Source organism: Pelobates fuscus, chromosome 3 (genome assembly GCF_036172605.1).
Source record: "Pelobates fuscus isolate aPelFus1 chromosome 3, aPelFus1.pri, whole genome shotgun sequence".
NCBI classification, from domain to species: Eukaryota; Metazoa; Chordata; class Amphibia; order Anura; family Pelobatidae; genus Pelobates; species Pelobates fuscus.
Genome location: NC_086319.1, coordinates 51675450 through 51747538, shown reverse-complemented (window position 1 = coordinate 51747538; position 72089 = coordinate 51675450). Strand labels below are relative to the sequence as shown.

The 72089-nt window shown below is 42.9% G+C and overlaps 1 protein-coding gene across 4 annotated transcripts; it reads left to right on the top strand.

Moving 5' to 3' along the window:
* The first annotated feature begins 26001 nt into the window (after positions 1 to 26001).
* Positions 26002 to 43345, top strand: DYRK2 (dual specificity tyrosine phosphorylation regulated kinase 2). 4 transcript variants are annotated; one of them, XM_063447043.1, is made up of 3 exons: positions 26002 to 26046; positions 35084 to 35211; positions 39738 to 43345. In XM_063447043.1, exons 1-3 carry the CDS (start codon positions 26034 to 26036, stop codon positions 41337 to 41339), a joined length of 1743 nt encoding a protein of 580 aa, XP_063303113.1. In that variant the 5' UTR covers positions 26002 to 26033; the 3' UTR covers positions 41340 to 43345. The 4 variants fall into 4 exon arrangements, with proteins under 4 accessions (XP_063303113.1, XP_063303112.1, XP_063303115.1 ...); XM_063447042.1 differs by lacking the exon at positions 26002 to 26046 and adding an exon at positions 31979 to 32335; XM_063447044.1 differs by lacking the exon at positions 26002 to 26046 and adding an exon at positions 34371 to 34540.
* Positions 43346 to 72089: the final 28744 nt, after the last annotated feature.

Sequence of the window (72089 nt, the reverse complement as noted above, 5' to 3'; positions counted from 1 at the left end):
ATAAGAAACTGCATATATGTTGTATGTTTGTCCATAGTGGCAAACCTAGTTACTCTCAGTAATCAGGGAATGGGTGCATATTGATACCTCTAGCATGTAAGCTCATTGAGCAGGGCCCTCCACCTCTCAGTTGTCTGGTTACAATTACATGTCTGTTAGTCCACCTATTGTACAGCACTACTGAATCTGATGGCGCTATATAAATAATAAAATAATAATAATAATATATTAAAGTGAGAGGATTCCATGTAACAGAATCAGTGTGTGTGTGTGTGTGTGTACGAGCAAGATTTATGCATGTGCGAGTCTTTGTGGACAGTGCACAGTGTGTAATTGTTGTACTTGTTTATTATTCTTGAATAGTTGTATAGTTCTATTTTATAAAGGCTCCCCTTTGGGTGGGAAACGGGTGTTGTATGTCAGTGTTTCCCAACTCAGTCCTCAAGGCACACCTACCAGTCCAGGATTTGAGGATTACCCAGTTTTGTCTAAGGTGTTTTTTCTTTTTTTCTAAAAACACCTTAGACAAAACTGGGTAATCCTTAAATCCTGGACTGGTAGGTGTGCCTTGAGGACTGGGTTGGGAAACACTGTTGTATGTAATGTAGATCGGAATATTTGACTGAATGTCATTGAAAACCCCATATTTATGTATGGCTAACCTACAAGACAAACTGTTATTCTTCTCCCCACATAGACACATTGTCCAGGCGGGAAAGGGCAATCAGAACATTTCACATTTGTCAATATATACAACGTCTATTAACAATGTTTTTTTTCAAGAGTCCGTCTCAAGTTTGGAACAAAATAAAATGACAAATTTCGGCACCTACATGACCCTCTATCAAGTATACTACACAAAGTGAAGTAACTCCAATATAGAGCAACCCCAATCAATATCAAAGAGCAATAATTACATACTTTAACTCACTCTATTTTGTTCCAAAATAAAGACTGCCTCTTGAAGAAACCATTGGCTGTTCCTGGATGTTTGTATAGATTTCTAATGAATCTTTTAGGGAACTTGCCCTTCCTGGCCAGAGCACTATGGTGGAAGTAATCCATTACAGCGTGTTGTTCTCTTTCTTGTGCAAACATTTTTACATTTTAATCCCAAGCTGTTAAGGAGAAGGTAGGTGGGTACAGACCTTTCAAACCTTGCATTCTCTTGTGTATTCTTTCCAATATTAGTATCACAGGATGTAAAACCCTGTGGTTCTAGATCTCTCAGCTCTAATTCAACTTTATGAAATGGTTACCAGTAAATCCAGGCTGGAAATCTTCTTTTGCTAATCCATTAAATCAATATAGTGCATTATATAAACAAAGTATAAATGTCCAGACTCTGGCACTCAGCCCCAAAAAACAGAAAATCGGTCAATTTACCCGGGTGCTTCCTCAGCAAATAGTATAAACAAAGTCATAACATTATAGAGTGCATTATATAACTACGAAATATGCAAATAAAATAAAAAAGCAGTTCCTGCAGTTCTGTCCAAACCAGGAAGAGGCTCCACCAATAAAAAGCCTTGCATTCCGCTCTTAGTGGTCTCATCTCTTCACAAAACTCCACTTATCCATAAAGAAGCCTTCATGAGGCATGTGTACAGTACAAATAACAGTGCGAAAGCAGACGTGTAACTTTACACAAGGTTTCATAAAACACCCCAGATTTTGAAATGGGGTTACATCATCAGGCTACAGATCCACCTATCACTACTCATTTTTAATTCATTTACAACATTCGTTTTTAACCACTTTATAATATAAAAATGACAATCAGAAATTCATAACTACACAATAAAACTCAGACCTGTCTATGAAATACCACTGTACACCTATACCTGAATGCTCCACATATATCACTGTGGTGGAATCTCGGTAAAAATAAATTTAGTAGGCCAAGATTACCACGTGGCATGTGTACGTGCATATGCTGACGTATCGGTCGGTTGGTTGCACGTGGCAAGATACGATCAGTAGTGTACGGAGCATGTGCAAGAATACAGGATGTAGTATTCCCCTCCTCCATTGTGCTGGACAAGCCATGCGGTCAAGCAGGAAGTTAGATCTTGTTTGTATTGATTGGTCAAGAGAATGTGCGGGTGGAGCTTAATATGGGAGGAGTTATGTGCCTATATAAGGAGCCTGCACTATTGTCTGGGGCTCAGAACTTGTTGTATTTTGGTGACATTAGTCCCTCTGAGTCCCAATCGGTGAACCGAATAAAGAATCTCTTCCTTCCTGAAGAAACCTGTGTCCATCTCTCTGTGCTTGGCTTCCGTCAGTTTCTCCGGTATCATCACCTTTTAATCTTTACACCTGTTAATGAGATATTATTATTATTTTATAATTTATATAGTTTCACATTCCGTAGCGCTGTACAATTATAATGTTGGCTAACACTATATGTATAATATTGTGAGCATTGTGTTTATATGATTGTCAATCCTTAAATAAAGAATAAAAAAACCAAAAAAAACAAACCTGCAATTATAATGGCTTCTGTCATTCGGTTGACGGGCCCATTCGTGGGTTTCTGTAGTTTTATGTACAGCATTCACCAGAGCTGTCAAGTGCACATGTCTAGTTGTGGTCATTTTTATAATTGTAGCCAATCAGAGAAGGTGGGCTCCCTTGCAGCATGCACATGGTGTACAAATACTTGTACTGTGAGGGGAGGATGTACAGCTAATTTCTCAGGCAAGTGGAAGAAGGGTGCTGGCTTATCGCTGCAGCAGTTTTTGCAAATCTCTGTAATTCTAAGCAACAATTGGGAAAGGGATGTATAACCCTACACAACTGTCATGAATACAAGGAGATCCATGCATTTCAATACTGTGTGGGATGGAAAGCTACCCACATTAATTTGGCTCGCTTAATCAAACTGTTAAATATTATGCATCTAGGACTGAATATGAATCTTGACATGTTTATCGTTGAAAGTAAGTGTTGGATATACAAGATATTTGATTCCTGCCTGCGATGACAGACATGGTAATAGAAAAAGACAGATATTTCCTGCTACATTATAGCAGTGAACTCCCACCTTGTATGTTCTCTCAGCCAAACTAAGAAGACAGCTGTTCTGACATCTTCCCTCCTCCACTGATTGCTGTGTCTGCCATCAGTCTCAAGAACTGTAAAGTTACAAACTACAATCTGGCTCAATGCACAATCACAGGAAAGAGACAATTTGTTCTTTGTTTATTCCCCTCATTCAGATCTTGTCATTGAGCAGCAGTGTTCCAGCTAATATTGGTAATAAAAAGAATGCAGGAACATGGCTTTAAATAGAAATGGTACATCTTTCATTATAATTATACTCTGAATTAAGTATTTTTTTATTTTTTATTGAGTGGCTTCAGAAAAAGACAATTTGGTGAGGTTTGAATGCATCTCCAAGATTTGGAATCATCTGATTTGCTCAAAAATATAGCAATCATCAGTACATTTGGTTACCATGTTTAAAATTGCAATTTGGTTCTGATCAATTTATTGAAACATTAAATATATAATCATATTAATAATAATAAAAACAAAATGTTCACCTTACATGACAAATTTCTTTCCTTCCTCGTGGTGAAAGTTCATGTGTCAATACATATGGGATAAAGTTCAAATGAGGTAAAAACTCTCATAATGTAATAGTTAAGCGTGTTGTTTCTTTTCGTATCCCTCCTCTAGAACCCTCGGGAGAAGGACAAGCCAAGGCACCAGTAACCAAAGAATGGTGGTGCATTGTGAGCTCTCACCACTCGGAAGGAAATTAATTGGTTACAGAAGACACACATTTTGTTTTCTTTCTTTGAAGAAATTCATAAGTCACAACAGGTACAAGCAGAGCAGGGCACAAGGCCACCTCAAGCATAAGGGGGGAATTGACATGACTAAATGTAAACAACTATCCAGAGCACCTTCATGCCAGAAACTGAATCAGGAGACACAAAACCATCAAAATACTAACATTACAGGGCCAGGAGACCCATGCTTTTTAACTTTAGTTTTAATTATCTAACCTTTATTTAAATTCAATTAAAATATTGAACTTACTAAGTGAAAAGGTGTTCATACAGTGCATAGCAACTCTTCAACTGTGGTCATGTACAAAATAAATACACTGACTTAAAATTGCAACAATGGTTCTTGCGTATAGCTGAGCCTAGATGTATTTTAGTTTTGGTCCGGGATGAAGGTACTGTGCACGAAACATGTGACAGTATGATTTTTTGGGGGTGCTCTGTGTGATTAGGAAACTATAGTGCCATATGTGAGGTTTAGACATTAAGTGCTCGTTCAATGGTGGTATAGTAGATTCCTTATAACCTAAATGGCACTGACAAAAGTGTTTATTTTAGTGAATAGGGACTATTTTAAGATTTTGAGGCACACTATGTCTAGGCTCAGCTATATAAAAGAGCCATGTTTGTAATTTTGAAACATTGAAGACTGTGTATCCATTTTGTACCTGGCTATATAGTGTTAACGACACATATTAATTAGTCCTATCTTTCCTACAGACCTCACCTCTATCTTGCTACCCTTCAATAAAAAAAAATAGAGAGGATGAGTGCAATTGGAATTGAACTATATTTAAGCCCAGGGTGCAGAACGGATAAATTTTTACACACTATCTCTCCAGAAATATAGTGTAAACATACTTTGTTGGTCTCCTCTCACTCAAGCCTACTCTATTGGTATGTACTGCTTGAATACTTTTTTCACTTAGTATGTCCTGTGTTTTAGTTGATGTTAAACAAAGGATTTATTTAGAGACATTTGGCAGGTAAGTGCCAATTTAGAACTTTTATTTCTTAAACTGTGTACGCAAATTATTTTGGGGCTAGGTTCGAAAACAATTGTCAATACTGAACATTTCTAGAAGTCTGTGTGCTGTTTGTGTTTTTAAAAAAAAGATCTTACCATGAAAGATCAGTACCAAGAGACATGACTTTGGAGCCAAAGTTTGTCACTAATATAGTCCATCTGGCACCTATGCTCAAAGTAGTGAGTTCGGGCCAACATCCTCAACTGAGGCATTGAAAATTATCTAATTTCCCGGTTGAACAAATGGACAGAGGTCAAGTGATTCTGGAAACGCATCTTTGGCCCCAAGGAGGACATGGCCACTGACTGTCTGGCCATGCAAACAGTGAGACGAATAAGTGCTCCAAAGATCTGAAAGGAGTACCTAATATTTCTTGTCCAATGCCTATTGAATCCTTGAAAGATGCACTAACCTCCAAGAGAATAGTAGTATTTTAGGAAAAGGTAGAGATTAGAAATTATCCCAAGTTACTTCAACGCTTTACAATTCACCACTAGCTATATTGGTACAATTGTAATGAAAAAGAAGAGGTGTTTTTTTTTTTGTTTGTTTTTTTTATAGGCTTTTATATACCTTAGTGAAGAGATAAATAGTCTCTTATTTTGACTGAGAGCCAAGACGATGGCCCAGAAGAAGTGCTTCTTCTTTGCCTCACTTACTCCTATTTGATGTTTAATCACACAACCTATAGAGCTCACCCTCGTCAAAAATTCTAAAAATAAATTCTCTACAACAATAGTGAATCATCTGCTATAGTCATGTTAGTAAGTTTGCATGGTACTTGTGAATGTTGACTTTATTTACACGGTTGACTTTATTGTAAAAGACATACACAATCTCTGTAGAAACAGGAACTTCTCTAAGTATCAATACTGTGCATTCTGTAGCTGTTTAAATAAATAAAAAAATGTCCGTAAGCAATGCAGGGAAATGTATTACGTTTTTCCATTAACTTTGCTACACAGTTAGGAAAGAAAAGAGATAATTTAAAGCAGGCAGTTTGACGAGGGCACATAGCATGTGAAATCCAAACCAGCCAAGAGAGACACCCATCCATCAAGGAAAGCAGAGGATGTTTCTAAAAATGAATTCCAAATTCACCGGCTTTCTGTTTTTACCTTGGTGTTCCAGGAAAGTCATTCGAGAATTTACAAGTTATCCTCATTGTGATGACATAACATCAATAACATTTCTTTACAGGGACACAGATGTAATTCTAATGATTTGTAATATATCACAGGCAGTTTCCCTGAAGTAAAACCTATAAAAAAAATAAAATAAAAAAAGGATTTGAGAATTTGTAGGGATAGATGTCTAATATTGCTATAATACAACAGGAGTTTTGTAGTGTAGACAATATGCGTCAGGGGGGATTTTGGGTGGGACCCCCTGTCATTAGGAGTTTTTCACTCTGAGCAAAAAGCTTACTTTTTAACTTCTGAATATCAGAAATAAATTGTTGGATTCTGTATTGTGAGAAAACATATATACAGCTACAATACGATTGTCATGTTGTCTAACATATCATTTACCTACACATATACACACGCAAACTACACACATGGGGAGATTTACATTTTGGTTTGTTTAGGTGTCAAGCCTAGGTATAGAAACCTGTACAATTTCCATCTTGCGAAGTCAGTGTATGTAATGTGTTTACAGCTGGTGTGACCATGCTGATCAAATGTCATACTCTTGATAAAGTTTAAAGGGACACTATAGTCACCAAAACAGCTTTAGCTGATCAAAGCATTTTCGGTGTCCCTGCAGTATCACTGCTCAATTCTCTATTTAGGAGTTAAATCACTTTGTTTATGCAGCCCCGAGTCACACCTCCCCGCATGTGACTTGCACAGCCTTCAATAAACACTTCCTGTAAAGAGTCATCTAATGTTTACACTTCCATTATTGCACACTCTGTTTAATTTAGAATCTCTTATCTCCTTTAAAGCGCCACGGCCATATTTATTTTTCTTATGTCCCTTGTATCTTAATGATTATACTTCCTCCCTTGCTACTTGCCTTCATTTAAATGTATTATGCTTTCTTGCATTGGACTGTATCTCAACACCTGGGTGCTGCCATTATTTTCTCTTATCTCCATGATGTCCTACTGTTTGCCCTGCTGACTGATGGATTGTGGGTAAATTAGCTTAGCAACTGAAATGGAATTCGGCTTAAGCTCCGCCCATTGCCAAAAAATAAAAAAGTAGCTACTATTTTGTTTTAATGTATTACTAATTAACTACAGTGAATTTAAAAAAAGAAAATATAACCAAGGAGAAATAGAGGGACAAAAAAGGATTGATTTGAAACCAAAACCTGCAAAGTGACAGGACCGCTTTTGGTAAGTAACATCGCAGATCCATTGTCATCTGCTTTTAACAAAGAGGAATAATGGGTATATTTCCACAGTAATCATATATAGCTGTTAGTTGACAAAGACAACTTGAAAATTGGTTATTGTTTTCTGTTATACTCCTTTGATAACATTACAGAAGTGTTGTAAGTAGTAATGAGACCATACACTTTTTATTTATTTATTTTTTGTGTAAATCTTTTTTTTTTTTTTTCATTTTTATTATTATTACTTTTTTTTAACAAAACAGAGCTGGTTCTCTTTAGCTCCGAGCCAAAGTATTAGGCCTCCTGTTCTGCCTGGGCAGCCATTTTGTGGGCCACAGGGCGCTGGAGCATAGTGTAAATATCTCGTATGTCTCTAGATGCTCCCACTTCCTGTTTTTGGGATCGTCTCCCCATTATGTTTAGGTCAGGTGACCGATGGTCACCTCTCCCCGGTGGGAAGAAGAAGTCTTCAAGGGCTGATCCAAGAGTTGAAGGAGAGGTGTGCCACTTGAGCTAGCTGAGAAGCTGTGTAGGCCCCAAACTTTCCTCTCACCCGTTTGTCCATCAGGGAGAATAAAAAGGCATTGGGTGAGTATCTCCCTTATATAGGAGTTATTGAGAGCTATTTGATATCGAGGAATCCTGGCAGTGACAGGGAAATCGGACAAATAGTTGAGTTGCAGCAGGAGTTGCACTTAATGGCAACGACTTAAGTATTCATGAAGTATATGAAAGGAGAGGATAAGAAACACAAAAGGGGTAAGAAATTTAAGAGGGGGATTAAAGGACAAACAGGTGAAGATGAATTTTGGGGAGGCGGGGGGCAGATGACAAAATGAATCTTTGCCTGTTGAACCAAAAATCCTTGCACTTGCCCTTTGTTTGTGCACACCAGGTCGTTCCCGAAATTGCTCAGAATGCTGTGATCGCATGTTATCTGAGCTCCTACCCTGATACTTATCTAACAGACTGGCTGGTCAGAGCAAAGGCACATAAGAAAATAGAGAAGCTCTTCCACATGCCAGCTGACACCATAATTCCTGTTTTTTGTAGTTAAAAAAAAGTCTAGGTTTATTAAATGTAATTCACAGTGAAATGCATGGCAAATGTCTCTGAGACCAACAGGAAACAGATCCTGTAAGTTCAGAGGCTGTTAGAGTTATAGAGTATAATGGGGAAGGCAGCCACTACAGGTGGACTTAAAGGGACACTATAGCCACCAAAACAATTCAGCTTAATTAAGCAGTTTTGGTGTGTAGATCATTCTCCTAAAGTTTCATTGCTCAATTCACTATAATTTAGGAGTTAAATCACCTTTCTTATGCAGACACAGCTACACTTCCCCTGGCTGTGACTGACCCAGTCTGCATAAAAATTGTTTGATTCTCAATCAGATGTTAACTTTCTTTAGAAGTTTTTATCTTCTGCACTGTAATTTGAACTGTAAACCCACACAGGAGGTTCTTATAGGATCTAGCAAACTGTTAACAAAGCAGGAGTAGAGTAATTTTAAATTAAACCGAATTAGCAATAAAGGAAGTGTAAATATTAAAAGACTCTTTACATGAAGTGTTTAGGAAGACTGGGCAAGTCACATGCAGGGAGGTGTGAATAGGGCTGTTTAGAGAAAATGATTTAACTCCTAAAGGCAGAGAATTTAGCAGTGAGACTGAAGGGGCATGATCTATACACCAAAACCTCTTTTATTACGCAATAGTTGTTTTGGTGACTGTAGTGTCCCTTTAACTCTGCAATGTAAATATTGCAGTTTCTCTGCAACATTGCAAATTAAGGGGACAGGGCACTTCACCCAGATAAAGTGGTCCAGGTGTCTATAGTGTCCCTTTAAATACTAATTTACACGTTCTAATAATCTCTCATGAAAATTTAATAAAGTAACTCACTTGTAAGTAAGTATCAATACTAACAAAATTATACATTTAAATAAAAGTAAGTATAAATAGGTACAAAGTGATACAAAACTGCTGCCAAGGATAATACTTCCAGTAATAAATAATTTAAACAAAACAAAGACACTTCGTAGACCAAATTCAGACTTAATGGAACCCTTGATTGCAAATAAAAAAAACATATTGTCTCTAAATACCTCAAAAGGCTATTTATATCTCCTCCTGTGCCTTTAATCACAGCATTCTGTATAGTCTGTATCCTAGGGCAGCTCAAATGGGAAGAATTGCATTCCCTAAAATGCCTCGTTAGGGGAATAGATCTATCATTTTCATTATTTAAAACAGAATGTATATGCTCCTGCATGCAATCTGTGTATCTGTGTGGTCTTGTACACATATTGCTGTGATTACCACATGAAGTACATGCCAATAAATAGATCACATACATGTTATTACGTTTTATATATTGGTGATATTTAAAGCCCTTTCCCTAACAAAAGATTGAATCACCACACATACAAAAATATTTTTGTAAGTTGTATGTAGATGTATGCCGCACTTGTAGGTACCAGGTTTTTATAACCAATTTGAATTAATTTGGTTATTATCTTTTCAGGACAGAAAAACAAATGGAGACAAGACCCCACAGTAGGAGCCCTCCTGGCTAAAGATCTACAACTATTCTTAATCACATGTCACAGCTTACCATCCCCTTCCAACATAGGTAAATATATACTTTTGATCACATTACATTTTGGGCTAAATTTAGTAACAAAAAATGGAACACCCTTATCATAAAGCTTATAATCAGAATGTGGGTTTCAGATTGTCGTGTCCCACCAGACTTCTATAAATATCAATACGTGGCAAGACTGTGCCGGTAACTTTCCTAAATGCCATACTCAAATCTTGTATGCCATATCCCCGGGCAAATAATATGTCCTTCAACACACATGAGACAGTAAGAAAATCCTCAGATAAAGTGGAGTTTCTGCTTACCCTTAAAAATGGTCCCACTAGGATAGCTATAATCATTTTTAACATGAAGGATGGTATTGCCACTGCAAGGTCTTCTATGAGAACTAGATATATACATGACAAAGAAAAGTTTGTCTATATGGTGTTTTGGTATGAATGAACTTCATCTATGCAATTGTATTGGAGAATATGATTTGGATGAACCAAAATGACATGAAAATAAGTCTAGACAGTGCCACTTTAAAAAGGTGCTTCATTGTATCTGAACAGGTGCTTATTTGCAAATTTGTCAACATGAACAATAAATTCTCTATCCATTTGTGTTCATCTGTTTTGGATATAACACATTTTATTCTCTTCGGAACAATCACAAATGCTAAAAAGTCTGTTTTAGCAATCTTATTGTCGAACACGTGTCTGTAACACATTTTTCTACTGTGAGAAATCAAGTTTTGAAATAGTTTGTACTTAAAATGAAATTGTCACGAAGCTACACTTTAGGCCATAACACCCACTTATACACTGAATAGATCATTTATTATCTATTTAAGTGCTTAAAGGAGCACTCTGGGCACCATAATAACGACATCATAATGAAGTTGTTTGGTGTGAAGAGGTCCCGGGTGCCGGTTAAAGGACCACTATATTGCCAGGAAAACATACTTGTTTTCCTGGCACTATAGTGCCCTGAGGGTGCCCCCACCCTCAAGGACCCCCTCCCGTCCAGCTCTGGAGAGAGTAAAGGGTTAAATCTTACCTTTATTCCAGCGCCGGGCGGGGAGCTCTCCTCCTCCTCCTCCTATGGACGCTTGCGTGCTCTCACTGTGATTTTCACAGTGAGAATCACGCAAGCGCCTCTAGCGGCTGTCAGTGAGACAGCCACTAGAGGATTTAGAGTCTGGCTTAACCCTTATATAAATATAGCAGTTTCTCTGAAACTGCTATGTTTATATAAAAAAGGGTTAAACCTAGAGGGACCTGGCACCCAGACCACTTCATTAAGCTGAAGTGGTCTGGGTGCCTAGAGTGGTCCTTTAACGTGAAGGAACTAAAATTTTAAACCCAGAGTATTCAATCCAGGGCCCATCAATTCTGCCACTTTATAATAATATAATAATAATAATAATAACAATAATAATAATAATTTGCGATTTTTATAGCACTTTTCTCCCTGTGAGACTCAAAATACTTTACAAATATACAAACATAAAGACATAAAAGTTAGGAGTTTCTGAAGGTCAGATGAGCGGACTGAATACCTGATAGAAGAGGTGAGTCTTTAGCTTTTTTTCTTTAAAGTCTATAAGGATGTTGATTTTCTAATTGCACACGGTAAAGAGTTCCAGAAGGTAGGGGCAGCGTGGCTGAATGCCCTGGAACCTGAGTCTGTCTTTATTCTTGGCACTGACAGGAGGGATTTGCTGGCTGACCGAAGTGAACGGGGTGGAATATAAGGTGTCAGGAGCTCTTTCAGGTCCTGTGGGCCTTGATTTTGATTGTTTAAGGCTTTGAAGGTTAGCAGGTCAATTTTAAAATATGTTTGCCATTTAATTGGAAGCCAATGCAGGGAGTGGAGAACAGGTGTTATGTGGCAGGAGCGAGTTTGATTGGCCAGTAGTCTGGCTGCTGCATTTTGTACAGTCTGAAGGCGATGGACTTCTTTTCTGGGAGGCTCAAGTAAAGTACATTGCACTAATCTAGCCGAGAGGATACAAATGCATGGATTAATGTTGGCATATCATCCGGTAGAATTAAGTGTTGCATCCTGGCTATGTTTTCAGATGAACGTAGGCAGATTTTATTACAGAGGAAATCTGCTGTTTAAATAATAGTCCAGAGTCAATTAGCACTCCCAGGTTTCATACCTTTGATGAACTAATGAGTCTCCAAGCTCCAGGCCAGTTGGGTGATCATGGGATATTTTTGTTGCCCGGGGTCCCCTCACCAAGAGTAACTCTGTTTGTCCGGAATCACTTTAAGCCAACAAGTATTCATCCATTCTATTAGATCTGCTAAGCATCTGTTGATGTGGCATGTTGGGTCTGTGGTATCTGGAGCAAAGGAGAAGTAGAGTTGTGTGTCATCAGTGTAACAATGATACCTTAGGCCATAATAATGCCTAACGCCTAATAATGTCCCCTAGTGGTAGCAAGTAAATTGCAAATAACATGGGAGACAAGATGGATCCTTGTGGAACTCCACAGACCACTTCTGTTGATGGCGATGAGCTTGATCCTGATGTCACTCTCTATCATCTACCAGTGAGGAAAGATTTAAACCAGTTAAGGACTGTGCCTCATAGACCACAGATGTGCTGCAAGCGCTCTAAATCCTATGGTCAATGGTGCCAAATGCAGCTGAGAGATCCGAGAGGATTAGGATGGAGTAATCACCTTAATCTCTCGCCATAAAAAGATCATTTAGCACTCGGGACTAGCTCTGTTTCATTGCTGTGGCAGCATCTGAAGCCTGACTGAAAAGGATCAAAGATGTTCAAGCTTGATAGATGGGCCTCCAGTTGAATTGCCACTACTTTTTCAATTATTTCCCCCGAAATGGAAGGTTGGATACTGGTCTGTAATTAGCCATGCAGTCTGGATCAAATAACGGTTTCTTTAGGAGTGGTTTTACCACAGCTTCTTTTAGAGGATCTGTGAAGTTTCCATTTTTTAGTGAACACTGCACTATTTTTGTGAGGGCTGGGGCGAGTGTTTCAATGCCTGCAGATATAAGCTGAGTTGGAGCAGGGTCTCAGTCACACATAGTATGGTATAACTTTTGCACGGTTCTTTTAACTCCCTTTATATCCACATTTGTAAAGGTGGACCATAGACTGGGGCAATCTGTCATTCTATTGTAGAGGTTCTGGTGTAACTGTTTGGCCCGCTGTGATAGAGGCTCGGATGGAGGAAATCTTGTCTCTGCAGAAGATCGCAAATGCTTCACACTTATCCTGAGATAAGTTGGTGGGGATATGCATACATGCTGGTTTGCAGAACCTTTCTACCGTGCGAAACAGTTGCCTGGGTCTATCGTGGGAGATTGCAATTTTGCGTGATAAAAATGGTGAAATTAAGTCATCTTGATATGAATTCATATTCATTTGGACGTTTAGTAAGAGCAACTTTATCCTCTGGATCATGTGTCCTGTGCCACTTTCACACAAGTTTCCAGCCTGTTCTCTTCATTTCTCTGATGGTGCTGTCAAACCACGGCATTGTTGTGGGTTTTGGCAGTGCGTATGCGTGTTGTTGCAATGCTTTCTAGGGTGTCTCTCATGGTTTTGTTGCACTAAGGAGTCGGACTAAGGAGCTGGGGTCTTCACAGGTGCCCATTAGTTCACTTAGATCCATATGTGATGTTACATCCAATGACGTCACCCTTTTTAATGAGCTGTGTTTGACCAGGTTCTGAGACTGGGGTCTGGCTGATTGTGATACAGTGGAGAAGTGAATGGAGTTGTGGTCTAACCAAACAACTGGATTTACAGTTACTGGTGACACCTCTAGTCCAGACTGGAACACTAGATCAAGTGTATGACTATTTATGTGGGTGGAAGTGGCAGTGATTTGTGTGAAGCCGAGTGCACTCATCAAGCTGAGGAGATCCTGCCCAAGCAGGCATAGGGTGTCATCAATCCAAGTGTTGAAGTCTCCCATTATAAGCCATCTGGGGTGTTCAAGGATTAAGCCAGCCAAAAGGTCTGAGAGTTCCTGAAGAAATCTCTTCCCATCTCCTGGGGATCTGTATATTAACAGTATCCGGAATCCTCTATCTATTGAGAGGCTGGCTGCTACGCATTCAAAAGATTGGGGTTTGTGGACTGATATTGGTCTGGGATTTAAGGATGATTTTGCACAGATCATAACTCCACCTCCCTTGCAATCTTGTCTTGTCACATGTTATTGCATGGAATAGCTGCCTCCAGAGTAGGCCCTGCATTTTCATCTAGCCATGATGCTGTAATGCATGCTAATTCGCTTGTTTCAATAAGGTCGGCAAGTATAGCTGTTTTGTTCCTTATTGATCTGGCACAGGATTGATCTGATAGGACAGAGTTTTTGCTCTGTACTTTGGAAACAGTGTGTCTTCTAATGGGGATCACACAAAGAGGTTTCCTTGATTTGATAGTGCGTTTTTTGTGGCTTCTAGGTTGAATCACTTCAACTGGGCTTGCAGGTAGACAGGGTGGTGGAGCAGCTGTGATAGTGTCAGGAGATTGAACTTTAAGTTTTGATTTTCCTCCACGACAGCCCCTGTCAGTCCCTTTGAAGATGCCAAGTGATTTTAGGGTAACCACTATCGAGGGACTGAGTGCAGCGACTGCTATTTGGGGTCTTAGGGAATACAGATATAAGGGAATATAGGTGATCATTTCCTCAGCAGTGAAGGAGTTAAAATAGCTCCTTGTTTTTGTAGGGATGTTAGCAGTGGGCGCTGGTTACATTGCCATGCTCTTTAGGGTTCAGGCCAGAGTGAGGTGTGAGATTTTGCACTTCAGTCTGCATTGTAGAAAACAGGTAAGACAGCATGCATGCAGGTCAGATTACAGGAGTTCAAAACCAATGTGTTTTAGTGAAATAGTTTTCATCAATGAGTTTTCTGAGCATTGCTTATTGGATGATCAAATCCAAAACCCAATTTACACATGGAGGTGAGTCGTTTTTTTAGTTTAAATGTACCTTGTTTGTGTTGTCCAGCTGAAGGTATCTCTTCCTGGTAGTAAGATGGTCCAGTGGAAGTATATTTCAATCTGTTGTGTATCAAGTACGGTCATTTTTGACTCTGTTTTTTGAATGGGGAGATACTGATAGACTAAAAACACATCAGCTTATTTCATTCTTATATTCCTCTAGCAAGAGCAAGATGCAACCTACCGCTACACCACGTCCGAGGCTTTGTGTTTCTTTGTGATTGAAGACTTGGACTGTAGCAGAAGTGTAGCGGCAAAGCTGACAGATGTTTGAAGATTTTGGGGTTAAACTGTTCGTGACCGGTTTAACCATCTTCTTGCGTGTGCATGTTCCTTTACAATTCATAGGAATCTCATTGAACTGTAATGTTTTGTGTCCCTTTAAGAACCCCAATTAAAGGGAACTTGTAGTCACTTACCTTGGTCTATGCTCCTGGGCCGTAATTAGCAATATCCACCCCCCACTCCCTTTGCTGCTATCCGGTCCACTTCTTCTCCTCCGACGATCACTGATTTGCTCTGCTTGAAGAAAGTTACACAAGTGACGCTAACACACTGGCTCAATTGTCCGCGTGCCGGTGTTTGAATGGAGTGCTGCCACACCACTCCATTCCTATACCTCCTGCTTTTATAGTTACGGGACTTAAGAGTGTCCATTTCAGGGGACCTGTCACTTCTCTGGAATTTCTTTCATTGAATAAAACTTTGAAAATCACTTATAACTTATGTTATCATTTTTCACGAGACCCTCTGTTTTCTTCAAAATGTATTCTAAGTTTAGTAAATGGCATCATAATCTAGTTCAGACAAGGCAGAGCCAGGGCAAATTGGGTAAGGTTGGAACTACTCCCACCCTAACAACTTGATCTGACAAAGTTGTTATGGTGCCCAGTGTCTTTTTAATGATATTTTAACTAACTATTCGCTTCCTATCTAGTGGTGATAGTCTTTCCATGCCACATACTAATTCATTGGTGTCTCATTAATGTAGCACTGGCCCCTCACTCCTGCCTACTACCTGCACCTCCATCACCACTGATACTTTTGGAGAACAATCCTCAAGGAGGAATAACCTCCCCGACATGCTGGTTTGCATTGGCATCAGAATGGATTGACATTAGAGATGTCGCGAACATAAAATTTTCCGTTCGCGAATGGCGAATGTGAATTTCCGCAAATGTTCGCGAACGGGCGAACCGCCATAGACTTCAATAGGCAGGCGAATTTTAAAACCCACAGGGACTCTTTCTGGCCACAATAGTGATGGAAACGTTGTTTCAAGGGGACTAACACCTGGACTGTGGCATGCCGGAGGGGGATCCATGGCAAAACTCCCATGGAAAATGACATAGTTGATGCAGAGTCTGGTTTTAATCCATAAAGGGCATAAATCACCAAACATTCCTAAATTGTTTGGAATAACGTGCTTTAAAACATCAGGTATGATGTTGTATCGATCAGGTAGTGTAAGGGTTACGCCTGCTTCACAGTGACAGACCAAACTCCAGGGCCGGACTGGGGATACAAAGCAGCCCTGGATAAAAAATTTATGCCAGCCCCATAAGTCACTGCGCCATATATTGTCGCGTGTAACATGTAAGGCTATGTCTTGCCATGACAGATGATTGAGTAATATATATATGCATGTCCCTACAGGCTTTTCAAAGTAAACACTGACTTTTCAGAGAAAAGGCAGTGTTTACATTGCTTCAAAGGGACACCGCTAGTGACAGTCACTCAGACGGTCACTAGAGGTGCTTCCTGTGTCAGTGCACGTACATTCAGGGCCTCCACACTCTGCAGGTGCTGAACATTCCCCATAGAGATACATTGATTCAATGAATCTCTATGAGGAGATGCTGACTGGTCTAACGTTTTGCAGCCAATCCAATGGCAAAGCATTGGATTGGCTGAGATCATCAAGCTTGATGATCTCAGCCATAGAGGCAGGGCCAGTCGAGGGGAGACCAGCTCGCTGCGTGGGAAAAAAAAAAGGTGAGCAAAAACACTATTTTTAAACACACATATACACCATGACAGACACAGAAACACACATATACCATGACACACACACCATGACACAGACAGACAAACACCCCATGACAGAGAGACACACACACACACCATACAGACAGACACCATGACACAGACAGACACACATATACCATGACACACACACCATGACACAGACACACACACACCATGACACAGACAGACACACACACATATACCATGACACACACACCATGACACAGACAGACAAACATCCCATGACAGAGACACACACACACACACCATACAGACAGACACCATGACACAGACAGACACACATATACCATGACACACACACCATGACACAGACACACACACACCATGACACAGACAGACACACACACATATACCATGGCACACACACCATGACACAGACAGACACACACACACCATGACACAGACAGACACACACACATATACCATGACACACACACCATGACGGACAGACACACACACACACCATGACACAGACAGACACACACACACACACCATACAGACAGACACCATAACACAGACAGACAGCAAAAGCATATGTGAGGAAGGCTGAACTTGATGGACGCAAGTCTCTTTTCAGCTATGTAACTATACAGACACACACCATGACACAGACAGACACACACACACACACACCATACAGACAGACACCATAACACAGACAGACACACACACACCATACAGACAGACACCATGACACAGACACACACACACCATGACACAGACAGACACACACACATATACCATGACACACACACCATGACACAGACAGACAAACACCCCATGACAGAGACACACACACACACACCATACAGACAGACACCATGACACAGACAGACACACATATACCATGACACACACACCATGACACAGACACACACACACCATGACACAGACAGACACACACACATATACCATGACACACACACCATGACACAGACAGACACACACACACACACACACACCATACAGACAGACACCATAACACAGACAGACAGCAAAAGCATATGTGAGGAAGGCTGAACTTGATGGACGCAAGTCTCTTTTCAGCTATGTAACTATACAGACACACACCATGACACAGACAGACACACACACACACACCATACAGACAGACACCATAACACAGACAGACACACACACACCATACAGACAGACACCATGACACAGACACACACACCATACAGACACACACCATGACACAGACAGACACACACACACACACCATACAGACAGACAACATGACACAGACACACACACCATACAGACACACACCATGACACAGACAGACACACACACACACACACACACCATACAGACAGACACCATAACACAGACAGACAGAAACACACACACACACACACACATTACTCCTACCTGCCAGGGGGTCGTGCAGTGCAGGAGGCCGCTGGGGCAGGTCTGCTGGCGGCCGCTGGGGCAGGTCTGCTGGGGGAGGTCTGCTGGCGGCCGCTGGGGGACTTGTACTGGTGGCCGCTGGGGCAGGTCTGCTGGGGGAGGTCTGCTGGCGGCCGCTGGGGGACTTGTACTGGCGGCCGCTGGGGCAGGTCTGCTGGCGGCCGCTGGGGCAGGTCTGCTGGGGAGGTCTGATGCTGGCGGCCGCTGGGGGACTTGTACTGGCGGCCGCTGGGGGAGCTGCGCTGGCTCTGCTCTCTCTTCGCAGGGCACGCTCCAGGAAGAAAACAAATGGTATGATGTCGCTGATGGTGCCTTCGGTGCGACTGACTAGGTTTGTCACCTCCTCAAAAGGACGCATGAGCCTACAGGCATTGCGAATGAGCATCCAGTAACGTGGCAAAAAAATTCCCAGCTCCGCAGAGGCTGTCCTAGCACCCCAGTCATACAAATAGTCATTAACGTTTTTTTCTTGTTGGAGCAGGCGGTCGAACATTAGGAGTGTTGAATTCCAACGTGTCGTGCTGTCGCAAATCAAGCGCCTCACTGGCATGTTGTTTTGCCGCTGGATATCTGAAAAGTGCGCCATGGCCATGTAGGAATGCCTGAAATGGCCACACACCTTCCTGGCCTGCTTCAGGACGTCCTGTAAGCCTGGGTACTTATGCACAAAGAGTTGTCCGATCAGATTACGTGTCAACTTGCCCAAATTCAATGCCGCCAACAAATTTCTTCCGTTGTCACAAACCACTTTGCCGATCTCCAGTTGGTGCGGAGTCAGCCACTGATCCACTGTGCTGCTTCGTCACCATCAACCGCTTCACTTGTATCTGACAACTCAGCAAAGGAAGCAGCAGCGGGTATAACATCATCATCATCACACCGTACGTCCATGTGTGTAATGCTGCCTGACTGAGACATATCCCTGTTATCTACATCCTCTGGCAATAATGGTTGCGCATCACTCATTTCTTCCAACTGATGTGTAAATAACTCCTCTGACAGATCAAGTGAAGCGGCTGTGGTGCTAGTGTTGGTGGTGGCGGCAGGCGGGCGAGTGGTAACTTGAGAGGTGCCCGAAGCTAAGCTGGAGGAGGATGGTGCGTCAAGGTGCGGAAGCTGTAAAAGATTGGGTGTCCTGTGTTAGCCAGTCAACTATGTCCTCAGAACTTTTCGAGTTCAGGGTACGTGGCCTCTGAACACTGGGTATTATTCTAGGGCCAAAGGGAATCACAGCACCACGACCACGACGGCGCCTGCGGGGTGGCCTGCCTCTGCCTGTAATTTTTTTTTTCGATTAGTGGTACTATGCGTGCAAGCTAGTGTGACAACAGATATGAGTGGCACTGGCAGTTTTTTTTTTTTTTAAATGTACACTGCTGTTATACCAGATATGAGTTGACACTGTGCCCTGGCAGGCCCTGAAACGCACACGTGTGAAGGAAACTGACTGCTATTATTTCACAGTCAAATTTCTATTTTTTTTTTAATGTATACTACTGTTACACCAGATATGAGTGGTGGCACTGGGCAAGTGGGCACAGTATACGCTGTGAGCCTGACACACACACTGGCAGGCAGGCAACTGCAAGTAGATTACACAGAAAAAAAATAAAATAAAGCAGACTGATGTTCTAGCCCTAAAAAGGGCTTTTTGGGGTGCTGTCCTTACAGCAGAGATCAGATGAGTCCTTCAGGACTGTAGTGGACACTGAATACACTAGCCTAGCTATCGATTGCTTTATTAAATCAGCAGCAGCTACACTGTCCCTCCTCTCACTAAGAATGCAGCTTCCGGGGGGCGGGGCCTAGCTGTCATGGAGGAAAGACGCACTTCGTGTGAGCTCCCTCATTATCTCACTTTAAGCAGCTATCAACAAGCAAATTTCACCCCAGAAGGGGATGACCCAGCAATGTTGCTCCTACCTGACCGACCCGACATGCTTAATAGCGGTCAGCAACTCGACAGAGTCTTACTTACCTCTGCGTGGCAAGTGTGGCCTGGTGCTCACCGGGCGGGAGAGGTGGCCGATCTCCCGATCCTGGGATGCCCAGGAGCAGCTTCTTCCCGGCAGGAGCTCCGTTACCCCCCTCCCCCCCCTCGGACCGGTGGGGGTTATCCCGGTCCACCCCTGAGAGGCTGTCTGGAGCTAATGGACGCACAGAGCACAGCCGCCCAGGCTGACATACTCATCTGCGACTCTCCCAATATGACAGACAGACACACACACACACCATACAGACAGACACCATGACACAGACACACACCATACAGACACACACCATGACACAGACAGACACACACACACACACACACACCATACAGACAGACAACATGACACAGACACACACACCATACAGACACACACCATGACACAGACAGACACACACACACACACACACACCATACAGACAGACACCATAACACAGACAGACAGAAACACACACACACACACATTACTCCTACCTGCCAGGGGGTCGTGCAGTGCAGGAGGCCGCTGGGGCAGGTCTCCTGGCGGTCACTGGGGCAGGTCTGCTGGGGATAGGTCTGCTGGCGGCCGCTGGGGGACTTGTACTGGCGGCCGCTGGGGCAGGTTTGCTGGGGGAGGTCTGCTGGCGGCCGCTGGGGGACTTGTACTGGCGGCCGCTGGGGCAGGTCTGCTGGCGGCCGCTGGGGCAGGTCTGCTGGGGGAGGTCTGATGCTGGCGGCCGCTGGGGGACTTGTACTGGCGGCCGCTGGGGGAGCTGCGCTGGCTCTGCTCTCCTGCCCTCGCGCGCTGCTGAATGAGACCGGTGCCGGAATATGACATCATATTCCGGCACCGGTCTCATTCAGCTGCACGCTGGGAGAGCAGAGCCAGCGCAGGCGCGCAGCTCCCCCAGCGGCCGCCAGTACAAGTCCCCCAGCGGCCGCCAGCAGCAGACCTCCCCCAGCAGACCTGCCCCAGCGGCCGCCAGCAGACCTGCCCCAGCGGCCGCCAGCAGACCTGCCCCAGCGGCCGCCAGCAGACCCAGGTGTCTGCCCGGCCCCAGGTGCCGACGGCCCACCGGGAAATTTCCCGGTATCCCGGTGGGCCAGTCCGGCCCTGCCAAACTCCCCGTTTAACGCACCGCAAACAACTGCAAACAGTCCATTTGCACAACCGCAAACTCCCCATTTACACAAGGTTGGATACCAATCTAGCCATGTCCCGTTCCTTGTCCTCACTGATGTCATTGAAGGTCTCTTCCTCCACCCAGCCACGTACAACACCAAGGATCCCCGAAAGGTGACAACAAGCCCCCTGGGACACCTGCTGTGTTTGGTCTTCTACCTCCTCAAAGCCACCTTCCTCCTCTGACTCCTCTTCCTCACAATCCTCTTCCAGCATTGCCGCAGGTCCAGCAAGCGATGCTGTTTCTGGTGGTGATGGTGACCACAACTCTTCCTCTTCCTCTTCACGCTCATCTATGGCTTGATCAAGCACTCTTCGCAGGGCACGCTCCAGGAAGAAAACAAATGGTATGATGTCGCTGATGGTGCCTTCGGTGCGACTGACTAGGTTTGTCACCTCCTCAAAAGGACGCATGAGCCTACAGGCATTGCGAATGAGCATCCAGTAACGTGGCAAAAAAATTCCCAGCTCCGCAGAGGCTGTCCTAGCACCCCAGTCATACAAATAGTCATTAACGTTTTTTTCTTGTTGGAGCAGGCGGTCGAACATTAGGAGTGTTGAATTTCAACGTGTCGTGCTGTCGCAAATCAAGCGCCTCACTGGCATGTTGTTTTGCCGCTGGATATCTGAAAAGTGCGCCATGGCCATGTAGGAATGCCTGAAATGGCCACACACCTTCCTGGCCTGCTTCAGGACGTCTTGTAAGCCTGGGTACTTATGCACAAAGCGTTGTACGATCAGATTACGTGTCAACTTGCCCAAATTCAATGCCGCCAACAAATTTCTTCCGTTGTCACAAACCACTTTGTCGATCTCCAGTTGGTGCGGAGTCAGCCACTGATCCACTGTGCTGCTTCGTCACCATCAACCGCTTCACTTGTATCTGACAACTCAACAAAGGAAGCAGCAGCGGGTATAACATCATCATCATCACACCGTACGTCCATGTGTGTAATGCTGCCTGACTGAGACATATCCCTGTTATCTACATCCTCTGGCAATAATGGTTGCGCATCACTCATTTCTTCCAACTGATGTGTAAATAACTCCTCTGACAGATCAAGTGAAGCGGCTGTGGTGCTAGTGTTGGTGGTGGCGGCAGGCGGGCGAGTGGTAACTTGAGAGGTGCCCGAAGCTAAGCTGGAGGAGGATGGTGCGTCAAGGTGCGGAAGCTGTAAAAGATTGGGTGTCCTGTGTTAGCCAGTCAACTATGTCCTCAGAACTTTTCGAGTTCAGGGTACGTGGCCTCTGAACACTGGGTATTATTCTAGGGCCAAAGGGAATCACAGCACCACGACCACGACGGCGCCTGCGGGGTGGCCTGCCTCTGCCTGTAATTTTTTTTTTTCGATTAGTGGTACTATGCGTGCAAGCTAGTGTGACAACAGATATGAGTGGCACTGTGCACTGGCAGTTTTTTTTTTTTTAAATGTACACTGCTGTTATACCAGATATGAGTTGACACTGTGCCCTGGCAGGCCCTGAAACGCACACGTGTGAAGGAAACTGACTGCTATTATTTCACAGTCAAATTTCTATTTTTTTTTTAATGTATACTACTGTTACACCAGATATGAGTGGTGGCACTGGGCAAGTGGGCACAGTATACGCTGTGAGCCTGACACACACACTGGCAGGCAGGCAACTGCAAGTAGATTACACAGAAAAAAAATAAAATAAAGCAGACTGATGTTCTAGCCCTAAAAGGGGCTTTTTGGGGTGCTGTCCTTACAGCAGAGATCAGATGAGTCCTTCAGGACTGTAGTGGACACTGAATACACTAGCCTAGCTATCGATTGCTTTATTAAATCAGCAGCAGCTACACTGTCCCTCCTCTCACTAAGAATGCAGCTTCCGGGGGGCGGGGCCTAGCTGTCATGGATGAAAGACGCACTTCGTGTGAGCTCCCTCATTATCTCACTTTAAGCAGCTATCAACAAGCAAATTTCACCCCAGAAGGGGATGACCCAGCAATGTTGCTCCTACCTGACCTACCCGACATGCTTAATAGCGGTCAGCAACTCGACAGAGTCTTACTTACCTCTGCGTGGCAAGTGTGGCCTGGTGCTCACCGGGCGGGAGAGGTGGCCGATCTCCTGATCCTGGGATGCCCAGGAGCAGCTTCTTCCCGGCAGGAGCTCCGTTACCCCCCCCCCCCCTCGGACCGGTGGGGGTTATCCCGGTCCACCCCTGAGAGGCTGTCTGGAGCTAATGGACGCCCAGGCTGACATACTCATCTGCGACTCTCCCAATATGGCGGCAGCCGCGTGTCCTCCTGGTACCAGCAAAGCATGGCAGGATATTGAGTCTAAGCTGGACAGACTCTTTAATCAATTTTGGAATCAAATAACAAGCAGGAAGCCCCAACAAGCTCCACCACAGCTAAGCGAAGCAGTCCCCATTAAAATCCACCAACGCAAAAGGCGTCGAAGACGGGACCGGAGGCACAAACAGAAATGCAGAGCCTGCCCCACGTCAAGCACTCGCCTCCACCTTAAGCCACCACAATCCCGCACCGGACGTGAAGCACCACCGGGACAGATCCGACCACCCGACAAAACAAGCTTCCACCACCTCAAGCCGCGAACCCGGCACTCGGCCAGAGACTTGCCTTTGTTGTTCCAGGTATCAGGGACTCCCAGGGTCTGCACCTGGCGCCCAGAAGGGATCGGATGAGCACAAGCATTAAACAGCAGCCTGCCAAGCATGCCCCACTATAGCCGATCCTCCACACCATGCCTTTAATCACATGAACTGCTCTCTGCACATTAACTAATCATAAAGTAGCAAGCATTTAAACATGTCATTATTTCACCTCCTAAAGAGTTTATTGTCGTAGTTCCTTACATGCCTTTACCTTAACCGTTCATGTATTATGTTATTCACTAGTCTCATCTCATGGGGCGACTCACACTTGATTTATAACTAGTGGTGTAGCTGCTGATATAAATACACAGTTGATAACGTGCAAGCTACACTCTAAACATGACAGCCATCTTTCACAACAATGTACTGCTATTTACTCATACCCTCAGTGCAACTAGCCATGATATACGCACGTTCAGTCTAGCATGCTCAAATATAACACACTTCTGTTTAAAAAAAAAATAAAAGAATGCAGCTTCTGAATGAATCTAAAATGGATGCTGTCCAGGAGGTGGGAGAGTCTGGGAGGGAGGGTCTGCTGCTGATTGGCTGGAATGTGTCTGCTGACTGTGAGGTACAGGGTCAAAGTTTACTCAATGATGACGAATAGGGGGCGGACCGAACATCGCATATGTTCACCCACCGTGGCGAACGCGAACAAACTCGCCAGGAACTATTCGCCAGCTAACTATTCGTGTCATCTCTAATTGACATCTCTTATTCCATTCTTATATTCCTCTAGCAAGAGTGAATATCACAGTAACTACTGTCTGTGCTGTGCTATGGGAAAGCATTGTGATTGGCTGAGGTCACCACTTCTGATGATGTCAGCCAAGCAGGCAGATCAGGGGCAGAGTCAGCAGTAGCAGACTGGAATAAAGGTAAGATTTTACTATTCCGGTGGACCAGAGGGGGCTAGATGGTGGTTTTAACACTATAGGGTACATGTTTGTGTTCCTGACCCTATAGTCTTCCTATAGTTGTAAATAGTTTTTCTTCTAATTTCTATATTTGCAATTCTCCAAGCCCAGTGTATAGATGGCATTGAATGTGCTTCTGTTTTATTTAAACCATGTGTGTACCATGACAGGTATCCTTAAAAACAATACATATGTAAGATTACAATGACTATATTTGGATTTATTTTGAGCACAAAGAGAATTACTGTTTTTGTGCGCTAATATTCTATCTGTTCGCTGCATGTGTAACATTTTGAGGTATACTCACTTAACCAGTATTTGTGGAGAGCTGACAAGGGAATATTTGCAAACGTGATACCAAAATAGTTGAGCTGATATTGTTTACAGATCATTTATTTTGGCCGTACATTTGCAGCTTCATTGTCAAACCTCAATTCCCAGCTAAGTGAATAAACCATTTTGCCATATATAACAATGGCAATAAAACCAAAGCCGTGACTAGCAGCTGTTCCACCTCATGGGGCCTCACTGCGTGCGCTGCTTAAAACATATTCCATTTGAGAGGAACATTCAGTGAACCGGACAGACGCTTTACTAGAGGCAGGAGAACACAGCTCTCTGCCAATCACAGCCCACAATCATTCTGTCACTATGTTGCCTGGCTAATGCTCACATTGTTTAATAAAAGTGTATCGTGCCCGCCCCATCGTTTTCTTATCTTTCCAAAACAGGAATATATTTTCAGAACCACATTTACTCAAGGGTTAAAATATGCAATTGGCAAGGCTCCCATTTTATTCTCGCTTTACAGGATTTTCAGCTGTCCATGAACTCTCTCACACTGACAGCTGATAGAATACATGTGTTAATAACATATTACATGCTGCTTAATGTAAAGTTGCAGGTATGCTAAAAAAAGAATCTTAGCATTAGAATTAGTTTAAAAATAGCGTAACACAAACATATATAGGGCCAGCCTAGTACAAATAGTTTTTTCACAACCTGCAGATTTACAGGACTGTACATAGGATAAGATGTCACCTACTTAGGTTTATGTGCCGATTTCTCCTACAGCAGAATAACGTGTTCTTTACAATATGAATAATAAAGGTGAGAAAATGTGTCCCTCAAGATGTAGCTCTGTAGAGAGGTCTTCCAGGGATTGGAGTTTACAAATTGACTGTTAGCAGGTGTGAGTAGAGTAAAGCAGCTTTATATAGACTGACAGTAAATGTACTCGGGTGGTTTGTATAAATTTACTCCAAACTAGAATGGAGTGGTCTATGAGGTGAAGTAGCCTTGTCCCAGGCCTCCTAGCAGTTCCGATTGATCAGGACAGACCCAATTTGCCCTGACTCTGCCTTGTCTGAACTAGATTATGATGCCATTTACTAAACTTAAAATTAATTTTGAAGAAATCAGAGGGTCTCATGAAAAATGATAACACAAGTTATACGTGATTTTAAAAGTTTTATTCAATGGAAGAAATTCCAGAGAAGTAACAGGTCCCGTGAAATGGACACTTTTAAGTCCCGTAACTATAAAAGCAGGGGGTATAGGAATGGAGTGGTGTGGCAGCACTCCGTTCAAACACCGGCATGCTGGCAATTGAGCATGCTGGCAGTGTGTAACTTTCCTCAAGCGGAGCAAATCAGTGATCGGAGGAGGAGGAGTGGACCGAAGAGCAGCAGAGGAGCGGGGGTGGACTTCGCTAATGTAATTGCGGCGCGGGAGCGTAGACCAAGGTAAGTGACTACAAGTTCCCTTTAATTGGGGTTCTTAAAGGAACACAAAGCATTACAGTTCAATTAGATTCCTATGAATTGTAAAGGAAGATGCACACAGGCATAGACTAAGAGGCTTTTCAAATGTTATTAAAGAGACTGAACATCTCTTCCAGGGAAAAATGGTACGGTTTGCAAAGGCTGTAGTCTTTTGCAAGCTCTTTTTAGATATACCCACAGCGAATTTTAGTCAGGGCTGCCATTACAATTCAATCTAATGACCAGACCCCCGAAGAAGCTCACATCCACACATGTAAACACAGATGCCATACTCACAGGCACATACAATGATACTGTTACACACTGCTTCAAAAACACACACAAAGACAATGACTGCCAGACATACAGTCTCAGGTTTACACATACACACAAAGATACACAATGCCATACCACACATACAATCTCATACACAATGCCACAAAAAACAGATATATACACACACACAAATGCACTCACACTCAAAAATATATGTTGTAAGTCATTCTCTTGGTTTCCTAACTGTTGAAGTAGGATGGTGGCTTTCCTGGGTTCTAAAATGGATTTGGCTGCAAACTTGGATGCCTCCCCTATTGGCTTCTTCCCACACCGGGAGGAAGTACTATGTTATCTCTTCCTCCCACAGTACTGCACAAGAGGAGAAAAGAGGCAGCCAGCACATCCCATTAAGGGGCCCACACAGGAGTCCCATGGTGCGGTCTGGTTACGGGAGATAGTTATATCTGCTCAACTGAAGCAAATATTTCTACATGGCTCCTTAAAGACCCTAGGGCCTGGCCCGTTCCTTTAATTGGGTACTGACTGTATCTCCTGATGGCGGCTCTGATTGTAATGACTTACAAAATAATTTTGCTAAATTTAGAAATACAGCCAAGCTGTAGCTATAGATGAGTTGGAGAATTTTTCAAAATCAGCCTTTTTTGCTTAACTTTTGCGATGTGATTTCTATTCTTTCAGGGTTTACGGTTTTGAATACACCCCTGTTTAGTTAATAAACCCCTTACCAATTTTTAATATGCCAGAAGAAAAGATTTGTAATTCTCAATTCAGACTGAATTGAAGGCCCCCTCGCTCGACACAAGAAGGACTCCTGCTATCCCAAGCAGTGTGCTCCCCCTAAGTCCACAGCTCCCTAGGTGGGAGATTGTATACTATGCTGGACCAGCCCTGTGATTGTTCCTTTAATATAATTTTTGTCCCTTCACCCGCCCACACATCTTTGAAGTGATAGCGAATCTGTGAATACAAACATCTTGCTGCCTAGCAACGCCCAGCCGCTCATGCTAACACAGTCACCTGGAGACACAGCTTGGGCCATTCAGTCCTTCTCACTGTACCAACCGTCAGCACCCCTTTTACCCCACACTCTGCCAACCACCAACCCCTCTCGCTCCCCACAGTTGCCAACCATCACCCAACTTTCAGCCCCTTTTCGTCCCCACAGCTGACAGTCCCCTCTCTTTTCTCACAGCCTTAACTAGCAGCCCCTTCCCTCCTCACTGCCACCAAGTGTCAGCCCCCTCCCTCCATGTCAGCCAGTGTCCTGCTTAAGTTGGTTAACTGTAAAGATGTGATACCACATCTCTGGGGAGCTGGGCAAGCAGACTATGTGAGCAGGGAGGGGCCACAAGGCTAAGTGTGGCTGCTCAAAGTCCTGAAAGGTCAATAAATCATTCCGGCTTATCTCTCCTGCATGTAAATCCTTAGCCTTTCCCCCTACAATAAGCAGGAAGTCCCTTTAATGTCCCTTACTATCAATAAAAAGCAAGTCTGTACTTTTTCTAAGGATATTTAATTATCAGTGTGCGCTATTTTAGCATACTTTTATCACCACCTGCAAATTAAACATTTATGCTCCTCATATAGTCTTATTACATAATGTGTATTAATTAACCTTTTATTCCCTTAGAAATCACCACCTTTTACCATCTCCATGGGGCTGAATGGGTTAATACATGACGACATTGCATGATATCTCTGGGATTAAAATGGCTAATATATACACACAGTCCCCTGGTGTGAGTCTGTATTAACTGTTTTAACACATTTTGATCACTGAAAGGGTTAAAGTACACACACTTTTCATAATGATGATGGTGGTGTGTGTGTACATATTATATTACAGAATAAAGCCAAGAGAATAGATGTCACAGGTAAGATGTAAGAGGTCCTATGAGCGGATTAGGTCTCCCAGTTATAGATGCACCTTGTGTATACTCCCCCTTAAACATCTCAAGTTGGATTTTGGGAAGCCAGTCTTGGCCAAGGTAACTGTGAGCAGTCATGTTTCCACAACTATCCCAGAATTAACAGCTTGACATGCAGAAAAGCACAGACAGACATCCTGTTTTAGACTTCACTCTGCGTTTACGCAGGTTCCCCTAGTAATGGACGCTATTTTAAAGCGACTTTGTCAACTCTCACCTCACCAAAATAATGAGCATTTACTAAAGCTATCAGCGCTGGACTGGACCACCGGGATACCGGGAAATTTCCCGGTGGGCCGCGGCACCTGGGGCTGGGCTGACAGCCCCATTCAGTGATTAGGCTCCTGTGATGCTGGCCGGCTATGTGTGAGCTGTGCGGCCGCACAGAGCCCCATGGGAGCAGGGGGAGCCAGGCGGCCGGCACAGCTCACACATGGCTGGTCAGGATCACTAAAAAAAAAAATAAAAAAAAATGTGGCGGGGGCGGAGCCTAGTTTGCGGCGGGACGGAGCCTAGTGTGCGGCTGGGTGGAGCTTGCTGTGCGGCGGAGCTTGCTGTGCGGCCGGAGCCTGGTTAACCCCTTAAGGACCAAACGTCTGGAATAAAAGGGAATCATGACATGTCACACATGTCATGTGTCCTTAAGGGGTTAATGCAGCATGGGAAGCAGGAAGGAGTCCCTGCTTCCCCAACACCCAGCCTTCAGGAGCTCCAAGCAGGAGGTAAGAAGCAGGTCAGTGTGTGCAGGGCCTGCGCTACCATAAGGCCCCTACTCACTCTTTCAATCAAATGTCTATTTATATTTATTTTATCACTAAGCACTTTATTTAAACATAAGTTCGGCATACTCCCTTTATAAAGGGTTGCCATGGCGAGATAGCCATGACAACCAATACTGTGTGCAAACAACTTTAATTTTCCGGCACGCAGTAAGGAGCTCTAGCCGGCTTCTCGATGCTAATGAAAGCCCGCGCATGCGCACATTGTGCTCAGGCACATAATGAGTTTTGGACTTACACGGCTTCCGTATAGGAGGCGGAGAATGCCGTACACACCGTGCACATGCGCACTATGATCGGCTAGACGCCGCCAGATAGACACAGCACCTGGGGTGAGTTTATTTCCTTATACTTTGATGATTATTTCTTTAATTATTACTAATTGTTTAAGTGTTTAGCCTATATATTGGGGCACTGTTTATGTGTAATTTATTGATCCTGATGAAAGTCCTGAGAGAGGACTGAAACGTTGATCCTGGAACTATGTTTTAACTCTTGCACAATAAAGAAGACTTTTTAACCGAAGACCGTGAGTGCTACCTTTTCTGTTTATACTTATATATATATATATATATATATATATATATATACACACACCCTGCATAGCACAATAACTTATGGGGCTGGCATAGATTTTTTTCCAGGGCTGCTTCGTATCCCCAGTCCGGCCCTGAAAGCTATGCTCGTGACGCCTGTGTTGGAATTTCACTGAAATTCTGTTACAGTCAAGCAATATCATAAGACAAAGTACAGACTTTTTTTCCTGCGTTTGACAAAAATGAGAAGCTACCACTGTCACCAATGACATCATGAACCACCAGGAGCTGAAGAGGATGCACCAGACCAGGATGGCGGCCACCATAAAGGACATGTTCAGTTAATTCCAACCTACCTCCCTGGGCACCCGCACACCAAGAAGAAATGTCACCATCGGGGGTCTTTGCAGAAGATGACAGAGGTGCTCTGGTTTAGGGCATTTTGGTCGCATGCATTTTGGTCGCATGCATTTTGGTCGAGGCAATCTGGTCGCCATGCATTTTGGTCGCATGGCATTGTGATTGCATGGATTTTTGACCGCAAGACACACAAGCACCACAGAAGCCTGCATATTCACGCATACCCGCACAGCTGTGGCACTCCCAGGAAACAGGCGCAAGACGCACTCCGGTCGAGTATGACCCACCAACTACCTTGAAGCCTGCACCAAGGACCTGTACCTGGAGGACACCCAGTGACCCCACCCCCATGCCCCAACTCCACAACGCGACAGATCGCACCCTGATACGGAAGCACAACAGGTACCGTACCCATACTCACCCAACAAACAGGAGAAATTATGGGAGCGGACCTCAATTGCTGCATCCAGCAGTGGGACTTTGGGACTCTGTAGCCATCTTAGGTAGTGCACAGGGACGATCCCCACTCATGGGAAAAAGCTAACCCTAACCCTAACCCTAACCCTTACCCTAAGATAGTGACACCTTATATTACCCAAATGACACCTTATATCAAAATGCGGCCAAAATGAATGGCGACCAAATTGCATGCGATCAAAATGCACAAACAGTGTAATTCGACCAATTTGTCACGACCAAAATGCATGCGACCAAATTGCATGCGATCAAAATGGTTGATACCAGGTGCTTTAAAGACAGCTTTTTTTTTATTTTATTAAATCATTGTTTATGATCCTAAAGAACCAGTGACCAGTGATAGACTTTACAGTTTCCACCCATTAGCCTCATCCGGCGCTAGTTCTGGTGTGGAAGTTTTTGGTCTCATTACAAAATGTCAAGTGTACTGGTCATGTTTTAACCCTTCCTGTCCCATGGGGATGATGAAAGGTGTTGCTTTCTGTGGGACTGAAAGGTTTGATAAATACACATTGTATAATGAGAAAGTATGAGGTGGGAAAATATTTCATTTCCAGGTGACAATAAATATGTATACATGTGAAAAGGGTTAATAAATGCACAAATAAACATTTTATATATATATATATATAATGTATGCATGTCCAGGTGAGTGCAGCCTAGTTTTACAGACATACATTGATTTTAAAAATGAACTGGCAGATAATTATATGTGTTTATAAAAATGTTCTGGCTCATTTTATTGATGGTAATGGACATAAAGGACTGCAGGGGAATAGGTCGAGAATGTTACATTTAGGGGAGAAAGATGTTTTATTGACCTTCCAGGACTTCCAGTATCCATACTCAGCCTCCCTGTCCCTCCCTATCCCTCCCTGCTCATACTGAGTGCTGCTTGGTAACATCATTACAGGCAGCCAGCACACACCGGCCGTTACAGGGGGGCTCTCATTCATAGCTGGCCAGTAAAGACCCCCATTGTGGCCAGTACAGGGGGTGGAGACACTGATTGCCCGGCTCTGTCTGTCTCCCCTAGGGAGAGCTGGAGGAGGGCCCGGGGGCCGCCCTTAGTGTGTAGGCCGGGGATGCCGGGCGCCCCCTCCCTGCAGCTGAGCGGAGTATCCGGGGAGAGCAGGAGCCGGAGGAGGAGGAGGTCCATGAGATCGGTGGGAGCCGGAGACCGGAGTTCATGACCCCCCCTGCCCCCTCCGCCATGTTAACGAGGAAGAGCTGTGCCGCTGCTGGCATCCACCCTGCCGGTAAGGGCAAAACCTGGGCAACCTGGCACATAGCATGGCACAGCATGGCATGCCAGGGGGGCTACTCCATAATGGCTGACAGCCTGTAACTATGGTGTGTGTGTGTGTGTGTGTGTCAGTCAGTCAGTATACATTGTGCTGGCTGTAATTGTGTGTGTCTGTATACATTGTAATAGTGTGTGTGTGTATACATTGTGCTGGCTGTAATTGTGTGGGTTACCCTGTATACATTGTGCTGGCTGTAATTGTGTGTCAGTATACATTGTGCTGGCTGTAATTGTGTGTCAGTATACATTGTGCTGGCTGTAATTGTGTGTCAGTATACATTGTGCTGGCTGTAATTGTGTGTCAGTATACATTGTGCTGGCTGTAATTGTGTGTCAGTATACATTGTGCTGGCTGTAATTGTGTGTCAGTATACATTGTGCTGGCTGTAATTGTGTGTGTGTCACCCTGTATACATTGTGCTGGCTGTAATTGTGTGTGTGTTTGTGTGTGTGTTACCCTGTATAGATTGTGCTGGCTGTAATTGTGTGTGTGTATGTGTGTGTGTGTGTGTTACCCTGTATAGATTGTGCTGGCTGTAATTGTGTGTGTGTGTGTGTGTGTGTGTGTTACCCTGTATAGATTGTGCTGGCTGTAATTGTGTGTGTGTGTTACCCTGTATAGATTGTGCTGGCTGTAATTGTGTGTGTGTGTTACCCTGTATAGATTGTGCTGGCTGTAATTGTGTGTGTGTGTGTGTGTTACCCTGTATAGATTGTGCTGGCTGTAATTGTGTGTGTGTGTTACCCTGTATACATTGTGCTGGCTGTAATTGTGTGATGTGTGTGTGTGTGTGTTACCCTGTATACATTGTGCTGGCTGTAATTGTGTGTCAGTATACATTGTGCTGGTTGTAATTGTGTATGTGTGTGTGTTACCCTGTATACATTGTGCTGGCTGTAATTGTGTGTGTGTGTGTGTGGTGTGTGTTACCCTGTATACATTGTGCTGGCTGTAATTGTGTGTGTGTGTGTGTGTGGTGTGTGTTACCCTGTATACATTGTGCTGGCTGTAATTATGTGTGGTGTGTGTTACCCTGTATACATTGTGCTGGCTGTAATTGTGTGTGGTGTGTGTTACCCTGTATACATTGTGCTGGCTGTAATTGTGTGTGTGGTGTGTGTTACCCTGTATACATTGTGCTGGCTGTAATTGTGTGTGTGGTGTGTGTTACCCTGTATACATTGTGCTGGCTGTAATTGTGTGTGTGTGTTACCCTGAATACATTGTGCTGGCTGTAATTGTTTGTGTGTGTGTGTGTGTGTGTTACCCTGAATACATTGTACTGGCTGTAATTGTGTGTGTGTGTGTGTGTGTGTGTGTGTGTGTGTTACCCTGTATAAATTGTGCTGGCTGTAATGGTGTGTGTGTCCGTATACATTGTGCTGGCTGTAATTGTGTGTGTGTGTTACCCTATATACATTGTGCTGGCTGTAATTGTGTTTGTCAGTGTACATTGTGCTGCCTTTGTCACATTCTCTGTTTTGTCCTAGACATATCCTTTCATGGCATTAGGTAGCACATACAAAATGCTGCCCTGCTGTATGTAAAATTCCTATACTACCAGAAATAACCCATCATCCTATATGACAAGCTATATGAATGCAATACATTAATACAGTACATGAGATGATTAATAAGGACCATGTAGCAGGGCAGCATTGTCCAGGAATACATGACAAGCTCTATACATGTGTTAATGTAAGTTGATACATACACAATAAGAGTGTTCCTGTGTGTGTGTGTGTATGTATATATGTATGTGTGTGTGTGTGTGTGTGTGTATGTATATATATATATATATATATATATATATATATATATGTGTGTGTGTATATATATAAGATTTTTAATATATTATTTGCGTTATTATTATATTATTGTGTTAATTATGTGCACTCTTGGTGTTTCTAGTGTTGCTATAGCAATCCTGTCATTTGCAGCTCTGATCTATATCTGCTCTGCTGCTTTCCTGTTACAGCCTGCCCCTCCCCCATAGTGACCTCACACAGTCAGCCTCTATATTTGTGGGGTCTGCTTCCTCCACAGGTTCAGGTGCAGGTGGCAACAGCTCTGTGCCATCTAAGGAGAAGCCACATAGCAAAATAAAACTTATTTAAGGACTATCAATTCTCCTTATCCTTTATACCTCTACAGAAGGTAAAGGGCTATATGCTGTGATTCCTTCAGATTGCTATAGTACTGGCTCTCTGTGGCTGTCACACCGCGTATTGTAGCCTGTGTATTGGACTAGAACTGAGACATGGATTTTTTGCAAGCTTCTCTGTGGAAGAAATCATTGCAAGACTGACAGAATCAAAGGACGAGCCAGTCCTGTACAGCACACTTGCAAATCAAAATCTAATACTGTCTGACTTGGAAATCCTGTTTGTTTCATTCTCCAATTGAACGCAGTGGCTGGCTAATCTTGGATCATGGGTTTATCCCTCTCGACAATTGAACCCTTCATGTAATTAGCAGATTGTGCTGTCTGAGCTGTTGAACTCTGCTAGTAACATTAATGGCCAGCATTTTTGCTTTTTTGAATTTCATTTTTTTTTTACATTTATAGCTATATAGATTTTTTTTTTAAACTGGTGTGTGTCAACCTGAACGGTTTTTAAATACGTGGATATTGTACATTTAGGGGGTGCAGAAACTGGCTTCCCTTGTCCTGAGATATGGTTTATGTTTTCTGTGCAGCAGGGAGAGGAAGTGAAGGCATTAGTCAGATGCAACCATCACCAGGATTACCACGATCTGCCGCAGGCACAGGACCGCCATCACCTGTATCTTTGCCACCACTCAGAGCTGGCAACTCTGCGCATATGGTAAGGGCCAATGGTAAACAATATAGCGGAGAACACGGGTAGAATGTAATGCATATTTTTGCTTTCCTGAATGTGTTATGTTTCACCTGCAACACTAAACTCATTCATCAATTATTTATTCTTTTATATATATATATATATATATATATATTTATTTTATTTATTTTTTTAAAGCTTGCATTTTTAAAATTTGAGTTAAGTCGTCCCCTCCTCCTTGTCTCCCTCATCTCGCCAACCATTTTGGTATTAATAGAAATCTGCTAGGTACAGTTAGTCTGACAGCCAGGCAGTATGTTAGTGTCTATTTCATGCGTACAGAGTTGGAAGAAACAGAAGACTCCGTCCTTCCATTTAATGTATGTGAAAATATTTTTCACCATATTTTTTTTTTTTATGTAAGTTAGGAAAATATTTGTGACATTTATAAAGCATTCTTTTAAATGTTAGCATTCGTCTTTTGGTGTTAAATCATTTTCTACATATATTATAATGAAAACTATAAATTTTGAAACTATATAAAAAAAAATTATATTCTCTCCAATTTTCCTTCTTGTATCAGATAAATTATTAATGATGTGTTTTGTTTTCTGCTGTATCATTTGTTCATTATTTTTTTTTTTTTATATCTTGTAACGAATGCTGTAAATTATAGTACTCTAGGTTTGCTCCAGCCATACATAGCTTGGTGGGGTTTTAATCTATCCCATTAGATTTAAAAGTGTACATTTGGCCTTTATTTCTCATCCATAGGTAATAGCAATGAACGCAAATCACCATAACTACTACAGCACCACTGTAGTGTTTATAGGGTCAGTGCCCTGGCAGAGTCACACAGTGAGTAGTTAAATAGTTTTTAGTGCAGTTTGACTGTTTAGCTGGGTCACATGCAGTATTATTAGTATTTTGTTTTTCCTCTGCATGAGAAACCAGATGTCTCTGTAGAATAAAGCACGTCTAATGCAGGACTGCCCTCTTCGGCCGAGAGCACTCAGGAGATGCTTCCAGCCAATGACCCTGCATGCCCCTGCTTTGCACTGTAGAGCAATCTAGATCATTCTGCAGGAGAAGACCTGATGCAGGCGACGCAATTGTGGGACCCAGGTCATAACTAAATGGTTTGACTACTGTAGTAGTTATGGTGCTTGGGGGTGTTCTTTTTTAGTGTGTGGTCTAAGTGCCATTAGTATTATATGCTGTTTTAGTGGTTATGGTGCTAGTAGGCTTTGGGTTCTACCCTTATTCTGACTGGGGTACATAAGGCACTTACAGCTAATTCCTGCTTGCTGGCTCAGCAATGTGCAAGTGCTAGACTAGTACTAGTATAGTAGTTCTGCATTCTGACAATATTCACTAAATTCGCAAATTGTGGAGAATCGATCTTGAGACTACAAGTTGTACACAAAGTAGGGGGATGCTCTAGTTAAAGTAATTTCAGCTATTTGTAGTACTTTGTAATCTTTGATGGTTGTATATCATGATCAGATTTTATATATGAAAATAAATACATATATATTTGTTTTACTGCGGAATTTTCGCCAGGCTACTGCTTTGAAGTACACAATGAATAACGAATGAATGGCTACACTGAGTTGAATAAGCCAATGCTAGAACATTGACAACTTTATTGGATAAAATAGCTGTCAAACTATTTATTTTATGCAAATTTGCAGAAATAAAATATTATTGCAATATAATTACATTTTGTTTTGAATCCCTTGTGTATTATCATTTACGCTCATTAGTAAGGCAAAGATAGTTACTTGCCCCCAACCAGTGGCCCTTTTCCCCCATTTCTCCTTGTTATAGGATATACCTTTATAATATGTTTTATCTTTTAACTGTATAAGCCTATATATAACGCACACACCTATGTTTGCAAATGAGTGAACTGTATTTAAAATTAGAAACAGTCAACCGATAGAAAATAATTTTATCTGAAGTGGTAAATAGATTTTTCAAGAACCTTTGACACATCACAATGCTCTTGTATTGGATTAATTAAGCCACACATCAATGCCACTTTATTTAATTTTTATGAAACACTCCTATTGCTTGTCTCAAAAGGCAATGTATGGGCTACAATATTTTACTGAGGTAATATTTGATTGAGGTTGATAAAAGCTGGAGCTACTTCCATGAACTCCTGCCTTTTCTCAGCAACTACTATGGAAAAGTAATCTTCTAATATATTGGGCAAGAAGTACCCTGGGGTGCTTTCCATACCCCTCTGTTTGTACACTCACAAGTTCTTGGTGGATGACGCTGTAGTAGCAGGAAAACAAACAGTGCACATGTGGAAGAGTTTCAGTTTAGTATATCTCCCTTTAACTTCTCACCCCCAGCTGACGCAATACAAGTGGGAATATCAGCTGTCAAAAGCCCTGAAAGTGACACTGTAACTAAATAAATGTCCTAGTTTGAAGAAACTCACACTCTTAAGACCCAAGCAAGGTTAGGCATGCCAAAGGCAATCTAAGAATCAAAATTGCTTTTAGTCCCAAGTCTGTGAAACTGTCAACTAACTTTTTTGCTAACACACTTTACATAATGTATGTATAGGGTTTATAGTGTGCTGAATTGCCGGTTTCAAAGACTCACCCTTGACATGCCCAGGCTTGTTTAGTCTTCACTGTGGTTGGCTTATTAAAATTGCACAAATACTTATAGGCAACTGCATATTTGTTATTTATCAACATGGACAATGGCTGCTGATTTATCAGTTAAAGGACCAGCCCACGTGCTTTATATGTCTGGAGTCTGTCATATTTCTGGAAATTTATAAAAGTGACGATTTCTATTGAAATAACTTCTTTTCAATCTACTCATTGAACTGGGGGCAGAAACACGAATTGTATTAGAAAGCAGTGATTGCATGTGCGTGAACAATAATGGCTCCAATACAACAGCTTCTCAATGAGAAGCCTCTGATTGGAGTATTCCCTGGCACAGACAGAAAGTATGTGCAGGGAAAAGAGGGAAGGGGTTGCAAAGGCTTCGCACAGCATCTCTGCAACTTTTGCAAGCTGTTTTTAGATCTCACCCAAAGAAAAAATGTAGAATTAAATGTATGCATGTTTTAATTGGGAGCATATCTATTAGACAGTGATATTTATTTCTCCCAATTGAGTTTCCTTTAACAATGTTGAAGCGTTCAGAATACCACTGTTTATTTTTGAGAGCATGTTTACTAGTATTGGGCCTTTACTGAGGTCCTATATCTTATGACTTAATAGGGATCCTCATCTCAATTAAGTGGTATGGGTGCTCTGTCCTTTTAACCCTGCAACCCTGTAAAACACTGCAGTTTTTTTTTAGAAACTGTAATGTTTACTTTGCATGGTTAAAGGGACACTAATAGTCACCAGAACAACTTCAGATTAATGTAGTTGTTCTGGTGAGTATAATCATAGCAGTGTTACATTGCCCACTGGAGGTGCTTCCTGGCTCAGTGCTGCACAGTGGGCAGCTCTGCCGTTTAGCGTCCCCACGCTCTGCATGGGGACGCTGAATTTTCCTCATAGAGATGCATTGATTCAATGCATCTCTATGAGGAGTTGCTGATTGTCCCCGCCCACTTGCCAATTTTAGCCAATCTAATGCTTTTGGGAAGCATTAGATTGGCTAAAAATCTGCAATTGTGATGATGTCACCAAGGGGGGTGGGGCCCAGCACCAGCAGACCCGCACGGCGCTGGAAATAGGGTGAGTTCTTCATGCTTTTAAGGGGGGGGCAAGCCACCTAAATGGTGGGTTAAACACTATAGGGTCAGGAATACGTTTGTGTTCCTGACCCTACTGTGTTCCTTTAAGTCCAGCTCTAGTGGCTGTCAGTTAACATGTTAATTGGATAATTGTTGACTGTTTCAATGGCCCAACACCTCAAAAGTCAGTCTTTCCTGTGTCTAAGGAGTCATTACTATGGTCATTTTGGTCATTTTATAAGAGTGCTGATTTTCATTTGAATATATATATATATATATATATATATATGTATGTATGTATATTTTTTTTTTAATAGCAGTGGATGAGGTTAATTTGTTGCTAAATGGTTAGGATGCAGGTTTTATTGCTGTGAAACCTTCTTAGGATTTGCTTCATGACAGCTGAGATTGACATTTTAGCCAACCCTGTTTTAGTCTCTTAAATATAGATTTCTGACAAGTTAGCACAGTACAGATTAAAAGCTCAAAACCCCCCCACACATTTGTTCATTCTCTCTTGCAACCTGACTCTGGACATTGCATTTAAACTTCTTTGTTCCACAGTTATCAATATTTCTAAGCAAGTTGCAGGGCTGGTTACATAGCTTATCTGTATAAACATTTAACATATTTTATGGTACTGTTGTTCAAATAAAGAACACATGGGGAGTACATTCTTTGGCAGAAACCTACTCCATAACATAGCCATGAAATTATTAAGAGGCTGGTAAATTAGATGGCTGTCCTGTTATAAAATTGTAGCTCATGATTTGTTTTTGATACACATAGTTAATAATCGATTACCACTTGTCTTTATCATTTGTAGATCGGAGGCAATAAGCACACCATGAATGAACACCTGCACATTAGCAGCCATGGACAGATCCAGGTGCAACAACTGTTTGAGGAGAACAGCAACAAGCGGACTGTCCTGACAACACAACCAAATGGGCTTACGGCAGTTGGAAAAAGTGGAATACCGATTGTTACAGAAAGGCAGCTCGAGAGCACACACAGAAGGCAAGGAAGCTCTAGCTCTTTGAAGTCATCTGATGGGACAACCAAGGTAAAGCAGTCTTCATTAACTCCGGAGCAAACAATGAAGCAATACATGCAGAAGCTGAGTACCTTTGAGCACCATGAAATTTTCAACTATTCGGAAATATTCTTTTTTGGTCCCAATGCAAAGAAGCGTCAAGGTGTGATTGGAGGCCCAAACAATGGCGGCTACGATGATGAGCAGGGTTCATATGTTCAAGTGCCACATGACCACGTAGCCTATAGGTATGAAGTGCTGAAAGTAATCGGGAAAGGAAGCTTTGGACAAGTTGTGAAGGCTTATGATCACAAGCTACATCAGCATGTGGCATTAAAAATGGTACGAAATGAAAAACGCTTTCACAGGCAGGCTGCAGAAGAGATCAGAATCCTCGAACATCTGAAGAAACAGGATAAGGACAACAATATGAATGTCATTCACATGTTGGAGAACTTCACATTCCGTAATCATATCTGCATGACATTTGAACTTCTGAGTATGAACCTCTATGAACTTATAAAGAAGAATAAATTCATGGGCTTCAGTCTGCCGTTGGTTAGAAAATTTGCTCACTCAATTTTACAGTGCTTAAATTCACTTTACAAAAATAGAATTATCCACTGTGACCTTAAACCTGAAAATATTTTATTGAAGCAACAGGGTAGAAGTGGCATTAAGGTAATAGACTTTGGTTCAAGCTGTTATGATCATCAGCGTCTCTACACATATATACAGTCTCGTTTTTATCGTGCACCTGAAGTTATTCTTGGTGGTCGCTATGGAATGCCTATAGACATGTGGAGCTTGGGTTGTATTCTTGCAGAACTATTGACTGGTTATCCACTTTTACCTGGGGAAGATGAAGGTGATCAGCTTGCGTGTATGATTGAGTTGTTAGGTATGCCACCCCAAAAACTACTAGATTCTTCAAAAAGAGGCAAAAACTTTTTCAGCTCCAAAGGTTACCCTCGTTATTGCACTGTTACGAGCCTGCCTGATGGTTCAGTGGTACTTAATGGTAGTCGCTCTCGAAGAGGAAAATTGCGTGGTCCACCTGGGAGTAGAGACTGGGTGACTGCACTTAAGGGCTGCGATGATCCTCTATTTCTGGACTTTTTAGCGCAGTGTTTAGAATGGGATCCTACATTGCGTATGACACCTAGCCAGGCTTTGCAGCATCCATGGCTACGGAGACGTTTGCCAAAGCCTCCAACTGGGGAAAAGCCCTCATCTAAAAGAGTAACTGAAAGCTCTGGTGCTATAACATCAATTGCAAAATTACCTCCCACTTCTGGCTCTTCTGCAAAAATAAAGACCAACTTAGCTCAAATGACTGATGCCAATGGAAATATACAGCAAAGGACGGTATTGCCAAAGCTGGTTAGCTGATTTTTGACACAGACACTGATACCGTGTTGAGCCTTATGCATTTGAAGACACAGCTCAAATCTAGAACATTTTTAATGATTCAATCTAACGATTTTATGTCTGCAACTTTGGTTTTTTAACTTTGAGATTTTGTATTGTAAACAAAGGGGACAATGCTTTAAGGTTTTAATCTTTTTTTTTTTTCTAAATTAATTTGTTGTTTGCTTTACTAAATTTAGGAAGTGTCATGAAATCAGTGGCTGGCCACTGAGTCAAATATTTTGACTGTTAAAATATTTATTGGTGTCAAAAGTGTTAAGCACGATATGTTGTGGTCAGCAGAATTTAGGCTTGGAGTCATGTAAACTATTTTATTTCATGAAATAATTGTTTTACATGCATTGCAGAGTTACCCATCCCAATTTTACTCGATTTGTTGATGTACCTTGTGCCACACTGGTAATTCAGACTAGTGAAGTTACATTGTTTGAGCATATTTTCACCCATCAAAGAAACAAAAAAAAGGGTCAGGTTTATTTAAAGGACACTCCTTGCATCATAACCACAATGGCCCATTGTTTAATGTGGCAGTGGTGCACTGATGCCCTGCCAGTGTAAGTAGTCAAATCATATTGAGGACTGCTTGGCCACTTTCCCTGGAGCCAGAAGCACCTACAAAGAACTTCAATGCAGGATCGACTCATTGGCCGACGGTGTCAGTTGAGTGATTTGTGCCAATGAGTACCTCCCTGTACCAATGGGCTTACCTCGTTGCAGGAGCTTCTGGCTTGATGAGTACCCAGCAGATTTCTTGGTAATTTGTCAATCTGATTACCCTGGGAAGGCACAGGCTATTTCTTACTCCATACCAAGTAAAGCGGGCTGTAGTAGTTATAGTGCTTGGATTGTTCCTTTTACAAACAGTCTGTTTTATACAACACTAAAATCCTGGTGTTCTCTGGCATTCTGTTGGTGATTCCACATGTCAGTGCACTTTTGCTGGTTGTGATTGTTGCTTATGTTACACCTCCATGCTCAACCACAGCTTTGTGTGAGACAGCTAATAAAAGTGCTCAATTGAATGACTGTCAGATTCTCTTGCCAATAGTAACCCAGAGAATGTCAGCAGTTAACAGGCTAATACACAGATCTATTGATGCTTAAAAAGGAAGCACTAGGAAGGGCGCATAGTGCTCTGTCCTGTTACCTTAAGAAGAGTGGAAAAGTTAGTTTTAAAGTGCTTTTTTTTTTTTTTTTTTTTACATTACTGTTTACATTGTTTCTGTTTTGTCATAGAAGCAATTTAACAGACAAAACAGACTAGTTTTTCTTTTTAAGTGAAATATTTTGCAAACAAATCTGAACTATATTGCAGCTCTACATTTTAAACAACTTTTACTTTGACTTTTGGAAATGTAGGTGATTTCAAGATAGGATATTTATGAAAAATAGAACATTATTAATTTAAATCTTAGTATTAACTGATTTATGATATTATATGGAGTTATAGAAGAGAGAATGTGAATTATTTAAATTTGAAGTTTTTTTATTTTATTTTTACACATTTTGCTTTAAAGGCATTTCTGACTTTTGGCCAGGGTACTATTTATTTAGCATATTGAAAACAATATCAGAAATAGCGTTGGGACGAGGATTGTGTAACCATAAGTTGGCTACAGTAGCACTAACATTCCTGCCGCCATTTTGTTCTGAGATTGGTGTGGTGGGATAAGTTGCACTGCTTCTGGTTGTTAAATCCTTATTTTGACTGTTAACCTCTGAATTGCAGACAAAGAAGAATTTTAATTTGAAAACAAACACATACGTGGAGGAAGGAGAAAAAAAAACCTTAAAAATGTGATCAGTAATACTTTATTTTGTTGTAAAAATGTGAAAGTGGAGTGAAACATGGATGTTTTAATTAAAATCCTACAGAACTCCAGACTAATTGCATTATATTTGCTTTTAAAAAAAATTCAAATATTGTTTTCTTTTTTATATAACTTAAAGCATCGTCCCCCCCACCCCCACCCCAAAAAAAAAAAAAGAAAAAGTTTCCGGCTTCTCTTTTCTCTTTTGCCTACACCTGTCTTGTACTACTTTTTTTTTTTTTTTTTTTTACCCTATATTGTTTAAAGTCAAAAGGGATTGCGATTTAAATTCAATGCACTGCTTTTAAAGTGATATATCACTTTATTTTATAGTGAATATAGGGTCTTGTTAGCCCTTGGCAATTTGCACAGTTATTGAGAGGGACATTTTTAATCTAACTTTTGTCAGTTTAATTTTAATTTTATTTATTTTTTTTACAAAAAATAAAGAACATTCACTTTAACGATTTGTCGGTCTCACCAAGCCTCTACGAAATATTTGGAATTATTTACTAAACTGGGACTTGTTGAGAGTTGATACAATAATTCAAAATTTTAGACTGAAATCCCTTAAAATGTACAATTACTTTGTCAGTTCTCACCAGTTCTAACATACCGATTAACTTAGTTTTACGTTTTGTTAGTAAATACAAGGCATTTCTCTTAAGGCATAGTTTGAACCGGAAACTTCTTAAGACAGGGTTGAATCACTAAGCTCTGTTAATATTTTTTTATTTAATTTGTACTGCTTGGTGAAAACCCTACTACCTCCATAAATGAGGTTACTTTTTCCTTTGGTCATTTTGTGATATTAGTGCAAACAGGAAGCATGTGGAGTGTAACTTTGTGATTTCCTTAAGGGCTCTTGTTGGTTAACCTGCTATAGGTCGCTTTGGAAACCATTGCCTGGGGAAGGTTCACCTATTTGCAGCATTAACGATAGCACAATATGTCATTGTTTTCTTTGTTTGCAGTCTCTTTTGACTCGAATTCATGCTCCCACTGGGATCTTCTTTATCACATAAATGTATTGCTGTTGGATTGTAACGAGCAACTGCTTGGGACAGAAGTGTTTTGTATTAATGCGCGATAAATTGTGTCCTTATTGTGAACAATGTGCCTTTTTGTTACCAATGCCATGTTATAGGGCATACTTTTTTTGGCCTCTTTTACACAATAAATGGTAAGTAATTAAAGGCATTTCTAATACAACTTAACACTACTTGTCTTAAAACATCCACTGTGTTGAAGGGCCTTAAAATATCTAACCATAGTGGAAGCAGAGTGCTAAAACTGAACATTTCATAGAGGAAAAAAAACGACGTCAAAAAGAGTCAGTAAAAAGGTACTAACTAATTTAATTAGTCATTTGTATTTTTAAACAGCCATTTTTTTTTCTTAAATGTACTAAATGATGAAAATCTTATTTGTAAGATTTACCTCAATTTTCTTTATTTATTTTGTTTTGTGTCACCAAACCAAGGGCATTTGGTAAGAACCAAAGTGCATTCCTTTTAATATTTGCTTGGCTAGAATAACAGGGTTTTTTTTCCATTTTAGTTAAAAATCATTTACATTTTTGCTTGTAAAATACACAATTGGCTACAATTTGGTTCTTGAAAATAAAATAGAAAAAGTTACAGTAAAAATCATATGTGTTCCAAAGTTATGTCCCATATTTACTGTAGTAAGGGCTTACCCCTTTCTTTGTTGTTTGAGTATTCTTGTAATACAATGCTAACCCATGTCACTCAAACGATTTAAACAAAACCATCTGCGTATATATTTCCAAAGGCCAACATTTTGCTGCTACTAGTGTTTCCAAGTTCCATTCTACAACCTGCACATTACCACTTCTATATTTCTTTTTTCAATTTAAAGATCTCACAAACCTGCTAAAAAAAAAAAAAATTATAGGCAGTGTCTTTGCTTCTGTTAAGCAACATCTTGGACTTGTGACTGTAATATGCTGCAATTGTGTGATCTGATATGTGAAACACTTGGATTGAATGTGGACTTTGTGTATATTTTTTGTGTATTTTTTCTGTGACATGCTGCTGGTGCCACTTCACATTCTGTATGTTGTAGTGGGGTAGAATCAAAGTGGCCAGTTTTAGAATACTGTATGTACTGTACAGCAGATGACCGAAGTATGAAATTTATAGTGAATAATTGTTCAATTTTATTGTTGTGGCCAGAGATCATTTCAGAATAAAAATGTATGTCCTATTTCAAGCCTTATTTTGTTTATCCTTTTATCAAACTGAAGGACTGTATAAATGAGTCAGATGGTCTGCTGGTAGGTGGGGTGTGTGTGTGTGTGTGGTGGGGGGGTTAGCAGTAGGACTTGAAATTGCGAGTCGTTATGATAACCTACAGAGCTCCACTGAAATCAGAAGGGCACCTGTATCCCCCCCAATGCAGCTATGCCTTGCTAAACCAGTCTGGTACACAGGAGGGGGGTGGGGGAGGGTGGAGGTGAGAGGGGGAGGGTGGAGGTGAGAGGGGGGAGGGGGGGTGTTGGGATACTTCCAATATTTGTGTTTTTCAAGTAAGCCTCTGCATGTAGAAAAATATGCTGAGTACATCAGCTGTTACACTTAACACTTATTACATTTAACGCAAATTAAAATAATATCAACCATTCTTGTCCACCAACTCCATACATATAATTTACAGATTTTTATTAATTAATAGCAATATAATTTTCTATTGAACAAATATTGACTACTCTAAACATTTAAATGGGGATCAGGAAGTACAAGTGTGTCTGCAAAGAATAAGCCAAACATCTGGGCTATCTAATGAGCAAAATGCATTGAAAACTGAAATGGTAATCAAGGGACACCAGAACTACTACAGCTTATTGCATTTGTTTTTGTGAGTAGAATCATTCTCTTCAGGCTTTTTGCAGTAAACACTGTATTTTCAGACAAAATTCAGTGTTGACATTACAGCCTAGTAATAACTTCACTTACCACTCCACAGATGGCTACTAGAGGTGCTTCCTGGGTTAGTGCTATACAGTGAGCAGCACTGCCATTCAGTGTTTCCCCTCCTCTGCATGCAGACCCTGAACTTTCCTCAGAGCTGCATTGATTAATTTAATATCTGTGAAGAGATGTTGATTGGCCAGGGCTGTGTTTGACTCGTGTTGGCTCTGCTCCTGATCTGCCTCCTTGACAGTATCAGCCAATCCTATGGAAAAGCATTGTGATTGGCTCAGAACAACACTTCTGATGAAGTTCCTATTCAGGCAGAGGCAGACAGGGGCAGAGCCAGCAGCTGCAGATTTGAATACAAGTAAGAATTTACTATATTTAGGTAGGAAAGAGGGGGCTGGACGATGGTTTTAACACTTTTGGATCAGGAATACATGTTTGTGTTTCTGACCCTATAGTGTTCCTTTAAAATTAATAATCCCTGAAAGACCGTACGGGGAGTCAAAAATGTAAAGGTTCCTAGTAGCTATTTGTACCTTGTCTTTTGATTTAAAGTTATTTACCATAATACCAAATTCCTCACATTGCTGTAGCCATCGAGAGCTATTTTCCCCATTAATGAGAACTATTAATGTAAATTGATAGTTCTACCAGAATGTTACAAATAAAAGATGGAAATATATAGAGAAAACTACTGTCTATTCATACCTAGAAAAAAAATAACAAAAGCTAAATTTGTTAATTCCATTCTTTTATACATTGGAGCAATGTATGCTGATCTTAGTTAGAATATCATCCTTTAAATAGTTTCTAAGCATCATAAGCACTACAGGGTGCTATAGTGGTTATGGTGCCAGAGTCTACTTTGGCACTTATAGTCCTGCCTCTCCTTCGATAAAGCTAAAGCAGATGTTCTCCTTCTGCATTCGACATAGTTGACTTTTTATTTGAACATAATTCATTGGCTGAAATCTTCTTGGTCTTGGCCAATGAAATCTGTTTAAATATGGACAGAATATCTGTCACTAATGTGGAAGGAAGATCTTCCACATTAGTCATATCTGAAGAGGGGTAAGACTGCTGGCAGCAAGGAGAACCATGACGTTTCAATGTTAACATCTTACCCAAGGTTCCAAGGTACTTATAGCAGTATAACCCCTATAGTGTCCTGTAGTGGTTATGATCCTTACACTTAAATGTTTAATTTTGAGCAGGAGTTTAGCTGTCATTAACCTATTGGCACTAGGCCAGAGGCTGTTAATTTATTTGAGTTGGCATTAGCCGGCAATGATTAGCCACGGTATTGGCATATAAATCGTTAAGTAGTGTTTTGTGACTCCTGTAGAAATTAGTGGGACTGCTTGCGGCTACTTAGAGATTAGCTAGCTGTCAGTAGCAGCAGCTAGTAATGCTGTCACTTACTCTGCAGTTGGCAAACAAACTACTTCCTCTTAGCAGAGAAAGTCACACTCCCCAGTTCTCTTATCACATGCCCCATTCTCCCCTCATATTATCACCCCGTCCAACCCCCCATCCTCTATTATCCTCCGCAGTCTAATCTTTTTGCACCTTCTCTAATCTACATTATTACCCTATCATTTTATAACCCTGTAAATGATTTGGAATATTCTACATAACTGCTGGTAAATGCATTGTAGGCACCCAAACTAGGTAATCTCATTGAAGTGGTCTGGGTGCAGTGTCCCTGTCTAGTTGACTCTGCAATGTAAAACTTTGCAGTTTCTGTTAACTGACATATTCTTTTATGTTCCCCATATGGCGAAGCTTGAATGTGTGCGTGGTTGTTGGTGCTCATGCACATTAGATCCCAACATTGCCATGATGTCGCAGGAGGAGGCGATCTAGCCATTGGCGTGGGTGTCTCAGTGTTGAAGAGGAGTTAAATGGTTTTTAACCTTTTAATCCTTTAATCTTCCACCATTGAAGAGGGAGTGAACCTAGAAAACAGGGACAGGGACACTATAGGGTTAGGAATACAGATTTGTGTTCCTAATGCTGTAGTGTTTCTTTGAACTAATGAGCTAACAATTGCCCATTTGGCTGAAATCTGCAAAAGCTCCACAAAGTTGGGCAGAGAATGGGCTGGTACATAATTATTTCCCCAGTTCGGCCTTGCTGAAGGGAGTAAGGCATCATTAAAGAGACACTGTGGTCACCAACATAACGTTAGCTTAATGAAGGACTTTACGTGTATAGATCATGCCTCTGAAATCTCAATGCTTATTTCTCTGCCATTTATGAGTTAAACAACTTTTGTTTCTGTCCATGCAGCCCTTGTCACACCGCCCCTGGCTGTGACTAACACAGCCTGCATGTAAACCATGTTTTCATTTTCAATCAGATGTTTACTTTTATTTTTTTTATCTCCTGTTCTGTAAATTGAATTTTAATCACAAACAATAGGTTCCTGCAGGTTCTAGATGGCCGTTAACAGTGCAGGAGACAAATTCTAAATTAAACAGACTGTGCAGTAAAGGTAGTTTAAACATTAGATCTTTTTTTACATGAAGTGTTTAGGAAGACTGTAAGTCACATTCAGGGAGGTGTGTCTATGGCTGTATAATCAAAGTGATTTAACTCCTAAATGGCGGAGAACTGAGCACTGACACTGCGGGGTCATTATCTCAACACAAAAACTGCTTTATTAAGCTAAAGTAGTTTTGGTGACTATAGTGTCCCTTTAAATACAGAATACTTCTAAAATCACTTGTGAGATAAGTTTACAATAGGAGATATAGGAAAATTATATGACCTATACAATAGACATCTATAATTCCATTGTAACTAAATGTGATACATTCAGGGCCGGACTGGCATACCGGGAAATTTCCCGGTGGGCCGTCGGCACCTGGGGCCGGGCAGACATGTGGGTGTGCTGGCGGCTGCTGGAGGAACTGTTCTGGCGGCCGCAGGGGAAGCTGTGCTGGGTCTGCTCCCCAGCGCGCTACTGAATGAGACCGGGGCCGGAATATGACGTCATATTCCAGCCCCGGTCTCATTCAGTAGCGCGCAAGGGTAGGGGAGCAGACACAGCACAGCTTCCCCTGCGGCCGCCAGAACAGTTCCTCCAGCGGCCGCCATCCCTGCTTCTCCAGCGGCCGCCATGCCTGCTCCTCCAGCGGCCACCATCACACCCAGCTCTCTGCCCTGCATGACCCCCCTGGCCGGTCACCCACAGGTAATATGTGTTATGCTGTCAGTGGATAATGTCCTCTGTTTTCAGGTCTGTAGTATCTGGGCAGACGTGACCCAGTCAATATATAGCAATTAGCAGTAATCTTCAGTAAAACTGGCTTAAAAGCCTTACCTATGTGTCTCCAATAACCTACTAAATGTGAGCTCTAAGCATGGGGTAAGAATTCCTTTGTATTCCTGGATGTTTATTATTCTGAAACTCGGATAGAAAGTGTATCCTATATTAATATGTTGGGAACTCTGGCTACATTCCCTATAAACGGATGTGGCACCTAGGACTCTGCTTTTGGAATTTATGTTGTCCTGTAATTTTGATTAGAATTCCCTGGTAACATCGATATCTTAGTAACGTATAAGGGGAGAGACAAGAAGTCCAATAGAAAGCGATATGGATGCCAGATTATTATATCTAAATCTTTTATCTCAATATATCCACGTGGCCCTGGACCGACCAGGAAATAGATTTTACACAAATGGATCAAATCTGAGGCTCCAACTATGCCTGTGCTGAAAATCAAACTCTCACATACATTCTGGATGTATTGGATAGAATCAATGTCACCAAAAGATTAAAAAAAATGAAATAAACTTTTCCAAAACTGGCAAGACTATATTAATTGCCTGGAAGAGGACCGACGCAGAAGAAAGTTGTGAAAAACATACACATTTATTCGCATACCGTTTTAGAGGTAAGGTTACTTACCACATAACGATCATGCCATTTATATCTTTAAGTTTATGATATATGTTAAATAAATTAAACTCTATTTCTCTGGTCCTTCTCAGTAACTTGTTCGTAACCATAACTATGTAAACTGTGTATTGAAAAAAATCTGAATCAATAAAAGTGTTTGAAAGTAAGTCGTTTCTCTCTGTGCATGAAATCCCAATGTCCTTGGGACTGGTGCTCATCTTAGACTCATAAGGTTTGGGTATGTGTTCTGGCACTATTGCTCTGCTTGGAACTGATTCATAGGGAGCTCTGAAGGCCCCTCATTGTTTATATCATTTATAACACCTTAGTTATAAATAGACAGTAATATGAACTCTACTTGAGAAGCAGAAATGTATTGGGACGGAATGGGAAAAACCATAATTGGGGTATTCTGTAGCAATGGGGAGTGAATGGAACTGTATATTGGATGTAAAATAATTTTCACACCATGTGCCAGAGGGGGACACACTCTCCCCAATCCTTGATAACAATATAGTGTTCATTGTGTTATTGATCTAAACAGTTAAAGGATCACTATAGTGTCAGGAAAACAAAGCGCTTTTCCTGACACTGTAATGCCCTGAGGGTGCCCACACCCTCAGGGTCCCCCTCCCATGGCGCTGAAATGGTTAAAATCCCTTCAGCAGCTTACCTTATTCCAGCGCCGGGCTCGATCGGCGCTGGTGATCTCACCTCCCCCACTGACGTCTGCTCCCCCGTCCGACATCAGCAGAGCCGAATGCGCATTCAAAGTGTCCATAGGAAAGAATTTCTCACTAGAGGCTGGATTAACCCCAAATGTAAACATAGCAGTTTCTCTGAAACTGCTATGTTTGCATCTGAAGGGTTAAAACCTGGGGGACCTGGCACCCAGACCACTTCATTGAGCTGAAGTGGTCTGGGTGACTATAGTGTCCCTTTAATTATTACCTGTCATTACAAGAAACCTTTTGTGTTCACATACTCTCGCCCCTCTTATGAGTTAATCCAAATGGTTTCTATGAGCATTTTTTTAGGTGGTGCAGCAGATCGTTGTTTTTTTACTTTGCTTTTTGTATTATTAATTTATAAAAAATGACATGTCATATAAAATATGAACTTGTTTGTTTGTTTGTTTTTGATAATTAATATTTTTAATGTGACACTGTCACCATTTGGAGACTTTGCCAAATTCGCAAAGTCTCCTGCGGTGACATTGCCGATGATGCCATTGGTGGAAGGTAAAGGTGAGTTTACTGAACCTGTCCCTCGAGGGCGCTACCATCTTAATCCGGCGGAGTCCTCTTCAGCTTCAATGTCACTGCTGTACATTTGCGCATGTGCGAGAGTACAGCATTGAGGTCTGTAGGCATCCTGCAAGACCAGGGGCAGTGGCGGATCAAGAGCCTGACCTCGGGAGGGTGCACTTGCAGATTATTTAGAGAAATAAACCAGACACAATACCCACTACAGCTCAGTGTAGTGGTTATGGTTCCAGTAGTGCCGGGACCCCCTCCCAGAGTAAGTAGTCAAACCGTTTAAGAACAGTTTGACAACTTACCTGAGGTCTGCTTGGAAATGGGGCAAATGGGGAAATGGGGCACTTGGAAATTAGTAGGGCATAGGAGCAGGGGTGCAGTGTGTGTGTGTTTGTGTAAGAAGGACTATGTGAGCAGTGTGTGTGTGTGTGTGTGTGTGAAAGTTGCAGTGTGTACGTGAGGATGGCAGTGTGTGTGTGTGCGTTGCAGTGTGAGTGTGGGGCAATGTCTGTATGGGGGGCCAATGTGTGTGTAGGGTGTGTGTGTGTATTGGGGGCAGTGTATGTGGGCAATGTGTGTGTATGGGGGAAATGTATGTGTATGGTGGGCAATTGTGTATGGGGGCAGTGTATGTATGTGGGGCAATGTATGTGTATGGGGGCAGTGTATGTGTGTGTGGGCTGTGTATGTGTGTGTGGGCTGTGTATGGGGGCAAGGTGTGTGTATGGGGCAATGTATGTATGTGGGGGCAGTGTGTGTATGGGGGCAGTGTATGTATGTGGGGGCAGTGTGTGTGTGTATGGGGGCAGTGTGTGTGTGTATGGGGCACTGTATGTATGTGGGGGCAGTGTATGTATGTGGGGGCAGTGTGTGTGTATGGGGCACTGTATGTATGTGGGGGCAGTGTGTGTGTATGGGGGCAGTCTATGTATGTGGGGGACAATGTGTGTGTGTGGGGGGGCAGTGTATGTATGTGGGGGCAGTGTGTGTGTGTATGGGGGCAGTCTATGTATGTGGGGGACAATGTGTGTGTGTGTGTGGGGGGGGGGGGCAGTGTATGTATGTGGGGGCAGTGTGTGTGTGTATGGGGGCAGTCTATGTATGTGGGGGACAATGTGTGTGTGTGTGTGGGGGCAGTGTGTGTGTGGGGGCAGTGTGTGTATGGGGGCAGTGTATGTGTGTGGGGGCAGTGTATGTATGTGGGGGCAGTGTGTGTGTGTATGGGGGCAGTCTATGTATGTGGGGGACAATGTGTGTGTGTGTGGGGGGCAGTGTGTGTGTGGGGGCAGTGTGTGTATGGGGGCAGTGTATGTGTGTGGGGGCAGTGTATGTATGTGGGGGCAGTGTGTGAATGTGGGGGACAATGTGTGTTTGTGTGGGGGCAGTGTATGTGTGTGTGTGTGTGTGTGTAGGGTATGTGTGTGATAAGGATGGGGGGCTTTTAAAAAAAAAAAAAATTTAATTTGATAAAAATATTTTTAATTTTTTTATTTAAAATATACATAATGTCCCCCCTCCCTTCTTACCTTTGTTTAGGGAGGAGGCATTTCTCGATCCCTGGTGGTCCGGTGGGGAATCCCTGGTGGTCCATGTGGTGAGAGTGAACTCTAGCCCCGGTCTCCAGGGCTAGAGTTTACTCTTGCGAGATCCGGAGCGTTGCCGTGGCAACGCTCCATGCTCGCGAGAGAAGGACCTGGAGGAGCTGCAGATTGAGCTCCCCCGGGTCCTCTCTCTCTCGCTCCTCTGCCGGCGGCCAGCAAACAGTGCCTGCGGACTGGGGAGGGAGATCTCTGATCTCCCCTCCGGTCCATGAAGGCACATTGCAGGGCTGGCGCTTGGACAGCGCCAGCCCTGCATTACCCGGCAGGGGAGAGGGAGAACCTCGGATTCTCGGGGGGGGGCAATTGCCCCGTTACCCCCCCCGGATCCGCCAGTGACCAGGGGATCCATAGACACAAACCATTCCCTGCAGCCCTCACTACTGACGACTGCAGGGATTGACTCTGTATCTCTGCCTTGTGTCAAAGAAAGTCAGACGGAGGAGAAATACAGAGACAAAGTAGTCCCTACTCTTGACTGGTTTGACATTTCAGTAAAATTCCAACAGTCATAATGAGTATTTAGTAAAGTCCCACTGTTAGTAAATGTCTTTTTGACGATGGACAATTTGACATTCTCACTTTTATTGGGACAGTCCTGATGTTGTGGTCCTGTCCTGCCATCCTGCTTTAGCTACTGTCCATGGGCAGCATAATGCGAGCTCATCAATAGGCACGCACACTCTGTGCAGCAGATACTAGGACCGTGCAAAGACTCGCTGCATTGTCCTATCTGTAAGGGAACTGCGAAAGACAAACTGCCACGCCTCTTCAATGGTGGACCTGCCGCTTTTCTGGACATACCCGCCCATTGTGGTCATCTTACTGATGATGCTCTCTAAACTGCATACTTCCCAATGTAGCTCCTGGTTACCTCAGTTGTCTCTGACCAAATATGTGGGGTCTCTGATCAAAGAGGTCTCAAAGACATCAGATTATATGGAGAGAAGACATCTTGCAAAGAACCAAAAAAAATTCATACATATACATTGCTAAGTTAATAACACGTATATATACTGTTCTCTTCAATAATAAAAAGGGCAGTTTTCCTTTAAGCAGCTGTAACAAAAGCTTTATTTTATGCTGAATAAAATCGTTTTAGCGGGTAGTAGCTTTTATTTTCTTTAGATAATTATGAATGCATATTTAGTTCTAATCAAGATGACCCCCCAACTGTTCAGAGTCCAGAAGAGTAATCAACTGTACTGTTCGGAAAATGAATTTAAATAAACCAGAAATAACCGTTGTCGTTATACCTGCCAGAATCAGGAGAACTAAAAATAGAGCTGGCGCAAGCTCGTACAATGTCACTTAACATTAAACAAAAGTCACACAGTGAAAATAAATGATATGTTAACTGGAAAATTAACAGGGAAAGAGATGCAGCAATAGAGAGAATGTAAGATTTATTTTTGCATGCGTATCTAGCTATTTAATAGAACAAAAATAGGCTTTATATATATATACATATATATAATTTGCAAAAATGAAAAGGTATATGTATACATTTGTTTATAGAGTGCATGTCAGGTTTATCTAAAAATAAAATACAATTTAGCTACATTTTCAGTTTTTATTTTGGCATTAATTCCTTACAGATATATTGGACGATTTAAGAGTATAACATATTACATTTTATTCTACAGTGCTTATTTTTTATAATTCTTCCATCAGGTACAGAAAAACCAAGTGTAGTCAATTATAAATTTTAGGTAGACGTGTGCACGTGGAAAAATTCAGGTAGTTTTCGGTTTTGTTAATTCTAAAATTCGGTTCAGCGGGTATCAATTTAAAGTGAACCAAATTTGGGCTAAAATGATCAGGAACATCCAAAGTTTGAATGTCTGTTATTCCTCATAGGGCACTGTTTAATAGATAGCTCTCCTAATTTGGTACCATTATTAATTCTTTAAAATCTTTTGTTTTTGGTCAAACTTTCAAATTCCCAAATTTGTCAGAAATTCAGGCTAAATTTGTTTTGGATTTAACAAGTGCATTTTGTTTTTTAAAAATAATATCCATAAAAATATTCATATTCTGCAGATAGATAGATAGAGCTTGGTTGCTTCATCTAAGTGTTGCTTCTAAGTGTGTGTGTGGTTGGAGATATTCTGGAGAGTTTTACAGAAGCTTCAACTGTCTAAGAGCTGTGCTAAGAGTTATTTTTTACTGTTACAGGTAAGATTCATCTGTAGGAAAAGGTTACTGACTGCACAAGGTTTGATTTCCTGTTGGTAATTATAAGGCATTTGATTGGATTAGGTAGCTACTTGCTATTGATTGCTATTTAAATTAGCTATTGTTTGCTAATAAGCAGAGGCCTACCCAGGTGTTAAACATTCCTAGTGGGAGGTGATTTTAGGAGTATATAAGGGTAGTTGTCATTAGCTTGGCTAATAGAGCTTGGTTGCTTCATCTAAGTGTTGCTTCTAAGTGTGTGTGTGGTTGGAGATATTCTGGAGAGTTTTACAGAAGCTTCAACTGTCTAAGAGCTGTGCTAAGAGTTATTTTTTACTGTTACAGGTAAGATTCATCTGTAGGAAAAGGTTACTGACTGCACAAGGTTTGATTTCCTGTTGGTAATTATAAGGCATTTGATTGGATTAGGTAGCTACTTGCTATTGATTGCTATTTAAATTAGCTATTGTTTGCTAATAAGCAGAGGCCTACCCAGGTGTTAAACATTCCTAGTGGGAGGTGATTTTAGGAGTATATAAGGGTAGTTGTCATTAGCTTGGCTAATAGAGCTTGGTTGCTTCATCTAAGTGTTGCTTCTAAGTGTGTGTGTGGTTGGAGATATTCTGGAGAGTTTTACAGAAGCTTCAACTGTCTAAGAGCTGTGCTAAGAGTTATTTTTTACTGTTACAGGTAAGATTCATCTGTAGGAAAAGGCCCAGAGGAGGCGGGCTGAAAGCTAGCCGGATAGGAGGCATGTGTGGGTGTGGTGGGTGTGGGTGTAAAATGGGTGTGGCATTTAGGTTAAGGGTTTGGGTGGGGTTGTATAAATAACGGACATTTTGTCCCCTTCACCTCAGCCATCTTAAAATAACGGCAAGGTGACAATCTCTTTCCTATTATTGTGTTGCTTTGCTTACCCCACGGCCAGAAGCATGGATATTGACGGAATCCTTGCTGCTCTTCGGGCTGAGGCCCTCCAGGACGGTGGCCGGCACCTGCAGGCCCAGCTGGTAAGGCTGCAGGGTGCCTCCCTGGTAGCTGCTCCCTCTGTCGGCAGCCAGGGTACTCCGCGCCGCCGGGCGCGTCCTCCTACCCGTTATAGCCCCTCGCGGGAGGGTCGGGTGAGGGGTAGGAGCAGGAGCCCCGTTGCCGGCCCGCGCGCCAGGTCCCCCGCGGCCGCGGGCGGCAACGTGTCAGTGCAGCCTGTCGCCTCCTCCCCGAGGCGGTCTAGAGCTACCCGTGCGGCTGCCGCTTCTCGGGGAGGTGATGGCCATCCCGCGCCGGTTCCTGCTCCTGTGATCTCGCGGGCCTCCAGGAGGTCGTCCGCGAGATCACTCTCCAGCTCAACAATGGCGACAACCCGAGCACCTGACAGGCGCTCGGCTCATGGTGGATCCCAGGCGGAGCGCGAGCAAGTGAGGTCGGCGGCCGGCTCTTCTTCAGGAGTGGTGAGTAGGCCGCGAGGCGGCAGGGCAACCAGTAGGGGGTTGGGGGGTTCGGGGGGTCGGGGTATGGAGCCAGGTCCGGCTACTCGTGGGCACAGCCCCCCCCCTTATCATCCTCCCCGCTCTGTCTCCCCTGGCCCGGCCACTACCACACTCCCATCAGCCTCAGCCGTTCAACAGGCACTCCCATCAGCTTCATCCGGCCAGCATGCACTCCCATCATCCTCATCCGGCCAGCATGCACTCCCATCATCCTCATCCGGCCAGCATGCACTCCCATCAACCTCATCCGTTCATCTTGCATTCTCATCATCCTCAGCCGCCCATCAAGCTCTTCCAACACTATCTCCTGCCCATCCTACCCCCCTTGGCCCCCTCCCTATGGGTCTGATGCCCTCTGCATCTGCCCCGCCATTACCCATGGTCCATGCTGCCCCCTCTGGGGCTCCTTCTGCCATGCCAGTTTTACACACAGTATTTACCACTTCTGCGGGTCCCCAGTTACCTGGGTTGGGTGGGCAGGGTTCTTTTTCACCTGTCCTGTCTTCACAGGTCACCCCTGGTCGGCTGACAAGTCGGTCCCCCGATGCTGTGACTGGTGCAGTGCTTCCTGCGGTCGCAGTTCCCTTGGGGCCGTTGCAGCCTGGTGGGCATGTTGAGGTCCCGCTACTACCTGCCAATTCAGCTCCTGCAGGTGAGTACTCTGGTATAACGGGGTCGGGTTTGGGGGGCGCTGGCGCAGGGGAGGTGCAAGAATTGGGTTCTGTACTCCAGGCGATGAAGCAGGTTTTGCTAACCCTTGAGCGGGGTTATCGCCCCGGGGCTTCCCCCCCGGTGTCGTTAGATAACCAACTTCGGGCGGGTTGGGCAGGTTCCGCAGGGTCTGATCCTTCTGCAGTCGCGGCGCCAATGCCCGCTAATATAACACAGGCCCCCATCCCCTCAACCTCGGCGTTACTGCCGGTGACGCCGGAATCTGCAGTGGGCACGGCCGGGGACGCCGCTGCTCTCTCGGGTTTGGGGGTTGCTCCGGCTGCGCACGGTGCGGCGTACATGTGCTGGTCAGGCCCTCTGGGCCTCCATCTCACGCCGGAATTGCGCGCCAAAATAGACAAGGGGGAATTTGTTGAAATTTTTTCTCTCCTCCCTATGGAAGATCTTCCCCGGGTTGACGCTGACGCTAAAGAGTCCGAAAAGGACAAAGAAAAGTTTCGGTACCGGAAGATTCCGAAAACTTTCGGAAACTGGATCCGAGCCTTTTCGATCTTAGCCAGCGTGATAGGTGAGAAGACTCCCGCCAAATGTTCTTCCCTATTCTGCTACCAGGACGTCATATGGACCGCTTGTCGGGTGTACGGCGGTTTAGGTTGGTGGCGGTATGATGAGCAGTTCCGCCAACGTTTAGCGGTTCGGCCTTCCATGGGCTGGGATCAAATGGACATTGGCTTGTGGTTAGCTATCATGACCCGCCCAGCCTCACATCAAGGGGGCCTGTCGTCCTTTCTTGGGGGGGCCGGCGCGGGTTCTTCAACCGCAGCGTCGGCCGGGCAACGAAAAACAGGCTGCTGTTGGCAATATAACGATGGCCAATGCAAATTCGGGTCTAGTTGCCGCTTCAAGCATGAGTGTTCGGGGTGCGGTGGGTCTCACCCCGCTTCAAAATGCTTCAAACGAGCCAAAACTGGCGACAAAGGGGACTCCGTGGGCGCTAAGAGCGAAGACGCCGGTGGACGTCGACGCGATGCGCCCATGGCTAAATCGTTATAGGAATAAGAAGGCGGCTGCCTTATTGCTAGAGGGATTTGGGCAGGGGTTTTGGATCCCTCACCGGCCTCGGCAGGTCTCCGGTTTTTGCAGAAACCTGAGATCTGTTTCTGAATATCCAGGGGTGGTCAGGGAAAAACTGGCGAAGGAAGTGGCGCTGGGCCGAATGGCGGGCCCATTTCGGGATTCGCCACTCCCCGATCTAAGGGTGTCACCGTTGGGCGTGGTGCCCAAACGGGAACCGGGAAAGTTCCGGCTGATTCATCACCTGTCGCACCCTCATGGGTGCTCGGTAAACGATGACATTGCAGCTGAATTATGCCGCGTTTCCTATGCGTCCTTTGATGCTGCTGTGGGCATAGTCAGGGCCGCTGGCCCCGGGGCACTTATGGCGAAAACTGATATCGAGTCTGCCTTTCGCCTCCTACCAGTTCACCCAGAGTGTCATCATCTCTTGGGATGTGCATTTGAAGGTCATTATTACGTGGATATGTGTCTCCCCATGGGTTGTGCTATATCCTGTTTTTATTTTGAATGCTTCAGCTCTTTTCTAGAATGGGTAGTGAGAATGGAGTCCGGTTACGATTCCCTGCTTCACTACTTAGATGACTTTCTGTGTGTGGGCCCCGCGCATTCCCCGATATGCTCCCAGATCTTACAAGCAGTGTCGGATGTGGCCTGTATGTTCGGCGTGCCGCTGGCACCTGACAAGACAATTGGCCCTTCCACGTGCTTGAGCTTCCTCGGGATCGAGATTGATTCGGTCATCGGGGAATGTCGGCTTCCGTTGGACAAGTTGGCTGATCTACGTGGGGTGGTCCAGGAGGCTAGCTCCTTGCGGAAGATCACGCTGCAACGTCTTCAGTCCTTGTTGGGCAAATTAAACTTTGCCTGCCGGATTATGCCCATGGGTAGAGTATTTAACCGACGCCTGGCGGCTGCCACGTCGGGGATACTGAAGCCGTTCCACTTCGTCCGCCTGACCAAACCGCTCAGGGAGGATTTAGCGGTTTGGGCGGTTTTTCTGGAAGAGTACAATGGTAGGTCTTACTGGCAGCAGCCCGAGGTAGCAAACTCAGTGCTGCACCTGTTTACGGATGCCGCGGGTTCGTCGGGTTTTGGGGCTATCATGGGAAAACAATGGTGCGCAGAACCTTGGCCAAGATCGTGGTTCGACTCGGGCCTGACCAGGAACATGGCGTTCTTGGAGCTTTTTCCCATTGTGGTGGCTCTCCATCTTTGGGGACCGGAGATCAAGAACAGGCGTGTCGTGTTCCACTGTGACAATTTGGGCGTTGTCCAGGCCATTAATCGGTTGACAGCCTCCTCTCCTCCGGTGGTCAGGCTCCTGCGGAGCTTGGTACTGCGTTGCCTGTCTTTGAACGTTACATGTCGCGCTGTGCATATTCCCGGTGTAGAGAATACCACGGCTGACGCCCTTTCTCGTTTCCAATGGCAGGTGTTTCGTCAGATCGCGCCCGAAGCAGATACGATGGGCCTTCCCTGTCCCAGAGAGCTATGGTCCCTTGGCCTGAGCGAATAAGGGAATGGATTCGGTCTTCAGTGTCGGATGCTACTTGGGCCCGGTACGGTAAGGCATGGGGTGACTGGGTCGCTCTAGAGCAGGACCAAGGTGGGTTTTCTTCATCTGCGGAGAGGGTTCAGGGGGTTTTACGGTTGCTCTGGTTTTGGGAGGCTAGTGGTTGTTCCCCAGCCACGGTATCAGGGAAGCTATCAGGTCTGAGCTTCTGGTTCAACCTGACTCGCGTGCCGGATGTGACCAAAGATTTCATGGTCCGGCTCGCTATGCGTGGCTGGCGTAGAGGTCCGCAGCCTCGGGATTCCAGGAGACCGGTTTCTGGCGCTCTGCTACTTGGTATTGCGTCGGTCTTATCCAGGGTCTGTTTGTCCGATTTCGAAGCGCGTTTGTTTCGGGTGGCTTTCTCTTTCGCCTTCTTTGGTGCTCTGCGGATTGGGGAACTTGTGAGCCCTAGCAAGCGGATTCCAGGCGGCTTGTTGTTCCATGATGTGTCGGTCGTGGATGATACGGTGCGTTTTCTGGTGCGAAAGTCGAAAACTGACATTTTTGGTAGGGGGGCATGGGTGTCCCTTCGCGCCATTCCCGGCTCGGCTGTCTGTCCCGTCGCAGCTTTTCAATCTTACCTTCTGTGTCGCCCGGATGTTGTAGGCCCATTGTTAATCCATGGGGATGGGTCTTTTCTTTCCCGCTTCCAATTTCTCCGGGTTTTCCGTCTGGCACTCGAACATCTGGGTATTTCGAGCACAGACTTTGGGGGTCACTCTTTTCGGATTGGGGCCGCTACGGAAGCCTCTCGTTTAGGTTTCTCGGACCAGGCCATTCAAAGGATTGGTAGATGGGAATCGGGGAGGTTTCGGTCCTATGTTCGGCCCACTCGGCTGATCGGTATTCCCCTTGTGTTTTCTCCACAGGGCCCGGCCGACGGATCTGGATAATCGGTCATTCCTACATCTACTGGGCCCACCTGCGGGCTGGGGTTCGCCCGGGTGGGACAAGGCTCGGAATACCTCGGGAGCTGGCGGAGGTCCGGTGGTTCGGGTTCCGGGGCATGAAATGGGGTCAGCTGTTGCCTGAGGTCGTGCAGTTATCCACGTTATTAGGAATCCCGGATATCTTGGTGGTGCATCTGGGAGGGAACGATTTAGGTTCGCTGCCCGCGTGGGGCTTAGGGGAGCTGATCAGGCGAGACTTGGCGCGCTTGCGAGTACTTTTTCCAAAAATTTGCTTAATATGGTCAGGAATAGTTTCCAGGAACTATTGGAGGTGCGCACGCGATCAGGGTGCTATGGAGCGCTGTCGCATAAAGATTAATAAACGGGTTTCCAAGTTTGTGCTAGGTATCGGGGGCTTGGAAGTTCGACACCGTACTTTTGAGCGGGAGGCTGCTATCTTTTTCCGCCCGGATGGGGTCCATCTCACTGATGTCGGTTTGGACTTGTTTAACCTAGAGCTGCAGGATGCGTTGGAACAGGCCATGGCTTTGCTTGGGGGCCGCGCTCGCTGATTTAGGCGTAAATGCAGCGGGGCTAGTGGCGGGTATGGTCCTTGCCGAACCAATTGGGAAGAGGAGTACAAGAAAAAGAAGGATGCTGGGTCGGGTCCCCTCCCCTAACCTCGGGAAAGGTTTGGGTATTTGCGCGTGCCCTCTGTGCCAGGAATGGTGGCCAGGGGTTGGCATGTGGTATTGGAAGGCCAAGGTGAAGGCCAGGTATCATGGACGAGGGGGGAGGGCTGATGCCTCGGTAGGGCGTGTACCCTAGAGGGTTGGTGGTACGGTTGGCAAGGACTAGTTCAAGTTAAATAATGTTTATACCTTGTTTTATTTATGGTTGGTTTTATAAATATGTTTGATAAATTATAAACGAAATATAAATAAAAGCTGTGGCCTTTTTATACCACACATATATGTTTCCTGGTTTTGATTGGGTTAAGGGTTTGAATGGGGGTGATGTATTGTGTCGCACCACACGTAACCGCTACCTACACACAAGGCCCAGAGGAGGCGGGCTGAAAGCTAGCCGGATAGGAGGCATGTGTGGGTGTGGTGGGTGTGGGTGTAAAATGGGTGTGGCATTTAGGTTAAGGGTTTGGGTGGGGTTGTATAAATAACGGACATTTTGTCCCCTTCACCTCAGCCATCTTAAAATAACGGCAAGGTGACAATCTCCCTCCCTCCCTCCCCTTTTTTGCTGTTTTTGTTTCCTTCCTCTGTAGGTGTTCAATATCTTGTCACAGCTGGCGGGTATGGTCCTTGCCGAACCAATTGGGAAGAGGAGTACAAGAAAAAGAAGGATGCTGGGTCGGGTCCCCTCCCCTAACCTCGGGAAAGGTTTGGGTATTTGCGCGTGCCCTCTGTGCCAGGAATGGTGGCCAGGGGTTGGCATGTGGTATTGGAAGGCCAAGGTGAAGGCCAGGTATCATGGACGAGGGGGGAGGGCTGATGCCTCGGTAGGGCGTGTACCCTAGAGGGTTGGTGGTACGGTTGGCAAGGACTAGTTCAAGTTAAATAATGTTTATACCTTGTTTTATTTATGGTTGGTTTTATAAATATGTTTGATAAATTATAAACGAAATATAAATAAAAGCTGTGGCCTTTTTATACCACACATATATGTTTCCTGGTTTTGATTGGGTTAAGGGTTTGAATGGGGGTGATGTATTGTGTCGCACCACACGTAACCGCTACCTACACACAAGGTTACTGACTGCACAAGGTTTGATTTCCTGTTGGTAATTATAAGGCATTTGATTGGATTAGGTAGCTACTTGCTATTGATTGCTATTTAAATTAGCTATTGTTTGCTAATAAGCAGAGGCCTACCCAGGTGTTAAACATTCCTAGTGGGAGGTGATTTTAGGAGTATATAAGGGTAGTTGTCATTAGCTTGGCTAATAGAGCTTGGTTGCTTCATCTAAGTGTTGCTTCTAAGTGTGTGTGTGGTTGGAGATATTCTGGAGAGTTTTACAGAAGCTTCAACTGTCTAAGAGCTGTGCTAAGAGTTATTTTTTACTGTTACAGGTAAGATTCATCTGTAGGAAAAGGTTACTGACTGCACAAGGTTTGATTTCCTGTTGGTAATTATAAGGCATTTGATTGGATTAGGTAGCTACTTGCTATTGATTGCTATTTAAATTAGCTATTGTTTGCTAATAAGCAGAGGCCTACCCAGGTGTTAAACATTCCTAGTGGGAGGTGATTTTAGGAGTATATAAGGGTAGTTGTCATTAGCTTGGCTAATAGAGCTTGGTTGCTTCATCTAAGTGTTGCTTCTAAGTGTGTGTGTGGTTGGAGATATTCTGGAGAGTTTTACAGAAGCTTCAACTGTCTAAGAGCTGTGCTAAGAGTTATTTTTTACTGTTACAGGTAAGATTCATCTGTAGGAAAAGGTTACTGACTGCACAAGGTTTGATTTCCTGTTGGTAATTATAAGGCATTTGATTGGATTAGGTAGCTACTTGCTATTGATTGCTATTTAAATTAGCTATTGTTTGCTAATAAGCAGAGGCCTACCCAGGTGTTAAACATTCCTAGTGGGAGGTGATTTTAGGAGTATATAAGGGTAGTTGTCATTAGCTTGGCTAATAGAGCTTGGTTGCTTCATCTAAGTGTTGCTTCTAAGTGTGTGTGTGGTTGGAGATATTCTGGAGAGTTTTACAGAAGCTTCAACTGTCTAAGAGCTGTGCTAAGAGTTATTTTTTACTGTTACAGGTAAGATTCATCTGTAGGAAAAGGTTACTGACTGCACAAGGTTTGATTTCCTGTTGGTAATTATAAGGCATTTGATTGGATTAGGTAGCTACTTGCTATTGATTGCTATTTAAATTAGCTATTGTTTGCTAATAAGCAGAGGCCTACCCAGGTGTTAAACATTCCTAGTGGGAGGTGATTTTAGGAGTATATAAGGGTAGTTGTCATTAGCTTGGCTAATAGAGCTTGGTTGCTTCATCTAAGTGTTGCTTCTAAGTGTGTGTGTGGTTGGAGATATTCTGGAGAGTTTTACAGAAGCTTCAACTGTCTAAGAGCTGTGCTAAGAGTTATTTTTTACTGTTACAGGTAAGATTCATCTGTAGGAAAAGGTTACTGACTGCACAAGGTTTGATTTCCTGTTGGTAATTATAAGGCATTTGATTGGATTAGGTAGCTACTTGCTATTGATTGCTATTTAAATTAGCTATTGTTTGCTAATAAGCAGAGGCCTACCCAGGTGTTAAACATTCCTAGTGGGAGGTGATTTTAGGAGTATATAAGGGTAGTTGTCATTAGCTTGGCTAATAGAGCTTGGTTGCTTCATCTAAGTGTTGCTTCTAAGTGTGTGTGTGGTTGGAGATATTCTGGAGAGTTTTACAGAAGCTTCAACTGTCTAAGAGCTGTGCTAAGAGTTATTTTTTACTGTTACAGGTAAGATTCATCTGTAGGAAAAGGTTACTGACTGCACAAGGTTTGATTTCCTGTTGGTAATTATAAGGCATTTGATTGGATTAGGTAGCTACTTGCTATTGATTGCTATTTAAATTAGCTATTGTTTGCTAATAAGCAGAGGCCTACCCAGGTGTTAAACATTCCTAGTGGGAGGTGATTTTAGGAGTATATAAGGGTAGTTGTCATTAGCTTGGCTAATAGAGCTTGGTTGCTTCATCTAAGTGTTGCTTCTAAGTGTGTGTGTGGTTGGAGATATTCTGGAGAGTTTTACAGAAGCTTCAACTGTCTAAGAGCTGTGCTAAGAGTTATTTTTTACTGTTACAGGTAAGATTCATCTGTAGGAAAAGGTTACTGACTGCACAAGGTTTGATTTCCTGTTGGTAATTATAAGGCATTTGATTGGATTAGGTAGCTACTTGCTATTGATTGCTATTTAAATTAGCTATTGTTTGCTAATAAGCAGAGGCCTACCCAGGTGTTAAACATTCCTAGTGGGAGGTGATTTTAGGAGTATATAAGGGTAGTTGTCATTAGCTTGGCTAATAGAGCTTGGTTGCTTCATCTAAGTGTTGCTTCTAAGTGTGTGTGTGGTTGGAGATATTCTGGAGAGTTTTACAGAAGCTTCAACTGTCTAAGAGCTGTGCTAAGAGTTATTTTTTACTGTTACAGGTAAGATTCATCTGTAGGAAAAGGTTACTGACTGCACAAGGTTTGATTTCCTGTTGGTAATTATAAGGCATTTGATTGGATTAGGTAGCTACTTGCTATTGATTGCTATTTAAATTAGCTATTGTTTGCTAATAAGCAGAGGCCTACCCAGGTGTTAAACATTCCTAGTGGGAGGTGATTTTAGGAGTATATAAGGGTAGTTGTCATTAGCTTGGCTAATAGAGCTTGGTTGCTTCATCTAAGTGTTGCTTCTAAGTGTGTGTGTGGTTGGAGATATTCTGGAGAGTTTTACAGAAGCTTCAACTGTCTAAGAGCTGTGCTAAGAGTTATTTTTTACTGTTACAGGTAAGATTCATCTGTAGGAAAAGGTTACTGACTGCACAAGGTTTGATTTCCTGTTGGTAATTATAAGGCATTTGATTGGATTAGGTAGCTACTTGCTATTGATTGCTATTTAAATTAGCTATTGTTTGCTAATAAGCAGAGGCCTACCCAGGTGTTAAACATTCCTAGTGGGAGGTGATTTTAGGAGTATATAAGGGTAGTTGTCATTAGCTTGGCTAATAGAGCTTGGTTGCTTCATCTAAGTGTTGCTTCTAAGTGTGTGTGTGGTTGGAGATATTCTGGAGAGTTTTACAGAAGCTTCAACTGTCTAAGAGCTGTGCTAAGAGTTATTTTTTACTGTTACAGGTAAGATTCATCTGTAGGAAAAGGTTACTGACTGCACAAGGTTTGATTTCCTGTTGGTAATTATAAGGCATTTGATTGGATTAGGTAGCTACTTGCTATTGATTGCTATTTAAATTAGCTATTGTTTGCTAATAAGCAGAGGCCTACCCAGGTGTTAAACATTCCTAGTGGGAGGTGATTTTAGGAGTATATAAGGGTAGTTGTCATTAGCTTGGCTAATAGAGCTTGGTTGCTTCATCTAAGTGTTGCTTCTAAGTGTGTGTGTGGTTGGAGATATTCTGGAGAGTTTTACAGAAGCTTCAACTGTCTAAGAGCTGTGCTAAGAGTTATTTTTTACTGTTACAGGTAAGATTCATCTGTAGGAAAAGGTTACTGACTGCACAAGGTTTGATTTCCTGTTGGTAATTATAAGGCATTTGATTGGATTAGGTAGCTACTTGCTATTGATTGCTATTTAAATTAGCTATTGTTTGCTAATAAGCAGAGGCCTACCCAGGTGTTAAACATTCCTAGTGGGAGGTGATTTTAGGAGTATATAAGGGTAGTTGTCATTAGCTTGGCTAATAGAGCTTGGTTGCTTCATCTAAGTGTTGCTTCTAAGTGTGTGTGTGGTTGGAGATATTCTGGAGAGTTTTACAGAAGCTTCAACTGTCTAAGAGCTGTGCTAAGAGTTATTTTTTACTGTTACAGGTAAGATTCATCTGTAGGAAAAGGTTACTGACTGCACAAGGTTTGATTTCCTGTTGGTAATTATAAGGCATTTGATTGGATTAGGTAGCTACTTGCTATTGATTGCTATTTAAATTAGCTATTGTTTGCTAATAAGCAGAGGCCTACCCAGGTGTTAAACATTCCTAGTGGGAGGTGATTTTAGGAGTATATAAGGGTAGTTGTCATTAGCTTGGCTAATAGAGCTTGGTTGCTTCATCTAAGTGTTGCTTCTAAGTGTGTGTGTGGTTGGAGATATTCTGGAGAGTTTTACAGAAGCTTCAACTGTCTAAGAGCTGTGCTAAGAGTTATTTTTTACTGTTACAGGTAAGATTCATCTGTAGGAAAAGGTTACTGACTGCACAAGGTTTGATTTCCTGTTGGTAATTATAAGGCATTTGATTGGATTAGGTAGCTACTTGCTATTGATTGCTATTTAAATTAGCTATTGTTTGCTAATAAGCAGAGGCCTACCCAGGTGTTAAACATTCCTAGTGGGAGGTGATTTTAGGAGTATATAAGGGTAGTTGTCATTAGCTTGGCTAATAGAGCTTGGTTGCTTCATCTAAGTGTTGCTTCTAAGTGTGTGTGTGGTTGGAGATATTCTGGAGAGTTTTACAGAAGCTTCAACTGTCTAAGAGCTGTGCTAAGAGTTATTTTTTACTGTTACAGGTAAGATTCATCTGTAGGAAAAGGTTACTGACTGCACAAGGTTTGATTTCCTGTTGGTAATTATAAGGCATTTGATTGGATTAGGTAGCTACTTGCTATTGATTGCTATTTAAATTAGCTATTGTTTGCTAATAAGCAGAGGCCTACCCAGGTGTTAAACATTCCTAGTGGGAGGTGATTTTAGGAGTATATAAGGGTAGTTGTCATTAGCTTGGCTAATAGAGCTTGGTTGCTTCATCTAAGTGTTGCTTCTAAGTGTGTGTGTGGTTGGAGATATTCTGGAGAGTTTTACAGAAGCTTCAACTGTCTAAGAGCTGTGCTAAGAGTTATTTTTTACTGTTACAGGTAAGATTCATCTGTAGGAAAAGGTTACTGACTGCACAAGGTTTGATTTCCTGTTGGTAATTATAAGGCATTTGATTGGATTAGGTAGCTACTTGCTATTGATTGCTATTTAAATTAGCTATTGTTTGCTAATAAGCAGAGGCCTACCCAGGTGTTAAACATTCCTAGTGGGAGGTGATTTTAGGAGTATATAAGGGTAGTTGTCATTAGCTTGGCTAATAGAGCTTGGTTGCTTCATCTAAGTGTTGCTTCTAAGTGTGTGTGTGGTTGGAGATATTCTGGAGAGTTTTACAGAAGCTTCAACTGTCTAAGAGCTGTGCTAAGAGTTATTTTTTACTGTTACAGGTAAGATTCATCTGTAGGAAAAGGTTACTGACTGCACAAGGTTTGATTTCCTGTTGGTAATTATAAGGCATTTGATTGGATTAGGTAGCTACTTGCTATTGATTGCTATTTAAATTAGCTATTGTTTGCTAATAAGCAGAGGCCTACCCAGGTGTTAAACATTCCTAGTGGGAGGTGATTTTAGGAGTATATAAGGGTAGTTGTCATTAGCTTGGCTAATAGAGCTTGGTTGCTTCATCTAAGTGTTGCTTCTAAGTGTGTGTGTGGTTGGAGATATTCTGGAGATAAGCTGGAGGTAATCTGAGGTATTCAGGAGGATAAATAAAAAGTTAAGGTTTGTTTGATTTAAATTATTCACCTCATTGGAATGGCAGACTTAGTTCAGTGTAATAGTTGCTTTGCATTTGTTTCACGTTCCACTTTTTGGAGGTTTGGTTGTTGTCTAATCTGTAGACAGTTCTCTATTTTGCGGCAGGAGATTGTATTTTTGAAGTCTGAGATTTGTAAATTATCTGGTAAACAAACTCAGGCTGGAACTGCTGCAAAGCCACTGCCGCAGAGACATACTAGGAATGGCAGATGGATTACTGTAGGATCTGGTAGACTTGGAGTTGTGGATAAAAGGCATATTGCACAGTCTGTTGCTCTACATAATTCATTTTCTGCACTTTCAGAGTGTAGTGGTGTCGTGGAGAGAGGCACTGAGGCTAGTGGTGTTGTGCAGAGAGGCACTGAGGCTAGTGGTGTTGTGCAGAGAGGCACTGAGGCTAGTGGTGTTGTGCAGAGAGGCACTGAGGCTAGTGGTGTTGTGCAGAGAGGCACTGAGGCTAGTGGTGTTGTGCAGAGAGGCACTGAGGCTAGTGGTGTTGTGCAGAGAGGCACTGAGGCTAGTGGTGTTGTGCAGAGAGGCACTGAGGCTAGTGGTGTTGTGCAGAGAGGCACTGAGGCTAGTGGTGTTGTGCAGAGAGGCACTGAGGCTAGTGGTGTTGTGAAGAGAGGCACTGAGGCTAGTGGTGTTGTGAAGAGAGACATTGAGGCTAGTGGTGTTGTGCAGAGAGGCTTGGTGAGGCCTAATAGAAAGCAGTTGTTGGTGGGGGATTCCATCATAAGAGGTGTGGAGATGGACAATGGTGGTCTTGTGAGGTGTCTTCCCGGAGCTACTGCTCACAGAGACAGGAGACGTATCGGTAATATTGTTAAGCAAGCAAAGCAGGAAGGGGAATTGGATGTACTTGTCCATTTAGGGACAAATGACTTGGCTTGCAATGAGGTTTCAGAGGTTAAGGAAGTTTTTAGTGTTTTTGCCAATGATATACGGCAGGTTGCTTCCACATTGTCATTCTCTGAAGTTCTGCCTGTGCATAACACTCAGAATGACAGGCGGATGCGTATTAGGGACTTTAACTTGTGGCTTGGTGAATGGTGTCGGGAGCAAGGATTTGGCTTTATTGCTCATGGTAGCTCTGTTTGGAATGGAAATAAACTGTACAAAAAAGATGGTTTGCATCTTTCTCAAAAGGGAACAAATGTTCTCAGTGAGCAGTTCAGAGGTTTTGCTAGGATGTATTTAAACTAGGAGGGGGGGGCAAAAGGGTGATAAAACATCAATCCAATTGTCCCCCAAAACAAGGACAGAAGGTGCCTGTAGCAAGTGTGTTAAAAAATGATAAGCTTAGAGTCATGTCTACAAATGCTCGCAGTTTAGGGAATAAGATCCATGAACTTGTGGCAATAATGGCAACTGATAGTGTAGATTTAGTCGCTGTTACTGAGACATGGTATAATGAGAAAAATGACTGGGACATAGCAATACCAGGGTACTCTTTATATAGAAAAGACAGGGAAGGCAAGAAAGGGGGAGGGGTGGCCCTGTATGTAAAGAATAGCATAAAATCTAGCCTAATAAAGGTTAGTGAGGCGAACATAGAGTCAGTTTGGGTTACGTTAGAATTTGGTAATCACACAGTAACTCGTGTAGGTGTGATTTATAGGCCCCCAGGACAAATTGAAGAGTTAGATAATCTACTAGTTGAAGAAATAGCTAAAATGACAATGAAGGGGGAAGTTATCATCATGGGTGACTTTAATCTTCCTGATATAAATTGGAAAACAAAAATAGCTACTTGTGCCAGGAGCACACATATTCTAAACTCCCTACTGGGATTGTCTCTAAAACAAGTCGTTGAGGAGCCAACTCGTAAAGAGGCCATACTAGATTTAGTGTTAACAAATGGAGATTTGGTATCAGATATTACTGTAGGTGAAAGTTTAGGATCCAGTGATCATCAGTCAGTGTGGTTTAATATAAGAACAGTGGCTGAGTCACACCACACAAAAACAAAAGTTTTAGACTTTAGAAAAACAGACTTTTCCAAAATTAGAATATGTGTAAAGGAGTCATTATCAGACTGGAGCAATTTAAATGGAGTCCAAAAGAAATGGGATTATTTAAAAGTTGCACTACTGAAGGCAACAGAAAATTGCATTAGGCTTGTCAGTAAAAGCAAAAAATTCAAGAAACCACTGTGGTACTCCACAGATGTAGCCAAAATAGTAAAAAACAAAAAGTTAGCATTTAGTAATTATAAAAAAACCCAGAGTGAGGAAGACAGAATGACCTATAAGATTAGGCAGAAAGAGGCTAAGCAAGTTATAAGAGCTTCCAAATCACACACAGAAGAGAAAATAGCACAGTCAGTAAAAAAGGGGGACAAAACCTTTTTTAGATACATAAATGAGAAAAGAAAAGTAAAACAAGGATTAGTTAGATTAAAAACAAAAGAAGGAAGGTATGTAGATGAGGATAAAGGTCTAGCTGACTGCCTCAATGAATATTTTTGTTCGGTATTTACAGATGAAAATGAAGGAAAGGGACCTCAGTTAAGAAAAAGGATAAATGAGTCATTTATTACACGTGAGTTTACAGAGGAAGAGGTTCTATTTCAACTGTCAAAAGTAAAGACAAATAAGTCAATGGGACCTGATGGAATACACCCAAAGCTATTAAAAGAGCTTAGTGGTGTACTAGCAAAACCATTAACAGATTTATTTAACCAATCATTGATAACAGGAGTAGTCCCAGAAGATTGGAAGTTAGCGAATGTTGTGCCCATTCACAAGAAAGGTAATAGGGAGGAGTCGGGCAACTATAGGCCAGTAAGCCTAACTTCAGTAGTGGGGAAAGTGATGGAAACCATGTTAAAGGATAGGATTGTTGAACATCTAAAAACACATGGATTTCAAGATCAGAGACAACATGGGTTTACTTCAGGGAGATCATGCCAAACTAATCTTATTGATTTTTTTGATTGGGTAACTAAAATTATAGATCAGGGTGGTGCAGTAGACATTGCTTACCTCGATTTCAGTAAGGCTTTTGACACTGTTGCACATAGAAGGCTTATCAACAAACTACAATCTTTGAGTTTGGATTCCAATATTGTTGAATGGGTAAGGCAGTGGCTGAGTGACAGGCAACAGAGGGTTGTAGTCAATGGAGTATATTCGAAGCTTGGGCTTGTCACCAGTGGAGTACCTCAGGGATCTGTACTTGGACCCATTCTCTTTAATATTTTTATTAGTGATATTGCAGAAGGTCTTGATGGTAAGGTGTGTCTTTTTGCGGATGATACTAAGATATGTAACAGGGTTGATGTTCCAGGAGGGATAAGCCAAATGGAAAATGATTTAGGTAGACTAGAAAAATGGTCAGAGTTGTGGCAACTGACATTTAATGTGGATAAGTGCAAGATAATGCATCTTGGACGTAAAAACCCAAGGGCAGAGTACAGAATATTTGATAGAGTCCTAACCTCAACATCTGAGGAAAGGGATTTAGGGGTGATTATTTCTGATGACTTAAAGGTAGGCAGACAATGTAATAGAGCAGCAGGAAATGCTAGCAGAATGCTTGGTTGTATAGGGAGAGGTATTAGCAGTAGAAAGAGGGAAGTGCTCATGCCATTGTACAGAACACTGGTGAGACCTCACTTGGAGTACTGTACACAGTACTGGAGACCCTATCTTCAGAAGGATATTGATACCTTAGAGAGAGTTCAAAGAAGGGCTACTAAACTGGTTCATGGATTGCAGGATAAAACTTACCAGGAAAGGTTAAAGGATCTTAACATGTATAGCATGGAGGAAAGACGAGACAGGGGGGATATGATAGAAACATTTAAATACATAAAGGGAATCAACACAGTAAAGGAGGAGACTATATTTAAAAGAAGAAAAACTACCACAACAAGAGGACATAGTCTTAAATTAGAGGGACAAAGGTTTAAAAATAATATCAGGAAGTATTACTTTACTGAGAGGGTAGTGGATGCATGGAATAGCCTTCCAGCTGAAGTGGTAGAGGTTAACACAGTAAAGGAGTTTAAGCATGCGTGGGATAGGCATAAGGCTATCCT

Excerpts from the sequence above, each read along its gene's own strand:
- DYRK2 (XM_063447042.1), top strand. The coding sequence starts at position 32,266 with ATGACCCCCCCTGCCCCCTCCGCCATGTTAACGAGGAAGAGCTGTGCC. Across the intron at positions 32,336-35,083 it reads TGCTGGCATCCACCCTGCCG|CAGGGAGAGGAAGTGAAGGC; the intron begins GTAAGGGCAAAA and ends TTTTCTGTGCAG. Across the intron at positions 35,212-39,737 it reads CTGGCAACTCTGCGCATATG|ATCGGAGGCAATAAGCACAC; the intron begins GTAAGGGCCAAT and ends TATCATTTGTAG.